Source organism: Xenopus laevis, chromosome 2L (genome assembly GCF_017654675.1).
Source record: "Xenopus laevis strain J_2021 chromosome 2L, Xenopus_laevis_v10.1, whole genome shotgun sequence".
Classification (NCBI taxonomy): domain Eukaryota; kingdom Metazoa; phylum Chordata; class Amphibia; order Anura; family Pipidae; genus Xenopus; species Xenopus laevis.
The window spans coordinates 164,998,596-165,070,684 of NC_054373.1; the positions used below are offsets into that span (position 1 = coordinate 164,998,596).

Consider the following 72,089-nt stretch of genomic DNA (forward strand, 5'->3'; position numbering starts at 1 on the left):
TGGGATTGTACAATTCACTGTGCACACAAACATACTAATAAAACAGACATGTTAGGTCACATGAGCCAATTAACAGACAGAGTTCTGTCTTTTGCTTCCACACTTCTTCCTGATACAGTTAGAGTTGTAGTATTTCTGGTCAGGTGATCTCTGAGGCAGCACACAGACCATCACAAAATGGTGGCTCAAGACAAGAGATGTAAAAGGGCAGTTTTTACTAGGGATGCACCAAATCCAGGATTCGGTTCGGGATTCTGTCTTTTTCGGCAGGATTCCGATTCGGCCGAATCCTTCTGCCCAGCCGAACCGAATCCTGGCATCCCTAGTAATAACTGCCCTTTTACATCTCTTGTCTTGAACCACCATTTTGTGATGGTCTGTGTGCTGCCTCAGAGATCACCTGACCAGAAATACTACAACTCTAACTGTATCAGGAAGAAGTGTGGAAGCAAAAGACAGAACTCTGTAAATCTTTTGTGAAGGATTCGGGGGTTCGGCCGAATCCAAAATAGTGGATTCGGTGCATCCCTAGTTTTTACTTTAAATATATATTCCAGTTTGATATATATCTGTTACTTTAGTATTCATTTTGGGGTATAGTTTTCCTTTAAGTAATAACAGCCTATATTGGAACTGGTTCTAGGGATGAGGTGAACATATGATTTTTTTTTGTTGTAATTGTCCGAAAAACACATTTTTAGAGGTTTTAGAGATATTCATATTTTTTGCGGATCGTTCAGCACTTTTTTTTTTTTTGTTTGTTTTTATATTTGGATCTTTTAATAACTTTCCTAGTATTCTAAGCTCTAATACCACAAAAATTGTACCTTTAATAAATGGGCCTCCCCGTGGTATTAACTAAAACTATCCAACACGAATCTCAATAATTGAATTCCTTTGTAATTTTATAAATCTGTTTTCTTTCCCAAGGGCCTCCTTGACTGCCGGGGCCACAGGTCAAATACCCTCTCTGCCCTGTCCTAAAACCAGATCTGTCTTATACAGTTTATATGGCTAACTCTAAGCAAATGTAAAAAAGCATGTTGGCATTGGGCGGGCTAACTTGAGCCAACTCACGCTTTGTGGTAATCGCCTGTACTTGACTTCGCCACCTTTTTCCTGTGCAAAAGAGCACTTGTTAAAACCCATAAAAAGTCATTACACCCTGGAAACAATGGAATCGCCCGAGTATCTCGCCAAGGAATCACATCTGGCTTCTGTCTCTTTCACTCCTGAATGTCTCTGCCAGTTAGCTTTTTATTGGGGGATATAAATATTCTAATCTGCCGTGACCCAAGAGCTAACAATACCTCTTGTGATACCAAACAGAAGATGCTTTGTTCGGAGAAGAGGTGCACTCGTGTAAGCAGAGATCGGTTTGACAGTCCCCCCCCCAACAAAGCCCGGCTAATCACATTAGCATGAGAGCAGTGTGCTAGTCACAAGCCGGGGGCTATAAAGAGATGGAACAAACCAAAACTAATCATGTTAAATACGAGAAAAAGCTCAACATAATCTGCACAAGCAGCTCTTTTCCCAGGCTTGCTATCACCTGTGTGGGTCCCAGGGGAGTTTGGGCGAGGGACGTAATAAATGTTCCACAGCATAATCATGGGCACAGACATTTAGTACAGGATCATAGATGCCAATTCTAAATAGAAATGACACGCTCACTTTACTGCACGTTCCTAGGTGTTCTCCAATCAGCAGGTGCATTTACAGAACAGAGGTGGCCACATGCACGTAAAGTAAACAGCATATTTATAAAGCTGTGTAATATGATTTTTGAAGGGAAATTTTGTTTAAAAAATGGGGTATTTATTAAGCTATGTATCTCCCCTTATCTGTGCCATGTACTACAGTCCCTGAAATCATCCATTTAAAAGCAATCGATGCTTTACTTATTTATTTTTATGTCGTTTAAACGCCATTGTTTACATTGTTATTTTAACCCACCTCAGTCCTGGCATTAACTATTTAAAGGGGTTGTCCACCTTTAAATGGGGGTTATTTATTAAAGACCGAATGTCAAAAACTGAAAATAGTTTTTTTACTATAAAATCCTAATTTTTAGTGGTAAAAAAAAAAAAAATAGAATTTTTTGGAATGCATTAAACCCAGAGGGTGTTAAAAGTCAGAATAAAAAATTACTCCAACTCAGACCTGCTGAGTTCATGTAGAAGTCAATGGGAGAAGTCCCGAAGATATCCTGATCTGAGCTGGAGTTTCCGGTGTTAAAACCGAAAAATTCATACGATTGGATTTTTTTGCGTTTTTTTCGGAATTTTTTCCCACACAGGAAATTTTCGAAAAGATGTATTGAAAAAAACCAGTGCGGATTTGGTCGGATTATTATTCAGAAAATAATTCAGAAATTTGGGGGAAATTCGCCAGCGTGACGTCATTTTGCCACTTTGCCGATTTACTAACAGTAGCTGTCTTAAAACGCTGGCGTAATTTCGCCAAGGAGATAGACTCTGGTGCAACTTCGCACTCTAACGCCAGGCTAATTTTCGGTCTGGCGATAGAGCGTTACTACGCAAATTCACTAAGTTTTTGATTTTACTGACTGGTACCTCTATCGCCAGACTTGCCTTCGCCACCTCAGACCAGGTGAAGTGCAATAGAGTAGATAGGAGTTCCTCAAAAAAAAGTTGAAAATTTGTCGAAGTCTGAAAAAATGCTGGCATTTTTTCCTATTTAAAGGGTGATAAACTGAAAAAGATCGTAAATTTTTTTTTGGGGTATCCTCATTCCCCCCCCCACATTTGCTAACATATGGCACCTAAACTAAACTGTGGGCACATGTGTAGGGCATTATAACAACTTTATATAATTTTATTAAGGTTCCCTAGCCTTGTGTAGTGTAATGTATTTGCTGCAGCATATACGGCCTTTGTACTTTAACTGCATCCCGTATGCTAATTAACCAACGCTAGCGTAACTTCGAACTGCTGAGCGTAATTTCAGTAGCGTAATTTCGCCAGCGTTTCGTACCCTGTGCGCAACTTCGGATGTCCAGGTGAATTTATGCTTGGCGAAGTGTTGCGATGTGCGCGAAGCCAGCGATGGCGAATTTTCGCCTGTTAGTGAATTTGCCCCTAACTCTCTTAGTATGATATACACAGTGATATTCTGAGACAATTTGCAATTGGTTTTCATTTTTATTATTTGTAGTTATTGAGTTATTTAGCTTTTTATTCATCAGTTCTCCGGTTTGCAATTTCGGCAATCTGGTTGGTAGGGTCCAAATTCCCCTAGCAACCATGCATTGATTTGAATAAGAGACTGGAATATAAATAGGAGAGGCCTGAATAGAAAGATGAGTAATAAAAAGTAGTGATAGCAATACATTCGAGCCTTACAGAGCATTTGTTTTTTAGATGGGGTCAGTGACCCTCATTTGAAAGCTAGAAAGAGTCAGAAGAAGGCAAATGATTAAAAAACTATAAAAAAAATTAAGGCCAATTGAAAGTTGCATAGAACTGTTCTATAATATACTAAAATTTGACTTAAAGGTGAACCACTCCTTTAATTCAATGGGAAAAAGCCAGGCCTTAGAAAGTGTGTAAAAAGCCTAATAAGCGGTGATATGCATTTTGTGGGGGAACTCAGGGTATGGGCATCCAGTAGGATTGTCTTGATACTCCATCCTCAATCTCATATGCCAAATTTATACATTTAACACAAAACCTTATTATCAGAGTGAATACTTTACAACCGATAAATAAATAAAGCTCTTTTATGAAATTATTTATAATTTCGTGGACCAAAAAAATCATATAAAAGAAGGAGGAAATAACAAAAAATGATTATCTTGTCAGCGAATTTTTCAGGCTTTTCTTCCTAACTTGCATCCCTCTCTAATCCTAATGGATTACCCATCAGGGCTATCATTGCCCTCACACTTTTATCGGCCATGTAAATCAACCCTAACAATATAGTATATTACTGGTAATGATGCAGCTACTGTAATAAACAGCCCCTGGTGGTCCAGTGGCTTCCTTCTGGGCATGCGGGGCGCCGCCATGTCTCCGGCGGGGACGCCCGCCGTATGCTTCCATTCCCTTCTGGTACCAGCTCCCCTATGGCGCACATGCCGGCGTGCTTCCGGGTTTATGCGCCGGCGTGATGACGTCACGCGCAACGTCGCAAAATTCTAATTATTTAAAGGGGCTTTTGAATGAAAATCACTGCCCGTTGTTAGGTTTGATTTAGCTTGTTCCTGGGTGCTATCCTATTTGAATCCTGATTGATCTTCTGTGTTTTGACCCTTGCTTTGCCTGACTATCCTGAACTCTCCAATCTGACCATTGCCTGCCTGTTTATTCTGACCTCTCCAAGCTGACCCTTGCCTGTCTGACTATTCTACAATCTCCAATCCTGATTCCGGCCTGTCTGACTATTCTACTCTGCTTGTGCTGGCCCGGCCTGCCTGTTCCACGCTTTGTTGTCTGGCCTGCCCTCCTGAGGTGTTCTTCCATTCCTGTATCCTTTGCTCGTCCAGAACCGTTAGCTTTGCTCCTCTCTCAAATAAAACCTGGCATCCAATTAGCCGAGAGCTCCTCCCGAGGTGAAAGGCTGCGGTTATAGGCGGAAGTGAGAGCTGAGACCAGGGAGCTTAGCTTGGGTTCTGGATTTAGGGTGCCGATACGTGACACTTACTTTTATTTACTTTAAAATTGCTGTATTGCCCAAACCTTTATAGTTCATTCATTACTATTGATCCTTACATTTTTTTACATTGAGTGCAGGGTCTGACTGGACTGGTGGGACACCAGGAAAAAACCCGGTGGGCCCCACACCAGATCCACACACACACCCGTGATATGAAGGCTTCCCTCCCTTCGGACGGTCACAGCAAAAAAATTTAGCATATGCGCACATGCTTGAGCAGCCAACATTTGTGATGTTCCAGGGCTGGGGCCTGTATTACAAGTTTACTGGCTATGTACTTGCTTGTAAAGCAGCTTCATAGCCCTACCCCTTCTCTGTTCCACCTCATGGGCCGGAAAGGGGCTAACATAAAGGTGGCCAGCCTACACACTACTAGTTATAGGATCTATTATGCGGATAATGAATTTCTGCATATTTGGATCACTATACCTAAAGTCATAAAATCAGTGTTGGACTGGGACACCAGGGGCCCACCCAAAAACCTTTGACTAGGGGCCCACCAATTAATCTTAGACCAGGGGTCCACTATTAGCAATATTATTCTTCCTTTCCTCACTCATCTATTCTCCTTTTCTATACATACTATAATCTATTATTCCATCAATTTGTTCTTATAGAAATAGGGAATGGCCATGTAATAGGCCAAATGTCTAGCAGGATGAGGGCCAACTGACACCTTGGCCGACCAGGACTTTTCCTGGTATCCCTGTGGGCCTGCATAAAATCATTCATTAAATAAACCCAGTGGGATTGTTTTGCCCCCAATATGGATTTATACAGCTTAGTAACCAACCAAGTACAAACTGTTTTATTATTACAAAGAAATAGGAAATCATATTTCAAAATTAAAATTATTTGTTTAAGATTAGGGATGCACCAAATCTACTATTTTGGATTTTCGTTTGCAAAAGATTTGGCCGAATACCTAACCAAATCCGAACCCTAATTTGAATATGCAAATGAGGATGGGGAGGGAAAAAAAGAGCCCTGCAGCAAATCGGGTTACCCGAAAAAAAGTGGGTACCCTGCAGAATGAGGCTAGGCTTTTCAGGTGCGGGTATAGATGCAGGGTCGCAGGTGTTCGTGTCAGGTCACGGGTCTCTTCCTGCTGCAGCTCTCTCCCTGCAGCTTTCCCTCCACTCATCTCCCCCTCCCATCTGACTTCAGGCACAGCTCTCACATCACACGGCGCGCTTCTCTCCCTCTCGGCTATTGCCCCCTTTTGATGATGTCACTTCCGGTTTGCAGCAAGATCACTTCCGGTTTGATGGTTGTCAGTGGGTTGCAGGTTGGGTTGCGGTTAAGGCAGTTCCGGGTCCGGGTCGGGTAGCAGATCAAAGTGGGTAAATATGCAGGTCGCGGTTCAAGTTGCGGGTTCGGGTCGGTCCTGGTCTCGGTCCGGAAACTGGTTCCGCATTTTAAAGATTCGGAATAAGTTCAGCCGAATCCAAATTCTGCTGAAAACTGCCGAATTCTGGCTGCATACCGAACAAATTCTGGATTCGGTACATGCCTACTTAAAATGGACTGGGCTTACTGTTCTGGGTAATAGGTTTCTGTTTAACGGATCCAATATCCGCATACAACCAACTACCTTGTGTTGTGATTGTTTTGTTATCATAGGTCCCAGAAATATAACCCTTTTTCAGGAGCCTTCTAAACATTGCATGACCTTGGGGCTGTGATTTGCTCCAAATTCCCCGCCATGCACACACATCCTTTCCCACAGGCCTACTTTGCTTTGCACCCCTTTTTTGTACCTTGTCTCTTGTTTAGTAAAAGAGGCAGCTGGTTTAACAATACCTACCTAAAATACCTAATAAATATAATTGTAAAATTGCAAGTTTCCATTTCTCCATAATTACATGTGTATAGTAATGGTCTGTGTCACTTAATTTATTATAATAAACTGCTCCAGTACAGAAGGCCACATCTAACCTACAGAGCATTTTCCTGGCAGGTAATAGCATTGATTTGCTATTTGCTGATGCCTTATAATTACTGAGGCTACATTATGATTGACTTCATATGGCTGGTAAGAGAACTAAAGCACCCAGGTAAACGAAATCAAGCCGTGTAAAGCTGCTTCATTGCATAATGTAAATGGAATAATGAGGTGATTATATCCTGTGGGATGGCATGATTATTGCTTCTAGTGCTGAATATTATCCATAACCGCATTAGAATTTTCTAATAGGCCACTTACAAGCCAAGCTCGGGAGCTTTGACTCTAGAATGATTATTCAGGCTCTTTATACATGGAGTGTTTTTCAGGAAATGAACGATCACCGATTAGTCCAAATTACTCTGTGTCTCGTCACATTAATGAACATAAAATATAAGCTTTTGGCATGATATACGAGCTGTTCTTTCCAGTGGGTATAAAGCTTGTCCGTTTAATGAACCAGTCATTTCATTAGTATATATTATTATATAGATCACTGCAGAATCAATTCATTATCCAATTAGCGGAGTAGTTAGTTAAGAAAAAAAACTACATTATCAATAAAAAAAAGAAAAGTGGGGGGAAATATCTTGAAAAATGGTTCCTAGCATTTGTACAGTGTTATGCTCATTACACTTTCCAGGCACAGGGGAAGCCTTTCAAAATTTGCCAAAAATAAAAAAAAGAAGAAATACAAGAAATTCAATTGGAAAAGTCAGCAGGTAATTTATCAAGAAAATGGATTTCCATTAACGTTAACTTTTTCATCTGAAAATGTATGTTTTTTTTTTTTTTGCCTTGGCTTGAGCCCAGTTTAACAGGAAGGCTGATTGATCATCAAAAATGTTGGAATCCATTACAGTATTTAAAATTCCATCATAAATGTCACTACCTGCACTGCTTTCAGATGGCTCTTGTTTAAACAGAACCTATTGGCTTGCAGGTGACATGGAAGTGTCACCTGCAGGAGGAGGATGAGTTGGGCCCATCTTTTTACATTCATGATCTTCACAGCACTTATTTATATCCATCATGCATCACTGGAGTAAACTGAGGTTTTTTATGTAACCCATGTTTTGCTGTGTGTAAACTGGTATATATAAGAACAACACTCAATAGTAAAAACCCATGTCCCACTGCAACCCCATTCAGTTACATTGAGTAGGAGAAACAACAGCCTGCCAGAAAGCAGCAGCACTGGCTCTTTCTAAAAGCACATGACCAGGCAAAATGACCTGAGATGGCTACTTACACACCGATATTACAACTAAAACAAATAACCCCCAAAAAATTGAACGATTCGGGAGTTAAATCCGAAAAATGTGTCTACGATTCGTGTTCTCCAAATAAATCATTAATGTTACCCATGTTCTGCTATGAGTAACCTGGGGCTATTCATGTAACCCATGTTTTGCTGTAACTTTCATTTGAAGCAACATAGGGGGTTCTTCACAGTCAGGACAGTGAGGTTGTGGAATGCACTGCCGGGTGATGTTAATGCCTTTAAGAATGGATTGGATGATTTTTTGGACAGGCATAATATCAAAGGCTATTGTGATACTAAGCTCTATAGTTTAGGTATAGGTATGGGTATATAGAATTTATGTGAAAGTAGGGAGGGGTGTGTATGGATGCTGGGGTTTCATTTGGAAGGGTTGAACTTGATGGACTTTGTCTTTTTTCAAACCAATTTAACTATGTAACCATGTAGCTATGTAAACTGGGGGGTTATTCATAAAACCTATGTTCTGCAGTGAGTAATCTGGGGTTATTAATGTATCCCATGTTCTGCTATGAGTAACCTGGGGGTATTCATGTAACCCATGTTTTGCTATGAGTAAACTGGGGGATATTAATGTAACCCATAATCTACTTTGAGTTAACTGTGATTAATCTGGGGTTATTCATGTAGCCTATGTTCTGTTTTGGGTAAACTGGGGGTATTCGTGTAACTCATGTTCTGCTGTGATTAAACTGGGGGAATTTGTGTAACTCGTGTTCTGCTGTGAGTAAGCTTGGGGTATTAATGTAACCCATGTTCTGTTGTAAGTACACTGAGGGTCAGTGGAGTTTGCCCTAAGATTAACTCTACCTACACCTGCACATGTCACACTGCCCTATCACTGCTTCATATGGAAGTTTCTATATAAGTTGCATCAGTTTTACTCGTTATTAACATTGTGTTCTGCAATTTACATAACTCTATGCTACCCTGATGGGCCCCCACTAAGGGCAAAATCTGACTGGGCCCTGGGATAATCCTTTTGTACTACTCCCAGCTTGTGTGCCCAATTTATATACCCCCTCTTGCAGGCCCTTAGTGATATAAATACAAATACAATGATCGCACAACTGTAAATTTTTATTATTTCTTTTATTAAAAAAATATTTTTCATATAAAAATATAAATTTTGAGGTTCTTTGTTTTTTGCCATCACTATCAGTTCTTCTCACTTTATGTTTTTTAGTTCCATCAAATAAAGTTCTCTCAAAGGAATGTCATGGGACCCGGGTCTTATCCACACTCTGAATAGCCCAAAAACAGGTTTGTGGTCCGATTGTCTCATAAGTGGGCAAGAGCCATATTTAAGAGCATGGATGTCATCCTGATGCCAGCTCTTGTACATCACTCGGTCTGTGTATGACGGCGTCCTCTGTTTCTTACTGGTGTCATAGACATCAGATCCGATGTTAAATCTATATGTGGGACGGAAATGGATCTCGCCTTCTTTAAATCCTTTGAATAGAGAACCTTTATTCACCTCTGCTGACACCTGGTCGTGCTGCAGGAGGGTCCTCATGTCATTGTCTGGAAGGTTCTCTAGGATGGAATCCACTTCACTCCGACTCTTGCTCAAGCGGAAATTGAAGTCCCCAAACCAGAAGACCTCATCAAATCGACTGGTCTGTATGGATCAGAGTAAATCGGGTTTGTGTCAGGAACGTTTCTAGGAAGCTGCAGGTCTTTGATGATCTTCTGGTAGTTCTGGATCCTTTTTTTCACTTTGGAATCTCTTGCCGCAAAGTGGGCATTGATGAAGAGGAAAGAGGTTCCAAAGAATGTAAATGAAGTAGCCAGAGCCCCTTTAGTCTTGATCATTGGGAAGAATCTGGTGGTGACGGTTGCACATTCAACCGCGGAGCAGAACCACACAAGATCACGTCTGATAAACAGCGACAGGTACAGGACACCGTGAGCTGCTGAGTGGAGCAGGACATAACGATGACCCAGTGTCAGCTGCAGACGGTTTTCCCATTCTTGCCTGTAGGGGCAGCCTTCTTGCACCCCAATAACATACAGGTCTTGTAAAGACTCGGCACCTGATGGAAATAGGAAATCATCCAGTCTGTCTGGAAGATCCTTTTTCCCATTCATATTCCAGGTGCCGGTAAATATTCTAAGACTTTTCTGTGGAAGACATCGTTCCAGTTCATCTCGTGTTCTGCTGTGAGTAAGCTTGGGATATTAATGTAACCCATGTTCTGCTGTAAGTAAACTGAGGGTCAGTGGAGTTTGCCCTAAGATTAACTCTACCTACACCTGCACCTGTCACACTGCCCTATCACTGCTTCATATGGAAGTGTCTGTATAAGTTGCATCAGTTTTACTCGTTATTTAAATGACAGAAGTTTTAACATTGTGTTCTGCAATTTACATAACTCTATGCTACCCTGATGGGCCCCCACTAAGGCCAAAATCTGACTGGGCCCTGGGATAATCCTTTTGTACTACTCCCAGCTTGTGTGCCCAATTCATATATCCCCTCTTGCAGGCCCTTAATGATATAAATACAAAAACAATGATCGCACAAGTGTAATTTTTTAATATTTATTTTATTAAAAAATATTTTTCATATAAAAATATACATTTTGAGGTTCTTTGTTTTTTGCCATCACTATCAGTTCTTCTCACTTTATGTTTTTTAGTTCCATCAAATAAAGTTCTCTCAAAGGAATGTCATGGGACCCGGGTCTTATCCACACTCTGAATAGCCCAAAAACAGGTTTGTGGTCCGATTGTCTCATAAGTGGGCAAGAGCCATATTTAAGAGCATGGATGTCGTCCTGATGCCGGCTCTTGTACATCACTCGATCTGTGTATGATGGCGTCCTCTGTTTCTTACTGGTGTCATAGACATCAGATCCGATGTTAAATCTATATGTGGGACGGAAATGGATCTCGCCTTCTTTAAATCCTTTGAATAGAGAACCTTTATTCACCTCTGCTGACAGCTGGTCGTGCTGCAGGAGGGTCCTCATGTCATTGTCTGGAAGGTTCTCTAGGATGGAATCCACTTCACTCCGACTCTTGCTCAAGCGGAAATTGAAGTCCCCAAACCAGAAGACCTCATCAAATCGACTGGTCACATCGTCCGGATCAGAGTAAATCGGGTTTGTGTCAGGAACGTTTCTAGGAAGCTGCAGGTCTTTGATGATCTTCTGGTAGTTCTGGATCCTTTTTTTCACTTTGGAATCTCCTGCCGCAAAGTGGGTATTGATGAAGAGGAAAGAGGTTCCAAAGAATGTAAATGAAGCAGCCAGAGCCCCTTTAGTCTTGATCATTGGGAAGAATCTGGTGGTGACGGTTGCACATTCAACCGCGGAGCAGAACCACACAAGATCACGTCTGATAAACAGCGACAGGTACAGGACACCGTGAGCTGCTGAGTGGAGCAGGACATAACGATGACCCAGTGTCCGCTGCAGACGGTTTTCCCATTCTTGCCTGTAGGGGCAGCCTTCTTGCACCCCAATAACATACAGGTCTTGTGCAGACTCGGCACCTGATGGAAATAGGAAATCATCCAGTCTGTCTGGAAGATCCTTTTTCCCATTCATATTCCAGGTGCCAGTAAATATCCTAAGACTTTTCTGTGGAAGACATCGTTCCAGTTCATCTTCTCCCAGTAAGCCTTCACCAATCAAGAGGTTCGCTTCTAGAAGCTTCCTATGGCTGGTCTGTCTGGGAGAAACCCCAGTGTGCTCCTTAGTGGTGTAACTGGAATACCAGTCAATGACTAATCCACAGATAAATACCAGGAGAACAAAGAGATAGAACATGAAGTTCTTCTCAGTCTCCTCATCTCCATCATCATCTATTTCTTCATAGTCTGGGCTTCCTTCATGAAACTCCAGTGACGCATGATGGATATAAATAAGTGCTGTGAAGATCATGAATGTAAAAAGATGGGCCCAACTCATCCTCCTCCTGTAGGGATGTTTCCAGTAATGGCCAACAGTCCTATCAATGGCAACTGCCAATAGAAACACCATCAGGATAACTGAACTCAATGGGTAGATCTCTTCAATGTTCTCTTCAACATCTCCAAATACAAATTCTTTTGGTACCAGGATTTCTGTTTGGGTCAGTGATGATCGATCGGAAGAATAAAGACATTGTTCTAATAGAATAAGAAAAGCTATGAATAGCCCAACACTTTCACTTTCACCCATTGATAAATGCTCTTATAAAAATCCCATAGAAATGAATGGAGAGTGACTGTGGTTATCCCTAACTTCACTCTTTGATAAATATACCCCATAGTAACCTGGGGGAGGCTGGGGGACATTGGGTCCCAGATTGCAGTGTCTACTTTATGGCATGGAAAGATAAAAGTGTAATCATTCAAGTGTTTCTATAGGAGGAAAGTAAAAGGATGACAAACCCCTTCCTGTGAAATCCCTCCTTCAAACATATGATAGGACACAGCAAATATCCAAAATAGGAACTGCACATACTTTACTTTACTTTAGGCGTTTTGCTGAAAGTGTCAAAAGTGACTCACAAACATTTGCAGTGAAGATGAGTAAACATTTATGGGGGAAGCATAATAGTTTAATTACTTCCATGTAGGGATGCACCGAATACACTATTTGGGATTCGGCCGAATCCTTGCACTCTCTCTTTCTCTTTTTGTAGGTGCACCTGTAATGTCCTGCCTGGGTTGGGGTTGGATGAAAGTAATAAATGACATCAATATGCACATCATTCAAGTCTATTTCATTGTGACTGTACTTGCAGTTGGGTTTGTAAATAGGGTGTCATTCCTTGCTGAGGACTTGACAGCAGGGGCATAAATAAAGAGGAGCAACTACTGGGGGCACACGAGAATCACTCCAAAATTTCCGCAGTAAGTGAAATTCCCCTTGATAAAGGCTTATTGCCAAAACATCCGTGTGATTCTCGCTGCACTAGTTATCTGTTTTCCCTGTATGCTTTTTCTACACTATTTCTGAGTAGCGGTGGGCAAATCTGGGCGAAAAAACGCATTGAAGTCAATGGGAGTCAAAATTATTTTTAAGCATGACAATTTTTGATGCGAGCAGCATCCAAATGTATAAAAGTCAATGAGCGTTTGAATCATTTTTACGAGCGACAATCTTTATGCGTGTGACAATTTTGATGCACAACGATTCTTTTTTTGTGGTGGATTTTTCATTGCGAGTTTTCACCGCAGTTTCACGAAGACATTCACGGGCACGAAACATAAAAACTTGCCGCAAATCCATGCCTGCCGAATTAATTCGCCCATCACTATTTCTGAGTGGCATGTACTGGAAATTTGCCCGGCATGATGTTTGATATGAACTATTCTATATACACTGTTTTATACTGACTAAATTACATAATCAGTATAAAAACTGATTCAAGCACAGATAACTGAGTTTCAGATGTTAAAAGATTATTTAGTTCAATACCTGTTACTGAGAGAAGCCTCCGATCTGACCCCAGCTCCTCCGCAGGGAGCCTTCGTAACCAATGAGCAGTAGGTGTTTTTTTCCCTCTCTTCATTTATCTCAAGCTGCACAACCATTCTATACAAGAAATAATGTGGATGCGGTTTGTAGTTATACAGCACCATCTGCTGGCCATCTCTTTCAGCACAGTAGTTCTGTTATTGGTATTTTCCCAGTTTTGTGTCATCTGCAAAGACTGATACATTACTTACAATACCCTCCCCCAAGTCAATAATGAACACGTTAAATACAAGTGGACCCAATACTGAGCCCAGAGGGACCCCACTAAGAACCTTAATCCAAGTAGAGAATGTTCCATTAACAACCACCCTCTGTACCCGATCCTGTAGCCAGTTTCCTAACCATGTGCAAACGACTTCATTAAGCCCAACAGACCTTAGTTTAGAAAGCAGTCGTGTGGTGCACGGTATCAAAACGCTTTGGCATTTAGCAGCCTTTTCTATTTGTATCAGGAGCTTAGCCTCCTCTTCTTCACTTACATTAGGGGGTCTATAGCATACTCCTATACTAAATTTGCTGGACAATTAATTTTTACAATCAGTGAAGAACTCCAACCATAGGACTTTTGCCTCCTCATTTTCTAACATCACCTCCTCCTTTATATAAGCTTATAAATCCTGCCTAACAAACGGACACCACCCCTCCTCCTTTTCTTTTGCCTCTGTCCCTCTGAAACAAAGTATAGCCACTGATATTTACTGCCCAGTCATGCGACTCATTCAGCCATGTTTTGGACACACCAATCACATTATATTTTCCCTCAAGCACTAGCACCTCCAGTTCTCCCATTTTACCAGTCAGACTCATTGCATTTGCAAACATACATTTATGGGACCATATTTAACATATGACAAGTGGTCCTCCCTGTCCTTAAGAGTACCCCCAACCAAAATGCCTCCCCCATTTTCTCTTCCTTTGCCCACTATCTCATCTAACCTGTCTTCCACTGAATCCTTTACTGAACCCTCCCCCCACACCTAGTTCAAAATCTCCTCTAACCCTCTAGCCATCTTTTCTCCCAAAGCAGATGCGTCATCATCATTGAGGTGCAGCCCATCCCTAGCAAAGAGCCTGTAGCCTACTGAGAAATCAGCCCAATTCTCCAAAAACCCAAAACTCTCCTCCCTACACCAATCTCTCAGTCTTCTTAACGTTGCTCGTGGCACATGTCAGGGCCGGAACTAGGGGTAGGCAGAAGAGGCAGCTGCCTAGGGTGCAATAATAGGGGGGTCGCTGGGCAGCTACCTCTAAATCTTTATTCTACCTACCCCTAGACTGCACCTCTCAGTCTTACGTTTTCCCTCTTAACACCCTCCCCTTTCTTGTCACTCTCCCTCCCCTCTGTTGCTGTCCCTTCCCTCCATCACTCACGATCCCTCCCCGTCTGTCACTTTGCTCTCCATCGCTCATGCCTGTCGGCCTGGCCCGGCCCTGAAACAGTTAATATCTCTGAGAAAATTACCTTGGAAGTCCTCGTCCTCAACTTTTCACCTAGTTTTTTTAAAATTGTTCTTGAGGACTCCCCCCCCCTAACTTTTTCATTGGTACCTATGAGTACCAAGACTGCCTGGTCTTCACCAGCCCCTCCCAATATTCTGTCAATTCATTCCACCACATGCCCAACCCTAGCACCAGGCAAGCAGCAGACTGTTCAGCATGAAGGGTCTTTATAGCCGATTATGCTATCCACCTTCCTAATAATCTAATTCCCTATAACTAAAACCTTCCTACCCTTCCTACTGTACTGTACTTAATATACTCCCTGTGCTTCAGGTAAGTCTGGGAACCCTCCATGCTACTGGTGGGGGAGACAGGGAAAGATGATACTTACAAGCACAGTGCCTCCCCCTTATGTGAACCAGAAGATACCCCTGAAGATACTAACACACCAATATAACCATAATAGTAAACATTATATAAAGGTTATAAAAAGGGGTTTTATTCATTGCTCTTGTGTATTTTATAACAATATAAAACATTCAGATGGGGACACATGGATCAAGTGGAATAACACAGGCTGCTGGCCATTAAGGATGATGGTCAGAGGGGCATTTTTCTCCACTGTCTGTAGTTTTTTATTCTGTGTAAATGAGAGGTGGCATGGGCAGTTTGGAAGAGAAAAAGCAGGCCTTTGGCACTGTTTGGCTAATCTTGGGGTGATTAACCTACTTTCCTCAAAATTTTGACCCTCTACTCTCAGTACCATGTTGTTAATCCACTTCATGTGGCATTGGCCCATTAAAGGAGACATTTTATGTAAATGTTTGTTATGTTTAATTTCAGTGCATTATATTCTTCCAAATATAGGAGGAATATGCTTTAAGAAGTTGTGTTTTGGGCTGATTTATTGGAGAGTTCTCCAAAAAGTATATCTGCTTACTGCTGCCTCCTTTCCCAGGCTGTGCAGGGAAGCCAGCACACTCAGCACACCTGAGAGGAAACTGAAGCCTGTCTTTGCTTGTGTGACTGCAGAGCTGTGATTGGCTGTCCACCTCCTACTGTGCTTCTGGCAGGGACACACCCACCCTTCATTTGAAACATTGATAGGGACCATAGCAGATCTTTAGGGTGCTCTAATAAAGGGGACATTTTTAAAGATAATAACTTTTAGCCCAAAGTGAAACCAGCACCATATATTATTGTGTATTACTTACAATATTAGGATGTGTTTTTAGCTATGCGATATGTCTCCTTTAAAGCAGATCTAAACCCTAAAATGAATATGGTTAAAAATGCCATATTTTATATACTGAACTTATTGACTGCCATAGATGCAAAGGTCCTTTATACGAAGAAAGGAAGATTCTTACGATTTTTTCCCGTGTGGGGAGTGTCCCGATATTTTTCTTGCCATGGTGATTAGTCGTTTAGCTGATCGGACAGGTTAAAAGATTTATATCGGCATAACTTTCATATGATTGCTGTTACAAGCAGAACATCAGAACATCGACTGATTAGTACTTTATTTAATGTGGATGGTTAGTGGCAGGTCGGAGGATTGGCACAGACAATAGTTCATCTGACTTTTAGGCTTTATCTGCAGTTTATGATCAGCTTTAGTATTGCCAACTGTACTTCCTCATTAGCATAACATAGTGATGTCAGTGTGAGACAAGCAGAGCTATGAAATAGCAGCCCAAGCCCCTCCCCCATATCGCTCTGCCCCAGCCTAATTTACACCTGCCTTGGATGAATGTAGTTGTTTCCTGCGATTTCTCCTTCACTTCCATTTTCTGTAAAACATCCAACACGGCGCATGTGTTTAGTCGCATTGCAACTTGTCGGGTCCACGCGCACCATGAAGACCTCCCCTAAGACACATTTTGGGATTGTCTCAGCCCAGAGCTGTTCATGCAACAGTAAAGCTGTTTGAGCTGTTGAGGCAACAGTAAAGCAGCACTGAAGGTGTCATGTGACCTTATCATGATGATGTCATAGGAAAGTGGAAAGGATATATATGAGTAGCAGTATATATAGGTCGGGCAGCACGGCGGCTCAATGGGTAGCACTGTGTCTTGCAGCTGGGAGTCCTGGGTTCAATTCCAACCTGGGCCCTTTCTGTAAGGAGTTTGTATGTTCTCCCCGTGTCTGTGTGGGTTTCCTCCGAGTACTTCGGTTTCCTCCCACATTCCAAAAACATATGGGAGGTGGGCAGAGGCGCTAGGTAGGGGGTCTGCCCAGTACTCACAGGTGATGTGATAGGTGCTGGGGAACTCCTGAGTGTGGCTGAGGGCAGCCAGGCTTAGGTGTGTGGAGAGGCCACTGGGAAGGATAGGGACATAGGGAATAGGGTCTCCCTGGTGCCCACAGGTGAATGTGATAGGTGCTGGGGCACTCCTGAGTGTGGCTATGAGCAGCCAGGCTTAGGTGTGTGTAGGCCATGGATCGGTTAGATTAGCTAGAGGGAAGTTAGTTCCTGGGGAGGGGGGTCCCCTTTTCCACCCTTGAGCCGCATTCAAATGTAAAATAACCTGCATTGAGGCCACTGGGAACACTGTTATTTTGCATGGACAGTCTTCTCCCACAGTTTTCCTTATTTGGTCTTATTTCTTGCGCCCATGGAGCGCTCCGGGTTCTAGGACCATGTAGCAATTGGAACCTCTATTAAAGTAGATGCAATACGGCCAACATGTAACTCTCCCCATGATGTTGAACTATGACTTCAACAGCCTTAATCGGCTGCAGACCTGGTGGACACAGCAATGTGCACCAGGACCCCATTCTACACACAATATTCCTCACAGCTCTGGCGGGCCACAAGGGGGTGGGGGCCTGGATGCAATTTTACCATCTGCAACCCCCAAGTGGTTACACCACTGGACATTCATTTAAATACAGCACTGTTTCCTTTTGTCAATAAAGTGCAATGAAGCCCATTTTCTGTGGGATTGTGACACCTGCGGTGGTGGACTAAATTCTTGGCACGGATGGTTAATTCTTATCCTTCTTTGTGATCACACTTTTATATAAATGACTCAGCAGGTGAATCGCACCATAATACGACTATTAGGTCAGTCTTCTTTTAGTGCTATGCCTGTGCCGTGTTTGACGTGACTTCTCCTACTCCAAAGGCTCTGCCACTATTTCACAATTTTTTACACCGAGACATTAAAATTTTAGCCTTGTGTAATTTGTTTGCAGAGCTTTAAGCTGAGCAAGGTGTGGGGACTTTGCTATGTCAGGTATTGGCAAGTGAGCTCATGGGCAGATTTATGGCTTATATCTCTGTGCCTCTATCTGCGTGCTTTCACTTTGGATGGAATTAATTCCTTTCATTCGGGAGGCACAATGTACCCGGCTGACACAATTGATAAAGTGAGTAACTAGGCTGGCGCCATGTTGAACCCAGAGCCGGCTAATGAAATTTCAAAGAGGAGTTGCCCGAGTCGCCAGTTCCACTATCAGTTGTGCAAAGTGCAGGTGAGTGACCTGCTTAGGGCTGTGTGTTTGCCAACAAATATCTAAGTAAACACAGACCTTTCCTCCAAGCTGACATACACAGACACTCCATATCTACCAACGCACGTAGGCTCTGCACAGGAAACTGACTGTAATTTGGGCAAATACTGGCGTCATTACTGTACATGAGAAGAGATAATGCTCATCAGATGTCTTGGACCCGGTGGACCCCACCAACCCAGACTCCCAGACTAGATCCCTGACTGCCCTCCAACATGATTCCCCCACTGCCTACCCTCTTTCCCCCGATCACACTGAAAGTAAGTTGTTGCAGGGAGGGGAAAAGGGGCTGGTGTTTGGGTGGCAGGGGCCCCAGAGGAGAGATGAGGCCCTAGTGGGCCTTCCACACCCCAGTCTGACCCTGTACCCAACAATAGTTGTGCAAACTATTTATTCCTTTCACAATCCATAACTGCTTATGGTATGCCCCATTACATTATTTGCACCAATCTGAACCCTGGTACAAGGAATCTCGATGCATTATATTCTGCAGGTCACATGTGACAATTACACTGTTTTATTTTACTGGAAGGCAGGAAGCTTGAGTGGTGTGTGTAAAAAGGAGATGTAGATTCAGGAGTGGCATTTCTACGTGGCACCAAATCTCTTTAATGGCCTACCTCATCTCATTTTATAACTGTCCTTTGATTGTGGAAAAAAGGAGACTCAATTTTTTATATTTAATTTAGAAATCTGACATGGGGCTAGACATATTGTTAGTTTCCCAGGTGCCCTCAGTCATGTGACTTGTGCTCTGATAAACTGCAGTCACTCTTTTCTGTTGTACTGCAAGTTGGAGTGATATCACCCCCTCCATTCTCTGGTATCTGGTAACCAGATAACAGCTCCCTGGTAGTTATAATAATAGCACTTAATAGTAAACATCCAGGTCCCACTTTGACTCCTTTAGTTACATTGAGTAGAAGAAACAACAGCCTATCAGAAAGCAGTTCCATAGTGCAGCACTGGCTCTTTCTGAAAGCACATTGTCAGGCAAAATGACCTGAGATGCACCTATACACCAATATTACAACTAAAAAGAATACACTAGTTAGTTCAGGAATTACATTTTACATGGTAGAGTGAATTGTTTCCAGTTTCATTGGTGTAATTTAGAAATAAAAACCACACCATAAATATCATGACAGAATCCCTTTAAGATCAATGCTGAAATGAACACCTCTTTTAGAGCTCTAGAAGGATTCGAACATTGCAGACATTTAACCTGAAAACAAAAACAAAAAAAATCTTTTAGGTTTACAATATTTTTACCTCGCAGAGAGGGGGAGGCGTGGATTACTGGTATCAATTATTTGAGAAAAAGAGAAAGAAGTAAACCCCCACACTCTCTAATGAAATCATTTAAAAATATTAATTAATTGTGTAAAGTTAATATATTATACCATGAACCAATCAATTAATCAAATTAATTTATTATTCTTATAACTATGTATTGAAAGAAAAGTTCATGTGCTAGAATAGAAATAACTTACTTGTAAATACTTATAATAAGTTAATTGGATGTTAAAAAGGTTTCAAATAAATTCACTCAAGAACAAAGGAATATAAAGCATCCACCATTGGGATAATCATAAGTTATAAGGATCCTTAATTAATTCGCCAATGGACACCAGATAATCCTGTATCACGTTAGCACTAGCAATTTTAACATACACTTAGGAGGTTTATGCAGTCTGAGACTGCAAGCAGGGTGAGATTAATACAATAATTTCTATCTTATTACTTGATTATCCCAATGGTGGATGCTTTATATTCCTTTGTTCTTGAGTGAATTTATTTGAAACCTTTTTAACATCCAATCAACTTATTATAAGTATTTACAAGTAAGTTATTTCTATTCTAGCACATGAACTTTTCTTTCAATACATAGTTATTAGAATGATAAATTCATTTAAATTCATTTAATTTGGTTGTCTGCTGGCACAGGTACAGGGGGGGCAGTATGATGAATGGCTGCTGGCTCCTGACATTTATTTAAACATTGTCATGGTAAGGTGGGAAATGATAATGCTCGATGGGGGGGGCGCTAATTGAAGCTCTTGCCTAGGGTGCCAAACTACCTTGGCCAGGATCTGCCAAACCCGTACCCGCAACCTGCAATCCGCAACCCAGACCCGCAACCCGCATTCTTATCGCTTGGACCCGCTACCCGACCCGCAAGTACCTTATCCGCAGAACGGACCTCATTGATTAGAGTCTAATTTTAATTTTGCTGATTGTTTTCATAAATGGCTCTTTATAAAACAGCGCCAGGCTGTTATTGTAGATAACCAGGTGTACTCCTGCCTCTAGAGCTGGAGGCACCATTATTATTTTTAGATACTCAGAAAATTTCAATCTTATGACAATACAAAAACTACAATTGCAATCACACAACCACCCATATTTAAAGCAGCAATAAAAACACTTTACTTTTGTCTCTGTCACTTGCTCGGATCATCAGTTTGCTTCTTATTTTACCTTTTGCCTATAGTGTTGCTTATGCTTCATTCTAAAAATAGCACTTTTTTTAAAGGGTGGTTCACCTATAAATGACCTTTTAGGGAGTTTTTTTACTAAAATCCAAATTTATTTCATTATTCTATTAAAAAAAACCACAAGCAAATTGCAAAATGCCTGATTTTACCTTATTTATTTAGAAAATAATTAAAATTAATCAGATTGGAAAAAAACTCGGTAAAATCAAGCGGATACCCAGCTCATCCATTTTTATCACTCAGTTTTTTCAGGGTTTTTATCCCAAAACCCCAAATTTTTCATATTATCTGGCTAAACCCAGCACATCCACAATATCTTCAAGTTGGGATAGGTGCCTTTCCTATAGACTTATACAGGACCTCGACAGGTCAGAGAAGGTGTATTTTCTGATTCAGGCTTTTTGCAGCATCGGGGTATAATAAATCTAAAAAGAATTGAGTTTTTGCGCCAAAGAGCCCAACCAGATAAATACAAGCTTTAGTAAATAACCCCTTAGTATGTTATAGAATGGCTAATTCTAAGCAACTTTTTCTTTTTTCTTTTGTATAGTATTTTAATTATTTGACTTCTTCTTACAGCTTACAAATGGAGGTGACTGACCCTGTCTAAAAAGCAAATGCTCTGTAAGGCTACAAATGTATGGTTATTGCAACTTTTTTTATTACCGTATATACTCGAGTATAAGCCGATCCGAGTATAAGCCGAGGTACCTAATTTTACCTACAAAACTGGGAAAACTTATTGACTCTAGTATAAGCCTAGACACAACTACAGCCCTGTCTCCCAGCAGCGCACCTTCCGCCAAAGAGACTCCCCCAGCGATCGACCGGACTTCTTTGCAAAGTTGATGGTGACAGAGAATTGTGCAGAGAGTGCTGTGTGTCATAAAACCATCACTGATCTTTCGTATAACCAACAGATGGCGCTGTGTGATATTGCCATCACTGTTAATCCTTTATTCAACAAACAGATGGCGCTGTGTGATATTGCAGTTACTGTTATTCTTTCATATAACCAACAGATGGCGCTGTGTGATATTGCAGTCACTGTTATTCTTTGATACAACCAACAGATGGCGCTGTGTGATATTGCAGTCACTGTTATTCTTTGATACAACCAACAGATGGCGCTGTGTGATATTGCAGTTACTGTTATTCTTTGATATAACCAACAGATGGCGCTGTGTGATATTGCAGTCACTGTTATTCTTTGATACAACCAACAGATGGCGCTGTGTGATATTGCAGTCACTGTTATTCTTTGATATAACCAACAGAGGGCGCACTGTTATTCTTTCATAAAACCAACAGAGGGCATTGTGGGATATTGCAGTCTCTCCCCAAGTGAACTGTTGGTATAGGAATGATTAAAAGTGACTGCAATATCGGCAACTGCCCGCTGACCCGAGTATAAGCCGAGGTAGACTTTTTCAGCACATTTTGGATGCTGAAAAACTAGGCTTATACTCGAGTATATACGGTACTCATCTTTCTATTCAGGCCTCTTCTATTCATATTCCAGTCTCTTATTCAAGTCAGTGCATGGTTGCTAGGGTAATGTGGATCATAGTAACCAAATTGCTGAATTTGCAAACTGGAGAGCTGCTGAATAAAAAGCTAAATAACTCAAAAACCACAGATAATGAAAAACTAAAACCAATTGCCAATTGTCTCAGAATATCATTCTCTACATCATACGAAATGTGAATTTAAGTGAATAACTCTCTTTTTACCAAAATTGTAAAATAATTAATTGGCTTGTACTATATACCTTTGGTATTATCCTGTACATGTAAACAATTGATTTCTTTCAAGTAAAATCACTTCTTTCTATTGCAGGGAGTCATTTATGTAGACAGGCAGATGTGCAATAGCACTAAAGGGGCACAAGAGTGTGTCACTTAACAATAATGTGCTTTCTGGCAATGGTGCAGAATTGGAGATTTAGGGGCAGATTTATCAATGGCATAAAAAATGTAATTAAAAAAATTAGAATTTCAAAATATTTCAAAGTCTATTAAAATTTGAATAAAAATGTGAAAAATTAAATAACGAAATTTATCATGTACTGTCTCTTTAAAAATTAGACTTCAACCATTTGCCATCTAAAACCTGCCCAATTGCTGTTTTAGCCTATGGGGGACCTCCTAGAACCTATTTGAAGTCCATTGGTGGACTTTTTTTTTTAAAGACCTTCGTATTGAATACGATGTTACTTTGATTTGTACATTTCAAATTCGAACAAAAACAGCCTATTCACACAGAAAAAAAAACTTTGATTTGTTTTTTTTAATCAATTTCAGTTGGTCTTTTTTTATTCGAATTTCTACGTTTTTTTATTTGAAATTCGACCCTTGATAAATCTGCCCCTTAGTAAAGCCTTTATGATAATATAGCTTTTAAGGCATTTTATTTTGTAGTCCTAATGGCTTTTTGACATGAAGTAAAATAGACACCATGAGGCAAATTCACTAACCTCTGACAATTCACTAGCGACGGGTTCACTCACATCGCAACACTTCAGCAAGCGTAGATCCACCAAGACAACGCTAATTCACTAAAATCCGAAGTTGCGTCCAGGGCACGGAACACTGGCGAAGTTGCTCTAGCGTTACTGCACCTAGCGAAGTGAAGTTGCGCTAGCATTGCCTAATTTGCATTCGGCGGGAAGTTAAAGTAAAATGGACGTATATGTTGCAGCAAATACATCACACTACACAAGCCTGAGAAACCTTAATAAATTAAAATAAAATTGTTATATTGCCCTACACATGAGCCCAATGTATAGTTTATGTGCCATATGTTAGGAAATGTAGGGGGGAAGCCGATTACCCTGAAAAAATATTATGCTCTTTTGCAGCCTGAAAAAAGGAAAATACGGCAGAATTTTTGGGACTTAGAAAATGTTTCAACTAAATTTTGAGGAACTCCTATCTACTCTATTGCACTTCGCCTGGTCTGAGGTGGCGATGGCAAGTCTGGAATGAGCAAAATTAAGTTTAGACTGTAATCAATGAGTTTTCCCCACAATTCCAGAATCACTGCAGCCACTGCACTGCTGTGATATTAAACTGACATTCACCCGTGATTCTTTTGTCACAGGTCTGCAGCACCTATTGATGCAACCGAATAAGGGAAACCCCGGAGTTAGGGCTATACAGCATCAGTTGGCACATTTGCTCCCAAATCAACAAAAGAGGGCGGGTGGAGAGAGTGGCACTTGCCATAACTATATAAAAGTGGTTGGATATGTACCTTTCAATGGCGCCACTGCACGGCTGCATTTGTAAATGACAACTTTAGTGACAAACAGTGGACATTGTGGTACAATTAAGTGCAGTGTATATATATATATATATATATATATATATATATATATATATATATATATATATATATATATATATATTCCAACAGGGTCGCACTCATGTTCGATAAAACGTAGCATTTATTTCAAACGCATTAAAAACATGTATAAGTTACAGCCAACTTATCTGTTCAGAATTCTGTTCAGAGTCGATACATAGCGACGTTTCGGGAGCATCACGTTCCCTTTCTCAAGCACGGCTCTGCCACAGAGTATAACATACAGAAGCATCCATTTCTTGGATCGTATTATCGCGTGAAGACGGAAGTGACGTAGTCGGTTGCCATGGACACGCGTATCTCAGGATATCGCGCGTACATGGAAGCGGATACATCCACTTCCCCTTGGTAACCATGAGCATTATTATGTAGCAACATCAAATCAGTTACAATAGTATAATTCTAATAGCAGATGTATCAAAATATGACATAACATTTGTGTCGGCAATTACAACTCACATAGGGAAACCTTCATAAAAATAAGTGCAAGTCAAAATCTCGATTTAATCCATTAGGGGTTAATGTTTTCAGCCTATCAATCCACTGGACCTCAGTTCTTTTTAAAATTAAACTACGATCACCCCCTCGTTTGGGTGGGGGAATATGTTGAATAACCCTAAACTTTAGATCATCTGATGTGTGTCCCATATCTATGCAATGTCTTGATACAGGTAAAGATCTATTTTTTACCTTAATGGTTGATCTATGTTGGGAAAACCTATCTCTAACTTTCTGAGTGGTTTCACCAACATAGATCAACCCACACGGGCAAACCAACATATAAACCACAAAGTTAGTATCGCAGGTGTGGAATCCACGTATCTTATAGTTTTTCTTATTTTCTGTGTCACTGAACTCAGAGCCCACCAGTACATATTTACATTGGGCGCAGCCTTTACATTTAAACATGCCCTGTCTCTTTGGTCCCAAAAAGGTCTCTTTCATAGGAGGTAAACGTATATCCGCACTAACCACTTTATTGCCTATCGTAGTCCCCCTACGAAATGACATCATTGGTATTTGTTGAAACTCCTTAATAGTGGGATAAGCTTCTCTCAACAAGTGCCAATGTTTATACAATATTGACTTACAGTCATTGCTATATGCATTGTATTGTGAGACAAAAGCCACTCTCTGTTTGTTTTTCTTTGTATGTATCTTTTGTCCTGATTCTCTACATTGTACCTTCTGTATATTTTTTTGTATAATATCATTTGGATACCCACGGTCAGATAGTTTTTTTACTCATAGTTCTCAAATCTTCATCTCTAACTTCTGGATCGTTTGTGATCCTGCATACCCTTGAGAATTGACTAATTGGTATAGACTTTTTCACACCTATAGGGTGATGACTATCATATAGGAGCAATTGATTACGGTCTGTAGGCTTTGTATATATACGTGTTTTGAAACCTGTTTGTGTACGTGAGACCAATACATCCAGAAATGCCACCTCTTGTAAACTCTCAGTCATTGTTAGTTTAATATCAGTATGGACCTCATTAACCGCATCACGGAAGGCGGGCAGAGACTCCCAATGATGTCATTTCGTAGGGGGACTACGATAGGCAATAAAGTGGTTAGTGCGGATATACGTTTACCTCCTATGAAAGAGACCTTTTTGGGACCAAAGAGACAGGGCATGTTTAAATGTAAAGGCTGTGCCCAATGTAAATATGTACTGGTGGGCTCTGAGTTCAGTGACATAGAAAATAAGAAAAACTATAAGATACGTGGATTCCACACCTGCGATACTAACTTTGTGGTTTATATGTTGGTTTGCCCGTGTGGGTTGATCTATGTTGGTGAAACCACTCAGAAAGTTAGAGATAGGTTTTCCCAACATAGATCAACCATTAAGGTAAAAAATAGATCTTTACCTGTATCAAGACATTGCAGAGATATGGGACACACATCAGATGATCTAAAGTTTAGGGTTATTCAACATATTCCCCCACCCAAACGAGGGGGTGATCGTAGTTTAATTTTAAAAAGAACTGAGGTCCAGTGGATTGATAGGCTGAAAACATTAACCCCTAATGGATTAAATCGAGATTTTGACTTGCACTTATTTTTATGAAGGTTTCCCTATGTGAGTTGTAATTGCCGACACAAATGTTATGTCATATTTTGATACATCTGCTATTAGAATTATACTATTGTCGTGCTTGAGAAAGGGAACGTGATGCTCCCGAAACGTCACTATGTATCGACTCTGAACAGAATTCTGAACAGATAAGTTGGCTGTAACTTATACATGTTTTTAATGCGTTTGAAATAAATGCTACGTTTTATCGAACATGAGTTTCGACCCTGTTGGAATATATATACACATAAGTTTGGCGGATTGACTCACCGCTTATTGGGGAGACGCACCACCGGAATATAATCTTATTAATACTGTGCATTACACGTGTTGGACTGTTTTATATATCCTTGATAAAGACCCCAAAGAGGGTCGAAACGTTGGAGACACTGAGTTTTTGAATAAACCGTTGAATTTTTTGGAACACGGAGTGCTGGTCCTTTCTGCCATTTTTTCATATATATATATATATATATATATATATATATATATATATATATATATCCCATCGGTGACAGCACTCCACAAAAAATCAGGATACACAGGTCATCTAGTCAATTTAGAGGTTTATTGGTGGACCAACGTTTCGATTCTGTACTGGAATCTTCGTCAGGGTGAGAACAGTGCCAGAACACAAACAGCCAGTTTAAATGCACAAAATGGCACCAAAACCCTTGTTGCTAGGGTGCCTAGCAACCACCGTGAAGAAAAAAGTGTACAGTGGAAGAAAAAGTGGAAGAAAAAGACACGCATAGCAACACACATAGGGAGACGGAGCCGGTAGCTGCGTCCCTACGAGGTATCACAGGCAGCTCCCACCGGTATCTGCCAAATCCGGGCTTGTCTCTTTTCTTTTTTTTGCACACAGAGACTGTTAGTGGTAGCCAGGTTTGATACGAGCCCAGTGCACCGGAGGCGCGCTGGTACATATCCTAGGCGACCCGCAAAGCCATCAGCCAAACAAGCTAGCATGGTGTGTGCGCTGTGCCACATAGTCCTGTTAACTCACTTGTAGTGCCCCGGGTGTAGGTCCCCCATAAATCGCCACAGCGGGTTTGTCCAGGTTGCGACAGCCTTATTGCTAAGGTCTTAAGGGGTACTCCTGCTACCCACTTAGGCATTCTCTGGGTACACCTGCTACCCAGAGACAGATATGGGGGCATCTATAGTAAGGCAAAATGCGTGAGAAGAAATTAAAAGCAAGGTCTGTGTTAAAAACAGAAAGGTAGCCAGGAAATTGAGAGTAAGTAACAGAAATGTATCCAGATACACTGTGGCCCCTCGTGGCCTTAATGAGACACTTTCCTTAGGATGTTTCTTCTACCAGATTTTGATTTAATCCCCTATCAACAACTTTGCTGCTAGTCCAGAAAACGTAACACTTTGTTCTGTTTATTTTTATTCCTGTATGCTCCAATGTACATGTTTCCTTTAGTGGTAGTTATGTCTAATGCACTAGACCATGATTATATATTATTTGCATATTGTTTTCAGTATCTGGATACATTTCTGTTTCTTTCCTGGCTACCTTTCTGTTTTTAACACAGACCTTGCTTTTAATTTCGGTGCACTGGGCTCGTATCAAACTTGGCTACCACTAACAGTCTCTGGGGCAAATTCACTAAGATGCGAAGTTCGCCGCACTTCGCCAGGCGTAGTTTCGCCAGCGCTTCGCAAATTCACTAAAATCCGAAGTTGCGCACAGGGGTAGCGTAAGGTTGCGGAGTTGCGCTAGCGTTTTTTCGTTATATAAAGCGAAGTTGCGCTAGCGAAGGCTAATTTGCATACGGCGCGAAATTCAAATTTCAATGGAGGAACACGTATCTGCACTACAAATGCCTAGAAAACCTTCAAATCTGCAAATAAAATTTTTATTTTTCCCTACACATGTGCCCACTGTCTAGGTAAGTTGCCATGAGTCAGGAAATGTAGGGGGGAGGAAGGGGAGCCCCAAAAATTTTTTGATCTTTTTCAGCCTATCAGCCATCATGTAGGCGTTTTTTGGGACTTAGAAAAAATTTTGACTTTTTTTGAAACAATCCCTATCTACTCTATTGCGCTTCGCCAGGTCTGAGGTGGCGAAGGAAGTCTAGCGTAAAAGGTAGCGTTCGCTACACTGCGCAAGTTAGTGAATTTGCGTAGTTTCGTCGCTAGCGAAGATTCGCCTGGCGTAAGGTTGCGAAGTAACACTAGCGAAACTACGCCAGCGTTCGTTAGTGAATTTGCGCAGTAGTGAAAATGCCAAACGCTAGCGAATTAACGCTAGCGTTCGGAGTTTCGCGCCTTAGTGAATTTGCCCCTCTGTGTGCGAAAAAAAGAGACAAGCCCGGAGTTGGCAGATACCGGTGGGAGCTGCCTGCGATACCTCGCAGGGACGCAGCTACCGGCTCCGTCTCCCTGCCTCACCATAGCGCTTCTCTATATGCAAGCCGCATTGGTTGCCTAGCAACGGTAAACAGCACTCGCTGTCACTGACCCTGCTAGCAACTTCCGGGTTGCTGACTCACCGCTGATAGCCTGGAGGACGTGGCAGATCCGAATCATTCCACAACCTACCAGGGTTTACTACTAAGACTAAGCGCAGTAACTGGCAGATCTTTCCATAAGGTAGGGGGGCCTGGTAAGGTTATGCGTGTCTTTTTCTTCCACTGTACACTTTTTTCTACTTCACGGTGGTTGCTAGGCACTAAAATAAATATACTAGTTGGTTCAGGAATTAAATTGTACATGGTAGAGTAAATTGTTTCCAATTTCATTGGTGTAATTTAGAAATAAAAACCACATCATAAATATCATGACAGAATCCCTTTAGGATCAATGCTGAAATGAACATCTCTTATAGAGCTCTAGAAGGATTCGTACATTGCAGACATTTAGCCTGGCCCACTGCACCAGTGCCTGTAGCATTAATAATGGTATTAGCCACTATTTGCTTGCTGCAAGAATAGATATTAATGGAAGACTACCAAGATAAAATTAAGAGTCATGGGAATTACCAGCAGGTAACAGGATGAATAAACAAGCACAGAAAGACTGTTTATGGGATTTTGTTGAAGTAGATGTGGACTATTCCCTCTTCCTTAACAAGTCGTTTAAAGGAACATGGACATGAGCCAACAGTGGGATTGGAGGTTATTAGGGATGTCTCCCTATTAAAAAAAAAAATACAATAGAGGTCAATGATATTTTAAGATGTTTATTGTTTTGTATAATGTAAAAGATCATATTGATGTCAATCAGCCGCTGTTGTCAATTAGCTGCCATCGGGACCAAGGGGCATGTTTAACTTTGGTTGTCATGGGCAACATCTCCAGAAATCTCTCCATCCATTTATCTTCAATGTTAGTAAACATGCCCCCAAATCTGCGGGGCCCAAAGATGACATAAGGGCCCTGCAGTTGTGCCCCCGTCCCTCCCCCGATGGCTGCTATGATGTTCTGGGACTTCAATGCTTCAGTCCTAAGGAGAGAATACTCAGTGTTAGCCATGGAGAAGAGTTGTGTGTATAATAATTATGAAATTTGTTCTTTTTTTATATGTATTTACTATTATTTATATCCCATTCCCTTTGCTGCTAATTTAAAGGTCAACTACTACAACTAATAATAACATTTCTCTATAGATTTATCCTAGTTCAGTGACCTCTGCCATAATACAATCTCAGCCTTATATAATGGGTTGCATTAGTTACAGAATTATAATATATGTTGTAAAGCCGGAGACTATAGTAAGAATAAGAGCATTAGGTGGATATGGTCTTTACATCAAGTGTATTGTAATGAGAATGAGCAGTTCCCTTACCTTGTTCTGCAGGTGCCATTTGATATTGCTCTTCACACCCCTTTCATTAAAGATTTTACAAATGAAGGTGTGTGATAAAAGCTTTCCTGCTGATGGTCTCCAAGCTGGATCCTTCTGGAGGCAATGACCGATGAATGAATGGAAGTTGTCGCTCCTGGAAAAAAGAAACAGAAGCCAAAATTAAAATTGTTTATGTTAAATAATAAATACTGTTGCAGAGCTCACACATTTAAAAGTCTGGAACTAGAGTCAGCACAACAATGTGCCCTGTATACCTTAATATGCCCCTCACCAAAGCTAATCCCTTGCTTGTATCCCCACATTTTCTGACTCTCTTTATCATTTCCCCACCCTCTTCCCTCATTAGCTTTTAATTTTCCCGCCCTCTCCCCTTAGTTTCCAACCCTCTTTTCTTGTTTTAGTTGAAATGACTCACCATTTGTCCCACAATAATACTGGTGCAGGTCCATGCATAATGCGTTTCATCAGTTTATGCTGGGGAAATCTGCTGAATGCTGAATGAAAGGGTTTAAGAAAATACAACATAAGAACATGATGACTGACGATCACAACAGTTGAAGGGCAATTTACTCAAATTCAAACCTTTTCTAATTTTGTAAAAACTCAAATTTACTAAATTTTGTTGTTTTTTTTTCTCGATTGCCACCACACTGAAAAAATAACAGATTCAGAAACTGGAAAATTCTAATTTTTGTAATTCAGCCCCTTAATTTTTAATATTTAATAATATTCAGTGTTACAACATGACACATACAGTAAATGCCCTCTAACTTTTCTACAAACAGTTCTTTATGTATTATAGTACACACCCACTGGGGTTTACTTACGGTAATAGCCTTCTGCCATTTGAAGTGCTGAGATTCCTAAGGACCATATGTCAGCCTAGGTATTAAAACATAAGAAAAAAGGCAACCATTAGAGAAGAAAATACACAGGGCATATAAAATATTCAAGTTGTAGATCATTCAAATACTTTTTCTATATATCTATTTGGAATGCACAGTAATAAAATACAGTAGAGCTCCCATTTTATATATTACAGTGGGCTAGAAAAAATGGTGTAAATTCCATGAAAATCAAAAATCAGGGGAATTCATTAAATATCATATATACACAAAAACACTCTGTAAAATGTGGGAAATAAAATCAGAGGTTATGAAATTCAGGTTTCACTGTACAATACAAAGCCTAACCTTTGTACTAATATAAAACATTTTAAGGAGTGATATAACTGTCATCACTAAAGAATGACCCCAAACACCCCAGGCTGAGCTGGAAAACCCCATAAAGAGTCAAGTGGAGTTGGTTTCTAATACTCCTGTGCCTTCAGTTCGCTTCAGATTCTTCCTCTCATGTCACAGAAACCACTTTCCAGCTTTGGATTCGCTGTTATGAGAGGGGCATGTGAAGTGAGTGAAAAAGTCCATGCAGTGCACCTCGTGTAAGCTACATACATTATATATAAAGTGAGAGAGAAGATATCACAATACCTTAGAGTTATACCATATGGTCTTGTAGCCAAATTTGGCCGGTACTTCTGGCGCCAGGTATGGAATCCGCCCAGACGTACTGTGACTCATTTCCCCGATGGTGGCAGAGCTGAAATCACCTGAAATTGTATGACAAAAGCAGGAATTGTAATATTCATTTATAAATATAACCAATAAAAAATATGGACAAATCGGTCAGATTCTAAGCATCACTTACTGATCTTTACATCTGCTGATGTTGTCAAAATATTCTGGGGCCGCAGGTTGTGATGGATTACCTTTTTGTTTTCCAGATGACACAGGCCCTGGGAAATGAATAAAGCTAATTTTTTATATTTTCCATGCTCTTAATTTAACTAGATTTAGCCAGAAAAGTGCCAAGGAGGATCCCATGACACATACCGTTAATACCTCCTTGCAGATGTACGCTATCCAGCTTTCAGGCAAGAAGTACTGCTCTCTGGTGTAGATTAGGTCTTCTATTGCTACACCATTCCAACGCTCCAAAGAAATCTAGAAAACAATCAAAGAATGTTAGACACTTAGATGTGTGTGGTCTACAATTATATTAGGAAGTCTGGGGAAAGGCTGTGTGGATGTAAGTAAGAAATAGACCTACACAAGCATTCTGGGTGTAACTGCAATATCAGGTGCAACTAAGTGATCCACATGCACTGTGACTCTTTCTTACCAAACTGAATAATATTTACATCCAAAATGTTTGCTTGTATTTGAGCTATTGATTGGCATGTTGGTGCATAAATGTGTAACCTGAATAAACACTTTCTTACCCACAGTCCTTCATAGTGGGGCTTCTTTATAAAGTTTTGTAATATCCCTAAATGAGAATAGCACCATATGTTTGCCTCTCTAGGTTCTTATTTCTTAAATCCCATACATTTTTCAAACAAGTTTTCCTTTTACTAAAAATCATAATGTAGGTATAAAAAAAGTTTATTCGTATCTGATAATTATTATTATCAAGACTCATTACCTCTATGTCCTTTACGATGGTCACGGTCACATCCATTTGATCTTTACGGTGCCAACCCTGCAACAAAAGTAGCAAAAGAATCTCTGATCATTACTGTGTCGGAATATTAGGGAAAGCCCAGTCCTCTCTTGTCCTCTCCCGTAGGCTCCAAGATTTGAAGATATGTCCTGGGATTCTAAAATACAACATTGTATTAAAAACATGATAAATACAAAACTGAATTAATATAGTGCAACCTTTGCAATATGAGAGAAGAACAGGAGGTGTAGGGGAGCTGGGAACTGGTGTATTAGGGGAGAAGGCTGAGGGCTGGAATATTTAAGTCAAACCATTTGCTGTGCTTTTGGGTTGTTTAGTGTTCCAAAATACAGTTTAAAAGCTGCTTACCGGGAACTTTTCTTCAAGATGATACTCCTGAGGAAGACAAAAAAGGTTTTCTCAGATCAGTTATTTTTGGGAAGTGCTAAAATTATAATTTGAAGAACAAGGTAAGGTTCATACATTGGGTGGTGCCAATATGTTAGTTAACATAGCTGGTGCAAATAGAAGTGCATATAATTGTGTAATATTTAGGGATTGGTGTTTTATTTGTAATTATTCTATAGTTACTTGGCAGATGACATTGTCAGATCTAACAGATTATCCTGGTTAAGAGCAATGGTAAAACAGGCTGTTAGATCTTCTCTGGGAATATGATGTTCCAATGAGGAACCGCTAAGCTAACAGCGCTAATGTTAAAAAACATGGCTAAAAATTGTGGAGGGTGCCCCCAGTAGAAAGAGCCAGGAACCTGACTAGGGGAGCCCAGACTAAATATCCAACCTAGAAACCCTTGCTTATCAAAAAAGACTTTGGTAATGATTATAATAATAGTAAGAGGCCTTTAAGGAACAATGTTATTAGGGCATTGCCAGCAAAAGACAACACAATCTGTTAATGTTCATTTCTAGTTTTTACAACAGATGGTGATTGGTTTGAATAGGCAACTTAGCACCTATGTTGGTAATACATTTTGGTAAATATTGTTATTATGATAGAGATTATTTATGAACCATGTAACGAAAAACTAAGTTGTTTTAAATACATTGGGGCCACTGAACAATTCTTTGATGGTTACCTCGTAGGTGTCACAGTGAGGCTTTTCACATCTTTCGACGGTTTCCTAATTAACAGATATTGAAAATTTTATTTTATAAGTTCAACCCGTGGACATTATTACAAAATAAATCTTTGTTACTCATTGGTTATACCCTTCTTACCTGGGAGTGGCAGGGGCTGCTATCAGCTCTCAGATCCTGCTCCTGCTCCACTTGTTGTTCTTCCTGTTTAAGAGAGGAAAAAAAGATTTTGAAAATAGTCATAAAACAATAAAGTGAAAAATGTTTTCCCCTTCCCACCCCTAATTTGCAAATGCAAATTAAGATGCAGATTCGGTATTTGCCCAAATATTTTGCAAAGGATTCAGGAGTTCAGCTGAATCTAAAATGTGGATTGGAGGGCATCCCAAAGCATTATGCTTTTAAAGGTTAAAAAACACATTTTTGATCAAACTTAAATTCATTTTTGGTCCTAATCCAGACCCCAAGGGGCAGATTAATCAAGGGTCAAAGTGAAAATTAGAATTTTCAAATTCTAATGTTGAATATGAATTTTTGAATTTTAAGTGAAATTCGACTTTTCGAATTTGATTTTGATTGAAATTTGATTAGAGTTTGCGGGTAGATCCCATTCACCCAAATTGCAAAAATGAGATATTTTTGAAAATTTTAAGCTGTTTTTAAAAACTCCCATGAACTTTAAATTCGACCCTTGATAAATCTGCCCCTTAAAGTCAGGACATATTAGCAATCTAAATATGAAAATAAGGATTCGGTTTTAGGGTCAGAAATCTGTATTTGATATGTAATGACATCATTAAGAATTTCGTATAAAATGCAGTGTATTCCCTATACTAGAGCGGAATCATATAACAGATATGAATGGAAACAGCATTAGTGACTAGCACAATACACAGATATATTGAGGCACAGTGAGTGTGAGCTGTGAGCAATCTGTCTCATCATGTTCTCTATCAGCAACTGTCAGTGGGTCACAAACAGAACAAAGTTCAGAGATCATCCAGTAACAGAGTCTGAGGACAAGTCTCTGCTTCCATGAAGTTATTCACTAAATGAAATATGTCATGTTACAGTAGATAAAATGACGTCCTTACCTTGCGGAAACAAAAGCATTTACAAATAGCCTTCCACATGTTGGTGGGAATCACTGAAAATTTTTTGGGTCTCTGAAAATTCTTTGGATCTCTGAAAATTCTTTGATTCGTAGAAAATTCTTTGAATCGCGGAAAACTCTTTGAATCGCGGAAAGTTCTTTGAATCGCAGAAAAATTCTTTGAATCGCAGATATCTTTGAATCACGGAAATTTCTTTGAATCGCAGAAAAATCTTTGAGTCGTGGAAAATTCTCTCTATAGAGATAAAAAGAAATACTTTAGTACTATTCCCTCTTCCTTAATAAGTCATTTAAAGGAACATGGACATGAGCCAACAGTGGGATTGAAGGTTATTAGGGATGTCTCCCTATTAAAAAAAAATACAATAGAGGTCAATGATATTGTAAGATGTTTATTGTATAGTATAATGTAAAAGACCATATTGATGTCAATCAGCCGCTGTTGTCAATTAGCCGCCATCGGGACCAAGGGATATGTTTAACTTTGGTTGTCATGGGCAACATCTCCAGAAATCTCTCCATCTATTTATCTTCAATGTTAGTAAACATGCCCCAAGTCTGCGGGGCCCAAAGATGACATAAGGGCCCTGCAGTTGTGCCCCCGTCCCTCCCCCGATGGCTGCTATGATGTTCTGGGACTTCAGTGCTTCAGTCCTAAGGAGAGAATACTCAGTGTTAGCCATGGAGAAGAGTTGTGTGTATAATAATTATGAAATTTGTTCTTTTTTTATATGTATTTACTATTATTTATATCCCATTCCCTTTGCTGCTAATTTAAAGGTCAACTACTACAACTAATAATAACATTTCTCTATAGATTTATCCTAGTTCAGTGACCTCTGCCATAATACAATCTCAGCCTTATATAATGGGTGGCATTAGTTACAGAATTATAATATATGTTGTAAAGCCAGAGACTATAGTAAGAATAAGAGCATTAGGTGGATATGGTGTGTACATCAAGTGAATTGTAATGAGAATGAGCAGTTCCCTTACCTTGTTCTGCAGGTGCCATTTGATATTGCTCTTCACACCCCTTTCATTAAAGATTTTACAAATGAAGGGGTGTGAAAAAAGCTTTCCTGCTGATGGCCTCCAAGCTGGATCCTTCTGGAGGCAATGACCGATGAATGAATGGAAGTTGTCGCTTCTGGAAAAAAGAAACAGAAGCCAAAATTAAATTTGTTTATGTTAAAAAATTAATAATGTTGCAGAGCTCACACATTTAAAAGTCTGGAACTAGAGTCAGCACAACAATGTGCCCTGTATACCTTAATATACCCCTCACCAAAGCTAATCCTTTGCTTGTATCCCCACATTTTCTGACTCTCTTTATCATTTCCCTCGTTAGTTTTTAATTTTCCCACCCTCTCCCCTTAGTTTCCAACCCTCTTTTCCTGTTTTAGTTGAAATGACTCACCATTTGTCCCACAATAATACTGGTGCAGATCCATGCATGATGCGTTTCATCAGTTTATGCTGGGGAAATCTGCTGAATGCTGAATGAAAGGGTTTAAGAAAATACAACATAAGAACATAATGACTGACAATCACAACAGTTGGAGGGCAATTTAGTCAAATTCAAACCTTTTCTAATTTTGTAAAAACTCAAATTTACTAAATTTTGTTTGATTTTTTTCTCGATTGTCACCACACTGAAAAAATAACGGATTCAGAAACTGGAAAATTCTAATTTTTGTAATTAAGCCCCTTAATTTTTAATATTTAATAATATTCAGTGTTACAGCATGACACATACAGTAAATGCCCTCTAACTTTTCTACAAACAGTTCTTTATGTATTATAGTACACACCCACTGGGGTTTACTTACGGTAATAGCCTTCTGCCATTTGAAGTGCTGAGATTCCTAAGGACCATATGTCAGCCTAGGTATTAAAACATAAGAAAAAAGGCAACCATTAGAGAAGAAAATACACAGGGCATATAAAATATTCCAGTTGTAGATCATTCAAATACTTTTGCTATATATCTATTTGGAATGCACAGTAATAAAATACAGTAGAACTCCCATTTTATGTACCGTATATACTCGTGTATAAGCCAACCCGCGTATAAGCCGAGGTACCTAATTTTACCTATGAAAACCAGAAAAACGTATTGACTCACGTATAAGCCTAGACACAACTCAGAAAAGTCTCAGAAATATCAAACAGTCGGTTTAATGTTAAAAATCAAGCCATGATGCTTAAAACATTAATTCATTGTACAATGATAAAAAAAAACCTCTGGTAGATGAAATAGATATATTAAGAAGACAGCTGCCTTACCGGTAAATTTGCTTCAATGGGAGGGGAGAGTTAGGAAGCTGCTCCCTGTAGTAGGCGCTGATCGCCTTCAAAGGCTGCCCAGAGTTGTTAGTGGGTGGGAGGGGAAGCTGCTCTCTGCTGCTGGGCCCCTTCAAAGTTTAAGCGATCGCTGGGGTAGGGGCAGCCCGGAGATGCTGGCAGGCAGAAGGGGAGAGCCGGGGATACTGCTTCCTGCAGCCGGCGCCGGAGTTGTCACGTCGCTGAGCTGATGATGTCAGCGTGCACACACACTCCTTGCGCTGTTGCTCTTTTTTCGCGGCTGGGAGGGGGATCATGTGGGATTCATCTCTACAAATCTACCGGTAAGGCAGCTGACCCGCGTATAAGCCGAGGTAGGATTTTCAAGCACATTTTGGGTGCTGAAAATCTCAGCTTATACGCGAGTATATACGGTATTACAGTGGGCTAGAAAAAAATGGTGTAAATTCCATGAAAATCAAAAATCAGGGGAATTAATTATATATCATATATAAGTGGGGCCACACACAAAAACACTCTGTAAAGTGTGGGAAATAAAATCAGAGGTTATGAAATTCAGGTTTCACTGTACAATACAAAGCCTAACCTTTGTACTAATATAAAACATTTTAAGGAGTCATATAACTGTCATCACTAAATAATGACCCCAAACACCCCAGGCTGAGCTGGAAAACCCCATAAAGAGTCAAGTGGAGTTGGTTTCTAATACTCCTGTGCCTTCAGTTCGCTTCAGATTCTTCCTCTCATGTCACAGAAACCACTTTCCAGCTTTGGATACGCTGTTATGAGAGCAAGCTACATACATTATATATAAAGTGAGAAAGAAGATTTCACAATACCTTAGAGTTATACCATATGGTCTTGTAGCCAAATTTGGCCGGTACTTCTGGCGCCAGGTATGGAATCCGCCCAGACGTACTGTGACTCATTTCCCCGATGGTGGCAGAGCTGAAATCACCTGAAATTGTATGACAAAAACAGGAATTGTAATATTCATTTATAAATATAACCAATAAAAAATATAGACAAATCGGTCAGATTCAAAGCATCACTTACTGATCTTTACATCTGCTGATGTTGTCAAGATAATATTCTGGGGCCGCAGGTTGTGATGGATTACCTTTTTGTTTTCCAGATGACACAGGCCCTGGGAAATGAATAAAGCTAAATTTTTATATTTTCCATGCTCTTAATTTAACTAGATTTAGCCAGAAAAGTGCCAAGGAGGATCCCATGATACATACCGTTAATACCTCCTTGCAGATGTACGCTATCCAGCTTTCAGGCAAGAAGTACTGCTCTCTGGTGTAGATTAGGTCTTCTATTGCTACACCATTCCAACGCTCCAAAGAAATCTAGAAAACAATCAAAGAATGTTAGACACTTAGATGTGTGTGGTCTACAATTATATTAGGAAGTCTGGGGAAAGGCTGTGTGGATGTAAGTAAGAAATAGACCTACACAAGCATTCTGGGTGTAACTACAATATCAGGTGCAACTAAGTGATCCACATGCACCGTGACTCTTTCTTACCAAACTGAATAATATTTACATCCAAAATGTTTGCTTGTATTTGAGCTATTGATTGGCATGTTGGTGCATAAATGTGTAACCTGAATAAACACTTCCTTACCCACAGTCCTTCATAGTGGGGCTTCTTTATAAAGTTTTGTAATATCCCTAAATGAGAATAGCACAATATGTTTGCCTCTCTAGGTTCTTATTTCTTAAATCCCATACATTTTTCAAACAAGTTCTCCTTTTACTAAAAATCATAATGTAGGTATAAAAAAAAGTTTATTTGTATCTGATAATTATTATTATCAAGACTCATTACCTCTATGTCCTTTACGATGGTCACGGTCACATCCATTTGATCTTTACGGTGCCAACCCTGCAACAAAAGTAGCAAAAGAATCTCTGATCATTACTGTGTCGGAATATTAGGGAAAGCCGAGTCCTCTCTTGTCCTCTCCCGTAGGCTCCAAGATTTGAAGATATGTCCTGGGATTCTAAAATACAACATTGTATTAAAAACATGATAAATACAAAACTGAATAAATATAATGCAACCTTTGCAATATGAGAGAAGAACAGGAGGTGTAGGGGAGCTGGGAACTGGTGTATTAGGGGAGAAGGCTGAGGGCTGGAATATTTAAGTCAAACCATTTGCTGTGCTTTTGGGTTGTTTAGTGTTCCAAAATACAGTTTAAAAGCTGCTTACCGGGAACTTTTCTTCAAGATGATACTCCTGAGGAAGACAAAAAAGGTTTTCTTAGATCAATTATTTTTGGGAAGTGCTAAAATGATAATTTAAAGAACAAGGAAAGGTTCATACACTGCTTGATGCCAATCTGTTAGTTAACATAGCTGGTGCAAATAGAAGTGCATATAATTGTGTAATATTTAGGGATTGGTGTTTTATTTGTAATTATTCTATAGTTACTTGGCAGATGACATTGCCAGATCCAACAGATTATCCTGGTTAAGAGCAATGGTAAAACAGGCTGTTAGATCAGCACTCTTCTCTGGGAATATGATGTTCCAATGGGGAACCGCTAAGCTAACAGCGCTAATGTTAAAAAACATGGCTAAAAATTGTGGAGGGTGCCACCACTAGAAAGAGCCAGGAACCTGACTAGGGGAACCCAGACTAAATATCCAACCTAGAAACCCTTGCTTATCAAAAAAGACTTTGCAATTTAACACCTATGTTGGTAATACATTTTGGTAAATATTGTTATTATGGACATAATTTCAAAATAAATCTTTGTTACCCATTGGTTATGCCCTTCTTACCTGGGAGTGGCAGGGGCTGTTATCAGCTCTCTGGTCCTTCTCCTGCTCCACTTGTTGTTCTTCCTGTATAAGAGAGGAAAAAAAAGATTTTGAAAATTGTATTTTATAAGTTCAACCCGCGGACATTATTACAAAATAAATATTTGTTACCCATTGGTTATGCCCTTCTTACCTGGGAGTGGCAGGGGCTGCTATCAGCTCTCTCATCCTGCTCCACTTGTTGTTCTTCCTGTTTAAGAGAGGAAAAAAAAGATTTTGAAAATTGTATTTTATAAGTTCAACCCACGGACATTATTACACAATAAATATTGGTTACCCATTGGTTATGAGATTCTTACCTGGGAGTGTCAGGGGCTGCTATCAGCTCTCTGGTCCTTCTCCTGCTCGACTTGTTGTTCATCCTCTTTAAGAGAGGAAAAAAAAGAATTTGGAAATTGTATTTTATAAGTTCAACCCGCGGACATTATTACAAAATAAATATTTGTTACCCATTGGTGATGCCCTTCTTACCTGGGAGTGACAGGGGCTGTTATCAGCTCTCTCATACTGCTCCTGTTCCACTTGTTGTTCCTGCTGGTTAAGACAAAAAATAAAAAAGATTTAGAAAAAAAGATTTCCCAGCTCAAAATAACACAGTTTGGGAAACAAAATAAAGGTTGTGTATTGCAAAGTAACACAATACATGGATTTGTTTCTGCCAATTTCTGCTTACCTGAGGGAGGTTTTGAGGGGAAAAACATTTCTTAATTATATCAGTTCAGGACAATGAAATGAAATATTCTGAAATAAACCTTTTGAGATAATGTTAATTTATTGTGTAATTAATTAACTATATTTTTTATATTGAATGCAGGTTTTGTTCCCTATAATTTCAGCTTGGTGTCAAAATATTGATTTAACCTTATTCATTAGGCACAAGTGTGGTGCAAAAATTCACAGTGGTCACTGGGGAATCATAGAGCTACAGTAACACCACCTTGAAGATGGAAGTAGCTCCAGGCTTCCCCTGCATAAGTTCAGGCACTTGAATGCACAGACTCACTAGTGCTGAAGTTGGTGGCACCTAACAAATTGCCATTCCAAGGTGAATCTAGGTTTAATATTTCCTCAAAATATTTTTAATACCTATCTATTAACCGGCTTGTGACAATTCATCTCTCAGTGCTGAAAACAGCAGCGCTCATACAGGCAGTTCTCAGTCCCGCAGCCAAACTCTACCCCACCCGTAGAGAAAAGGGGGGTGGTGGGCATCCCTCCAGCACCTCTCATTAACACAGACCGAAAGCACATTCCATGGACAGCACAAAATCTTAGAAGGATTTTTCAAGACGTTCCACAGCCCCGTACTAAAAATTTGGACAGGAACTCTTGTTTATCCATAGTGCCCATAACCCTAATTGGACTGATATGTTAGTTGTAATCAAACGTGTGTGGTCCAGCGGATTACCAACATCTGCTAGCTAAAATGAATTGGGACACTAAACCTGCTGACCCAGCCCAAGGAGGGGTCCTGTATCTACACAAGCTGCCTTTCTTATGAGTGCCCCCATCCCTGACAGTTTCATAGGTAGGGACATCCTTTGTAAACTAGGGTGCACCATATACTGCATTCCGGATTGAGTGTGTGTGTTTCTGTCCCACCTCAGTAAGTGTCTGAGATGACTAATACCCCACATACAGCTAATCTTTTGTCACTCAAAGAAATGTCTAAGGAGGAACCTTCCATACCTCCTGAATTACAATGTGTCCTAGGTGATGTATGGGCTTTATCACCGATGGATATCTAGTTGATGTCATCCATCCCACCTGTGTCCAAACAAGTAGACCCACGGGCCCCCCTGCCCAAAACCCCATAGCACCCACTGTCCAGGGCGCAAGTAGAGGGTATTCACCCAGTCATTCAAGGGTTATTTGACAGGGGAGAGTTAATTCACAAGATCAGCCCATCTTGCCAATTAAAAAGCCCGGCAAGTATGAGTGGCATTTTGTTCAGGATCTCACCGCAGTTAAAGTTGTTATTGCATCCCATCCGGTAGTGCCTAATCTGACTACCAAAGCAGGTTGCAAAACTCCAGAAGGTGATGTTTCTTTCTTGCGCTTAGGCGATTACCCTGTCACACCCCGTGCTCTGTTACCATATTTGGTTGCTGCCTCACATGGTCTCTCCCACATATCAAAAGGGGGGAGGTGTGATGCAGTATCAAGAGTGTGGTTTGCCCCGGGTTCTCATCTATCGCAGCCAGATATGTACACTCAATGTACCCATTTCAGATATTGCAGATAGATTACATACAGCTAACTAAATGTTGTACTTATGAATATAGACTTGGTTGTGTTGACCCATTCGCTAGGTGGCCAGAAGCCTGGTCCATTGCAAAAGCTTCGGCTGGAGCTACAGCTAAAAAGCTGAGTGCAGAGATTGTTTGCAGATATGCCTGAGGTATTATCCTCCGACCAAGGACAGGTAATGCAACAAATCTGTAAAGACATTGGGATACATCAAATGCTTCACACACCCTGACAAAGTGAGGTACATGGGTTTGATAATGTAAAAGATGAACCTTTGTTAAATCCTTATTGTGAATTGTTTTTTGATGGTTCTCGCTACTGTACTGAGGATGCTAAATATCATATGCTGTTGTAACATTTGTCTGATGTTTTAGTTCAGCAGAATCTACTTCCACACATGGCAGCTCAAGAACCTGAGCTATAAGCACTCATCATATTATGCACACTAGCGGAAGGTCAAAGGGCAAACATCTTTTCTGATAGCAGGTACTGGATTGGTATTTGTCTCAACTATCTTCTGATTTGGAGGGCCAGAAATTTTATGACATCATCAGGTAAACCAAATAAGAATACAAATACAAATTTAGTAAAATAACTATTGTTAGCATTACAGCTTCCAACTGAGGTAGCCATTCTTAAAGTACAAGCGCACAAAAGCTTCAAACTCCAGAAGCTACAAGGAAATGCAAAACTGATGAGAGAGCCAAGTCAGCTACCCTCTTGCCTATAATGACAGTAAGTTGAATCCAGAAAGACAACAAAGGGCCATAGACATGGATACCCAGGCTACAATACAGGACTAGGCCCCTGAGATGGAAAAAGGAAAGTGGTCGAAGCTGGGAGCCTTCAAGGATGACATGGATCTATGGAGAAATGGTCTATTATACTGCCAAAAACAGTGTATGCTATGATGGCACATCTAACTCATGGACTTGCACACTCAGGTAAGAATGCAATGGCTGCTTCAGTTCAGAAAAGCTGAATAGCACCTGGGTTTCCAGCATTTGTTGCAAAATATGTCTTTTCTTGTGTTACCTGTTTACGTCATAATCCTGGTCAGGTAGTCAAATCTCCGAGACAGCACTTTGCTAAACCAGAATAACCCTTCCAGCGATTACAAATAGACTACAGCCAACTGCATAAAGTAGGTACATATGAATATATACTAATATGTGTTGACATGTTCTCAGGATGGCCTGAGGCATGGCCAAGTTGCTAAGGCTACAACAAAAGCAACTGCTAAGAAACTTTAAAGGAGGTAATCTGTAGGTATTCTTTACCAACCTACATTGAAAGTAACAGGTACACATTTTACAGGGCAGAAAATGTCTTAAATAAAAAATAACCCTCAGAGTTTTGGGAAGGTTGAAAGCCTAAATGATTTAATACAATTTAATAGATTCTAAAAAAAAAACCATTAAAATCATGGGTAAACTGCCTTCCATTGCTTTGTTGTCAATATGCACCAATGCAAGAGGCCCTTACAAACTGTCACCCTATGACATTCTGTTTGGGTCAGCCCTAAGAATGGGATTATATCTGTAGCTATTGTACAGAAATGTCTAAATAAAATACACAAATATGTTTTTGATTCTATTCCACATACAAATGTCAATACTGGTTCACACTATCTTAAACCGGTTGACTGGGTAGTGATTAAAAAGCAACAGCTTGGACCCAAGGTTTGATGGTCCTTTCTAAGTGCAATCAGTAACACCTACTTCAGTAAAATTACATAACAAAGATATATAGATACATGTTTCAAATTGTAGTAGAGCAAGTGTACCCGACAAGCATGTATTTGTATTTTAAGTACTACTGATTTTTGGTTTTGTTCATATGTCCTCTTGCAAAAGTAATTTTTATGAACAATCAAATCATTACATAACTTTACAAAAAAAAAGAATAACTAAGGAAGCAAATAGAACTAATTGTTGGGTGTGTGGCATTAGGCCAACTGATTCAATGGGACTACCCATGGTAGTTTTCCCAATTTCTGCTCATAAATTAGTTTAACAATAACAATTATTTTTTATATACGGCTTGGAAAATAGCACTATTAAAGCATTAAACATTTTTAAATGACACATGGAAAATAATGATTGGTCTAAGTGTGTTTTTACAGGCAACCAAAGATGAAGCTAATGAATTTAGCATCGAGCAGAAGATGGTACCGTATATACTCGTGTATAAGCCGACCCGTGTATAAGCCGAGGTACCTAATTTACCTAAGAAAACTGGAAAAATGTATTGACTCGTGTATAAGCCTAGGGGCCCCATGTCAGATTTCAAAATGTGAATGTGACCCAGCCGCAACAATTGGGGGACACTGGGCAGGTACCTGTTACTGTCTGTGACTGACTGTGTCGCCGACCGGATTTCATGTTTGCTTCCCTCTGCCACCCCTATTTCATGTTTGCTTCCCTCTGCCACTTCCCCCCCCATCTGTCGCTCTCCCCACCCTGGCTGCTCTTCCCTCTGTCCTTCCCTCTGTCACCTCTGCTCTTCCCTCTGTCCTTCCCTCTGTCACCTCTGCTCTTCCCTCTGTCCTTCCCTCTGTCACCTCTGCCCCAGCCGGACTGCCTGTGACTGCCTGTGTCGCCGCCCGGAGCAGGTCCAGGAGCTCCGGGCGGCGCGTCCTTCCCTGCCGGCGTTCGCTTTCAAAATGGCGGCGCCCATGGCCGCCACGTGGGTAGCGGCCGGCGCCGCTACCCACGTGGCGGCCATGGGCGCCGCCATTTTGAAAGCGAACGCCGGCAGGGAAGGACGCGCCGCCCGGAGCTCCTGGACCTGCTCCGGGCGGCGACACAGGCAGTCACAGGCAGTCCGGCTGGGGCAGAGGTGACAGAGGGAAGGACAGAGGGAAGAGCAGAGGTATGACCCGCGTATAAGCCGAGTTTGAGTTTTTCAGCACATTTTGGGTGCTGAAAAACTCGGCTTATACGCGAGTATATACGGTATTTATAAAACAACTCTTAATTTGACAGATACTAACTTTAAGAAAAGTATAGAGTGTTGGAACCTATTCTATTCTAAAATAAAATGAGCTATTTATGGATTAATTACATAGAAATCTACCTACTACTTTGTATGTGGTACATGGGCTTATGTTTGGTTACCAGAGAATAGCTATGGTACCTGTATTATTGCTACTTCAGCTCCTGCCATAGCAATTATAGATTAGGATAATGTAACAGCAACTATTTTTTTAATATCACGCCACAATCTCTTTAAGAGAATTGTTTACCATAGTAAAGTTTAATATTTTTGGTGGAATTGTAAATAAGATTAAAGAGTTACAATATGAAGCAAGGGCAAGTAGTCATAAGGGGTGGAACCCTTTTAAAGGTTTCCAATTTAGTAATATATTTAGTTTTACTTAAGCAAGCCAGTGTTTTCTTGTTCATGGTTTTCATTATATTGCTATCATTTTATGCCCTTTATAAACTTACTGGGGGAAATTTATCAAAGAGTGAAGTTCCGCAGCTCTCAATTAATTTCTATGGGATTTTGAAAGGCATATTTATCAATGGGTGAAAGTTCACTCTTTGATAAATACGCCTATAAAAATCCCATAGAAATGAATGGAGAGTGGCGGAATTTCACTCTAGTGGCGGAACTTCACTATTAACATCACTCTTTGATAAATATACCCCACTGTGTTTATAATTTCTCAAAGTACAAAACCTAATGCTAAACATATCTACCGTGTCAGGATTCAAGATCCTGACTCTGAAATTCTTTATAAAAGTAGTTTCTAACAGTATAATTTGTTTACTTCTATAGAACAACTGAGCATGTGGAAGATTTTAGCAATCGTTTTTTCTTGCTTCATGTTTATGATGATTTCAAATGAACACTATTGGCAATCGTTTTTCTTGCTACATGTTTCAAATGAACACTATTGATAATTCGAAATCTGTGATAGATGGGAACCATTCCTATTTCACAGTTCCCTTTAATACGGACGTCTTTTCCATGTCTCTTTCCAAAGCACTTTAAAGAAAATGTTTGCTGACATCTGTCTCTACAAGAACACGACTATATCATGGAGATGCAAGTATAATAAGTTCATCACTTCTAAGAACTATAATTGGGACAATACCTTTGCAGATGCCTTTACTATAAATAAGTTCAAACCATCTTTTCTAAACGGCACTGGAACATGGATAAAGAGACTTATGTTTACTAAATGCAATATTTCAAAATATATGGCATGGAATCTTTTGGGTGTTGGTTGAATTAGATATGTAATACTTCATGTTAATTCTTTTTAAACTGAAGTAGTTTGTATAGTTAGGCAAATAACAAGATTGGGATGGATTAGGAATTCTCCAGCATGTAGTTGTGTTAATTCTGCTGGTCAAGAATGAGTTCTTGGTTTTGAAGACAGGCCTAGCCCCTCTTCAGAGCATAGTAGTCTCAATACGGTTATTTGCATTTAGGTGAGTTTATAGTTTAGGTTAATTTTACCTATTGTAATTATCAACTCCCTGTTTCTCTGTTTCATTCACTTATTCATCATCATACTGACACTGTTGTTGCATATCGCAAACACACTGATAAATTATGATACTGTTGTTAAAACTGTTGCTACCAAACACAGATTAATTTCTTTAGGTTCTCAGTTACAAGATGATTTACAACACCATTGGTATGATGTGTTTACTGGTTGGTCTCCTACTGGTTCTCAAATTATGCAAACTATATTTTATCCTATTCTTGTTGTTACTGTTATCTTAATCCTTCTTGTTTTGTTTAATTTGTATCTCATTTGTTCTTTTCGTTCTCGTGTTAATTCTCTTATTCAAACTGCTGAGCAATCTAAACTATCCCTTCTTCATGACCACCTCTACAACCCTGCTTAACTTTGTATTCTTTGTCTTATGATCATGTTATGATCAAAGGGGGGATTGAAGGGTTACTTTTCTTGTCTCTAGTTCTATCCTGTGTTATGGCCTGCAACTTTTCTTAGTTTTTGCTGACCCAGACATCTTGTCTTCCTGTTATGCTATATTCTTGCACAATATGAGTATGTGCAGTACTTAGCATAAACATGTTTTTCGCAGCTGCATATCCAAGGTTATATTACACGCATGTAACACATCAATATTTTGGAATATTCTTTGTCCTTGAGTTTCATATAAGTTGTTGTAATAATAACAATAAACTGAACTTGTTATGAGTCTCACTGCCTACTAGTGTCTCTCTGTACAAGCTCCCAGATCCGAGGACGTATGGACGCACTGTGAAGGTGACCCCGGGCGTCTGTAGCCGGTTACCCCAACAATGGGGCTAGACATATTGTAAGTTTCCCATTTGCCCCCGGTCATGTCTCTTATTACTGCTGCACTGCAAGTTGGAGTGATATCACCCTCCTCCCTTCCCCCCCAGCAGCCTAACATTAGAACAATGGGAGGGTAACCAGAAAACACCTCCCTGGTAGATAGGACATCACTCAATAGTAAACATCCAGGTTCCACTATGACTACTTTAGTTATATTGAGTAGGAGAAACAATAGCCTATCAGAAAGCAGTTCCATAGTGCAGTACTGGCTCTTTCTGAAAGCACATGTCCAGGCAACATTACCTGAGATGCACCTATACACCAATATTACAACTAAATAAATATACTAGTTGGTTCAGGAATTAAATTGTACATAGTACAATAAATTGTTTCCAGTTTCATTGGTGTAATTTAGAAACCACATCATAAATATCATGACAGAATCCCTTTAGGATCAATGCTGAAATGAACATCACTTAGAGCTCTAGAAGGATTCTAACATTGCAGACATTTAACCTGGCACACTGCACCAGTGCCTGTAGCATTAATAATGGTATTAGCCACTATTTGCTTGCTGCAAGAATAGATATTAATGGAAGACTACCAAGATAAAATTAAGGGGCACATTTACTTAGCTTGAGTGAAGGAATAGAATAAAAAAAACTTTGAATGTTTTTTTGGCTACTTCAACCATCGAATTAGCTACTTCGAGGTCCCCATAGGCTTTCTAAGCTTTTTTTGGTCGTAGAAAAATCATTCCATCGATGGATTAAAATCCTTCGAATCGTTCAAACGAATTGCAGTAAATCCTTCGACTTTGATATTAAAAGTCGAAGGATTTAACTGCGACAGTCGAATATCGAGGGTTAATTAACCCTTGATATTTGACCCTAAGTAAATCTGCCCCTAAGAGTCATGGGAATTACCAGCAGGAACAGGATGAATAAACAAGCACAGAAAGACTGTTTATGGGATTTTGTTGAAGTAGATGTGAAATATTCCCTCTTCCTTAACAAGTAATTTAAAGGAACATGGACATAAGCCAACAGTGGGATTGGAGGTTATTAGGCATGTTTCCCTATTAAAAAAATACAATAGAGGTCAATGATATTTTAAGATGTTTATTGTATAGTATAATGTAAAAGACCATATTGATGTCAATCAGCCGCTGTTGTCAATTAGCCGCCATTGGGACCAAGGGGCATGTTTAACTTTGGTTGTCACGGGCAACATCTCCAGAAATCTCTCCATCCATTTATCTTCAATGTTAGTAAACATGCCCCAAGTCTGCGGGGCCCAAAGATGACATAAGGGCCCTGCAGTTGTGCCCCCGATATTGATATTGCTCTTCACACCCCTTTCATTAAAGATTTTACAAATGAAGGGGTGTGATAAAAGCTTTCCTGCTGATGGTCTCCAAGCTGGATCCTTCTGGAGGCAATGACCGATGAATGAATGGAAGTTGTCGCTCCTGGAGAAAAGAAACAGAAACCAAAATTAAAATTGTTTATGTTAAATAATTAATAATGTTGCAGAGCTCACACATTTAAAAGTCTAGAAATAGAGTCAGCACAACAATGTGCCCTGTATACCTTAATATACCCCTATCCAAAGCTAATCCCTTGCTTGTATCCCACATTTTCTGACTCTCTTTATCATTTCCCCACCCTCTTCCCTCGTTAGCTTTTAGTTTTCCCACCCTCTCCCCTTAGTTTCCAACCCTCTTTTCTTGTTTCACTTGAAATGACTCACCATTTGTCCCACAATAATACTGGTGCAGGTCCATGCATAATGCGTTTCATCAGTTTATGCTGGGGAAATCTGCTGAATGCTAGGATATAAGAGAATACAACATAAGTACACGATGACTGACAATCACAACAGTTGGAGGGCAATTTACTAAAATGTAAACCTTTTCTAATTTTGTAAAAACTCAAATTTACTAAATTTTTTTTTTTTTCTCGATTGTCACCACACTGAAAAAATAAAGGATTCAGAAACTGGAAAATTCAAATTTTTGTAATTCGGCCTCTTAGTTTTTAATATTTAATAATATTCAGTGTTACAGCATGACACACACAGTAAATGCCCTCTAACTTTTCTACAAACAGTTCTTTATGTATTATAGTACACACCCACTGGGGTTTACTTACAGTAATAGCCTTTTGCCATTTGAAGTGCTGAGATTCCTAAGGACCATATGTCAGCCTAGGTAATAAAACATAAGAAAAAAATCAACTATTAGAGAAGAAAATACACAGGGCATATCAAATATTCCATTTGTGGATCATTCAAATACTTTTGCTATCTATCTATTTGGAATGCACAGTAATAAAATACAGTAGAACTCCCATTTTATGTATTAAGTCAAACCATTTGCTGTGCTTTTGGGTTGTTTAGTGTTTCAAAGTACAGTTTAAAAGCTGCTTACCGGGAACTTTTCTTCAAGATGATACTCCTGAGGAAGACAAAAAAGGTTTTCTCAGATCAATTATTTTTGGGAAGTGCTAAAATGATAATTTGAAGAACAAGGAAAGGTTCATACACTGGGTGGAGCCAATATGTTAGTTAACATAGCTGGTGCAAATAGAGGTGCAAATAATTGTGTTATATTTAGGGATTGGTGTTTTATTTGTAATTATTCTATAGTTACTTGGCAGATGACATTGCCAGATCCAACAGATTATCCTGGTTAAGAGCAATGGTAAAACAGGCTGTTAGATCAGCACTCTTCTCTGGGAATATGATGTTCCAATGGGGAACCGCTAAGCTAACAGCGCTAATGTTAAAAAACATGGCTGAAAATTGTGGAGGGTGCCCCCACTTGAAAGAGCCAGGAACCTGACTAGGGGAGCCCAGACTAAATATCCAGCCTAGAAACCCTTGCTTATCAAAAAAGACTTTGGTAATGATTATAATAATAGTAAGAGGCCTATAAGGAACAATGTTATTAGGGCATTGCCAGCAAAAGACAACACAATCTGTTAATGTTCATTTCTAGTTTTTACAACAGATGGTGATTGGTTTGAATAGGCAACTTAGCACCTATGTTGGTAATACATTTTGGTAAATATTGTTATTATGATAGAGATTATTTATGAACCATGCAACGAAAAACTAAGTTGTTTTAAATACATTGGGGCCACTGAACAATTCTTTGATGGTTACCTCGTAGGTGTCACAGTGAGGCTTTTCACATCTTTCGACAGTTTCCTAATTAACAGAGAAAATGTTATTTTATAAGTTTAACCCAAGTCAGCGGACATTATTACAAAATAAATCTTTGTTACTCATTGGTTATGTCCTTCTTACCTGGGAGTGGCAGGGGCTGCTATCAGCTCTCTCATCCTGCTCCACTTGTTGTTCTTCCTGTTTAAGAGAAAAAATTTTTTTGAAAATGTTATTTTATAAATTCAACCCGTGGACATTATTATACCATAAATATTTGTTACCCATTGGTTATGTCCTTCTTACCTGGGAGTGGCAGGGGCTGCTATCAGCTCTCTCATCCTGCTCCTTGCGGAAACAAAAGCATTTACAAATAGCCTTCCACATGTTGGTGGGAACCACTGAAAATATTTTGGGTCTCTGAAAATTCTTTGGATCTCTGAAAATTCTTTGAATCATAGAAAATTCTTAGAATCGCGGAAAATTCTTTGAATCGCAGATATCTTTGAATCGCGGAAAGTTCTTTGAATCGCAGAAAAATCTTTGAGTCGCGGAAAATTCTCTCTATCGAGATAAAAAGAAACACTTTAGTAATCCCAATACTGCGTTCTATGTGCTGTATAATCCCTATACGTGTATATATAAATACAACATAACATAGTACAGGTAGGGGACCTGTTACTCAGAAATGCTCAGCACCTGGGGGTTTCCAGATAATGAATCTTTCTGTAATTTGGATCTTCATACCTTAAGTCTACTAGAAAATCATGTAAACATTAAATAAACCCAATAGGCTGGTTTTGCTTCCAATAAGGATTAATTATATCTTAGTTGGGATCAAGTACAAGGTACTGTTTTATTATTACTGAGAAAAAGGAAATTATTTTCAAATATTTTCATTATTTTGGATAAAATAGAGTCTATGGGAGACAGTCTTTCTCTTTCTCCCTCCACCTCAATGATTTGCACATGCAAATTATTGTTTGGTATTTGCCCGAATCTTTCACGAAGGATTCGGGGGTTTGGCTGAATCCAAAATAGTGTATTCTGTGCATCCCTAATATATATATACAGGTAGAGGATTCGTTATCCAAAACACTTTTACATAATAAATCTCCAAATTATGGGATGGCCACCTCCCATAGACTCTATTTAAATCAAAAAATTCAATTTCTTAATAATGATTCTTTTTTCTTTATAATGAGAAAACAATATATTTTATTTGATCCCAACTAAGATATCATACATCCTTATTTGAGGAAAAACAATTCTATTGGGTTTAATTAATGTTTGATTTACTTTTTAGTAGATTTAAGGCCTGGAAATCCAAATTACAGAAAGATCCCTTAGTTATATGAGCAAGTTAGATAACCGTTGCTGGGTTCAGTTAATTTCAAATAAATTGAAGAGTAAAATGCAATGGGTTTTGTTATTCTTAATATGGGGAATATCATTACAGTATGTATAATTATTCATACAAGGAATGCAACAAGTAATATTTGCCCCGTTATTGTATGACGTATATTAGTGTAGGGAACGCATTACAGGTGTGGTATCCTTTATCTGGTAACCCATTATCCAGAAATCTCTGAATTACAGAAAGGCCGTCTACCATAGATTTCTCTGTAATAATAAGTACAGTAACAGTAGCTTGTACTTGATCCCAACTAAGATATAATTAATCCTTATTGGAAGCAAAACCAGCCTATTGGCTTTATTTAATGTTTACATGATTTTCTAATAGACTTAAGGTATGAAGATCCAAATTACGGAAATATCCATTATCTGGAATACCCCAAGTCTAAAGCATTCTGGATAACAGCTCCCATAGCTGAATTGGCTTGTAGCGGACATTCACTAAGTTAGCAGCAATCTTTGCTCATTGCAGAACAGTCCTGTCATTTTTTAATGTTTAAATGTATTTTAGAATCCAAAAGTATCCATCTACAATTAGTATAGGGACTGTGCTGTCATTCTATGTATATAATTTAGTACAGGAATTGTTATTATCATATACATAGGGATGCACCGAATTCACTATTTTGGATTTGGCCGAATTCCCGAATCCTTCTTGGAAGATTCGGCTGAATACTGAACCGAATCCTAATTTGCATTTGCAAATTAGGGACGGGAAAGGAAAAAGTGGAAACAAATTGGTTTACTTCCTTATTTTGTGACAAAAAGTCACGTGAAATCACGCCCTGCCCACAATTTGCATATGCAAATTAGGACCCGGATTCGGGTCGGCCAGGCACAAGGATTCGGCCGAACTGAATCCTGCTGAAAAAGGCCAAATCCTGGCTGAATCCCGAACTGAATCCTGGATTCTGTGCATCCCTAAATATACATTTTAAATCAGCATAGACAATGCCCCATTATTACATATATAAAATATCAGCATAGAATAGAATATCACTCTCTACATCATACTAAAAGTTAACTCAAAGGTGAGCAACCTGCTTAAGACAGCTCCATCTATTTTCTATTTACTGTCTTACTCATGGTACAAAAAACATTTTGTGGGCTACTGGACCAACTTACAATGGGCAGGAATAACTTACAAATACAGAACACAGTTTAAACAGGGCTGATTAGTAGTGATGGGTGAATTAGTCCTGTTTCGCTTCAGTACAAAATTCATGAATTTCCAGAGAAATTCGCAAAATGGGCAAAAAATTGGCGAAATGGGAGGAGGAAATCTTTGAGAATGGTTTGTTCTGTAAAAGCGGTTTATTAAAAGGTTAGTACACCCCCTTGGTTAACATGAGTGTAATTAATATGGCTTGTATTGAAATACTATTGTGCTTATTCTTAAATCACAAAATATCTGTTATATTTGCTATTTGTTGAGCTATAAAGGGCAAATGGGAGAACTAAAGCTACCCCATGTTTGATGCTTGCGAGGTAGATAATTCAATTATTATACAATTCCATCCGTGCACCCTTTGTCATGACTTTACATTTATCAACATTGAATCTCATTCATGTTGCTGTATAGCCCTAACTCCAGGGTTTCTCTTATTCGGTTGCATCAATAGGTGCTGCAGACCTGTGACAAAAGAATCACGGGTGAATGTCAGTTTAATATCAAGCAGCAGAAGCACTCAGAGTATGGCTGCGGTGATTCTGGAATTGTGGGGAAAACTCATTGATTAGAGTCTAAACTTAATTTTGCTCATTCATAAATGGCTCTTTATTATACAGCATCAGGCTGTTATTGTAGATAACCAGGTGTACTTCTGCTTCTAGAGCTGGAGGCACCATTATTATTTTAAGAAACTCAGAAAATGTCAATCTTATGACAATACAAAAACTACAATTGCAATCACACAAACACCCATAAGGACATAACCAATGGGTAAAAAATATTTATTGTGTAATAATGTCCGCGGGTTGAACTTAAAAAATAACATTTTCAAAATCTTTTTTTTTTCCTCTTAAACAGGAAGAACAACAAGTGGAGCAGGATGAGAGAGCTGATAACAGCCCCTGCCACTCCCAGGTAAGAAGGGCATAACCAATGGGTAACAAAGATTTATTTTGAAATAATGTCCGCTAACTTGGGTTAAACTTGGGAAAATAAAATTTTCTCTGTTAATTAGGAAACCGTCGAAAGATGTGAAAAGCCCCAATGTGACACCTATGAGGTAACCATCAAAGAATTGTTCAGTGGCCCCAATATATTTAAAAGAACTTAGTTTTTTGTTACATGGTTCATAAATAATCTCTATCATAATAACAATATTTACCAAAATGTATTACCAACATAGGTGCTAAATTGCCTATTCCAACCAATCAACATCTTTTGTAAAAACTAGAAATGAACATTAACAGATTGTGTTGTCTTTTGCTGGCAATGCCCTAATAACATTGTTCCTTATAGGCCTCTTACTATTATTATAATCATTACCAAAGTCTTTTTTGATAAGCAAGGGTTTCTAGGTTGGATATTTAGTCTGGGCTCCCCTAGTGTCACGGTCGGCACCCAACACCAGAACAAAACACCAGGCACCCTGGTCTTGGCTCGTGCTTCACCAGTAGTGTGACCGCCTTTGGGCCTCGGGAGGAGCCCTCGGCTTACTTGGATGCCACCTGGACTTAAACGAGAGGTGCAAGATGAGGGTTCTGGATAAGCAGAGGGGCACGACAGTAAAGCAAAGTCTTTGGACAGAAGATCGTAGTACAAGGAGTTTAGGCAAAAGAGTAGTCAGATCAGGCCGGATCGAGGCAGGCAGAGAATAAACATTATCCGGCAGGCAAAGGTCAAACCAGGAAGTCAATCAGAGGAGTTAGTCGGTAATCAGGCAAGGGTCAGAATCCAGAAGTCAGAATAGTCAAATAGCCAGGCAGGGGTCAAAAACAGGAATCAAACAGGTTCAGAATATAGCACAAAGCTCAGAAGCACCAGGAAACAAAATCCTATCACGGGCAAGGTCCCACAGCCCTAATGAGCTTTAAATAGTATTTGAATCACTATGTCAGCGCGCCTGCCCCTTTAAATAACACCAGAGTGCACCGCGCGCACCCTAAGACGCCGGTGCCTGCGGCCTACAGGAAGCCGCTCGACGAGGCGGGCGTCCCCGCCAAGGGGGCGGCAGGCGTCCCTGCCATCCCCCCCTAGACCATCAGGTACGTTTGTTACACCTAGTCAGGTTCCTGGCTCTTTCTAGTGGGGGCACCCTCCACAATTTTCAGCCATGTTTTTTAACATTAGCGCTGTTAGCTTAGCGGTTCCCATTGGAACATCATATTACCAGAGAAGAGTGCTGATCTAACAGCCTGTTTTACCATTGCTCTTAACCAGGATAATCTGTTGGATCTGGCAATGTCATCTGCCAAGTAACTACAGAATAATTACAAATAAAACACCAATCCCTAAATATTACACAATTATATGCAATTGGCACCACCCAGTGTATGAACCTTTCCTTGTTCTTCAAATTATCATTTTAGCACTTCCCAAAAATAACTGATCTGAGAAAACCTTTTTTGTCTTCCTCAGGAGTATCATCTTGAAGAAAAGTTCCCGGTAAGCAGCTTTTAAACTGTATTTTGGAACACTAAACAACCCAAAAGCACAGCAAATGGTTTGACTTAAATATTCCAGCCCTCAGCCTTCTCCCCTAATACACCAGTTCCCAGCTCCCCTACACCTCCTGTTCTTCTCTCATATTGCAAAGGTTGCATTTTATTTATTCAGTTTTGTATTTATCATGTTTTTAATACAATGTTGTATTTTAGAATCCCAGGACATATCTTCAAATCTTGGAGCCTACGGGAGAGGACAACTACGGGATGAATTATACCGTAAGATATGATAAAATGGCTTAACTTGTGTCATGGTTTTGGGTGATTCTGTTGATTGCTGTTTGGTTGTATCCTTTAGAGTGTTGACCCTTCTGTGTCTTTCTTGTGCTTCTGAAGCTTCCAATAAACCTTCCCGTATCCACCCAGTATGTGTGCTTTCCCTAATGTTCCGACACAGTAATGATCAAAGATTCATTGGCTACTTTTGTTGCAGGGTTGGCACCGTAAAGATCAAATGGATGTGTCTGTGACCATCGTAAAGGAGATAGAGGTAATGAGTCTTGATAATAATAATTATCAGATACGAATAAACTCTTTTTATACCTACATTATGATTTTTAGTAAAAGGAGAACTTGTTTGAAAAATTCTATATGTAAGAAATAAGAACCTAGAGAGGCAAACATATGGTGCAATTCTCATGTAGGGATATTACAAAACTTTAATTTTTCAGGACTACAAGTTAGGCTGAGGTATTTAAAATTGTAATTTTATCCATTGTATTGACTTTACTTTTTTTGTTTGAAACTAGAAGAAAAAAGAAATCCTTCAAGAAGTTGAAGTCCTTGAACTGATCAGAGGCCATGAAAACATCATTGGCTACTATGGGGCTTATTACCATCGTACCTCTGTAAAGAAGCCCCACTATGAAGGACTGTGGGTAAGAAAGTGTTTATTCAGGTTACAATTTATGCACCAACATGCCAATGAACAGCTCAAATACAAGCAAACATTTTGGATGTAAATATTATTCAGTTTGGTAAGAAAGAGTCACGGTGCATGTGGATCACTTAGTTGCACCTGATATTGCAGTTACACCCAGAATGCTTGTGTAGGTCTATTTCTTACTTATATCCACACAGCCTTTCCCCAGAATTCTAATTGTAGACTACACACATCTAAGTGTCTAACATTCTTTGATCCTCCTTGGCACTTTTCTGGCTAAATCTAGTTAAATTAAGACCATGGAAAATATTAAAATTTAGCTTTATTCATTTCCCAGGGCCTGTGTCATCTGGAAAACAAAAAGGTCATCCATCACAACCTGCGGCCCCAGAATATTATCTTGACAACATCAGCAGATGTAAAGATCAGTAAGTGATGCTTAGAATCTGAAGAAACGGATTTGTCCATATTTTTTATTGGTTATATTTATAAATGAACATTACAATTCCTGTTTTTGTCATACAATTTCAGGTGATTTCAGCTCTGCCACCATCGGGGAAATGAGTCACAGTACGTCTGGGAGGATTCCATTCCTGGCGCCAGAAGTACTGGCCAATTGTGGCTACAAGACCATATGGTATAACTCTAAGGCAGTGATCCCCAACCAGTAGCTCGTGAGCAACATGTTGCTCTCCAACCCCTTGGATGTTGCTCTCAGTGTCCTCAAAGCAGGAGCTTATTTTTGAATTCCAGGTTTGGAGGCAAGTTTTGATTGCATAAAAAACTTGTACTGCCAAAGGAGCCTCAATGTATGTTGATAATCCAAATAGGGGCTACTAAATGGCCAATCACAGCCCTTATTTGGCAGTCCAGGAACATTTTTCATGCTAGTGTTGCTCCCCAACTCCTATTACTTCTGAATGTTGCTCATGGGTTCGAAAGGTTGGGGATCCCTGCTCTAAGGTATTGTGATATCTTCTCTCTCACTTTATATATAATGTATGTAACTTACACGGGGTGCACTGCATGGACTTTTTCACTCACTTCACATGCCCCTCTCATAACAGCGAATCCAAAGCTATAAAGTGGTTTCTGTGACATGAGAGGAAGAATCTGAAGCGAAGTGAAGGCACAGGAGTATTAGAAACCAACTCTACTTGACTCTTTATGGGGTTTTCTAGCTCAGCCTGGGGTGTTTGCGGTCATTATTTAGTGATGACAGTTACATCACTCCTTAAAATGTTTTATATTAGTACAAAGGTTAGTCTTTGTATTGTACAGTGAAACCTGAATTTCATACCCTCTGATTTTATTTCCCACATTTTACAGAGTGTTTTTTGTGTGTGCCCCACTTATATATGATATATAATGAATTCCACTGATTATCGATTTTCCTGGAATTTACACAATTTTTTCTAGCCCCCTGTAATACATAAAATGGGAGTTCTACTGTATTTTATTACTGTACATTCCAAATAGATAGATAGCAAAAGTATTTGAATGATCTACAACTGGAATATTTTATATGCCCTGTGTATTTTCTTCTCTAATAGTTGATTTTTTTCTTATGTTTTAATACCTAGGCTGACATATGGTCCTTAGGAATCTCAGCACTTCAAATGGCAGAAGGCTATAACCGTAAGTAAACCCCAGTGGGTGTGTACTATAATACATAAAGAACTGTTTGTAGAAAAGTTAGAGGGCATTTACTGTGTGTGTCATGCTGTAACACTGAATATTATTAAATATTAGAAACTAAGGGGCTGAATTACAAATATTTGAATTTTCCAGTTTCTGAATCCGTTATTTTTTCAGTGTGGTGACGAGAAAAAAACCCAAAATGTAGTAAATTTGAGTTTTTACAAAATTAGAAAAGGTTTGAATTTGAGTAAATTGCCCTCCAACTGTTGTGATTGTCAGTCATTATGTTCTTATGTTGTATTTTCTTACACCCTTTCATTCAGCATTCAGCAGATTTCCCCAGCATAAACTGATGAAACGCATCATGCATGGACCTGCACCAGTATTATTGTGGGACAAATGGTGAGTCATTTCAACTAAAACAAGAAAAGAGGGTTGGAAACTAAGGGGAGAGGGTGGGAAAATTAAAAGCTAACGAGGGAAGAGGGTGGGGAAATGATAAAGAGAGTCAGAAAATGTGGGGATACAAGCAAGGGATTAGCTTTGGTGAGGGGTTTATTAAGGTATACAGAGCACATTGTTGACTCTATTTCTAGACTTTTAAATGTGTGAGCTCTGCAACATTATTTATCATTTAGCATAAACAATTTTAATTTTGGCTTCTGTTTCTTTTTTCCAGGAGCGACAACTTCCATTCATTCATCGGTCATTGCCTCCAGAAGGATCCAGCTTGGAGACCATCAGCAGGAAAGCTTTTATCACACCCCTTCATTTGTAAAATCTTTAATGAAAGGGGTGTGAAGAGCAATATCAAATGGCACCTGCAGAACAAGGTAAGGCAACTGCTCATTCTCATTACAATACACTTGGGGGCCGATTCACAAAAGGTCGAATATCGAGGGTTAATTAACCCTCGATATTCGACTGGGAATTAAAATCCTTCGACTTCGAATATCGAAGTTGAAGGATTTTAGCGCAAATAGTGCAATCGAACGATCAAAGGAATATTCCTTCGATCGAACGATAAAATCCGAAGGATTTAAATACAATATCCTTCGATCAAAAAAACTTAGGAAAGCCTATGGGGACCTTCCCCATAGGCTAACATTGAGTTTGGTAGCTTTTAGATGGCGAACTAGGGGGTCGAAGTTTTTTCTTAAAGAGACAGTACTTCGACTATCGAATAGTCGAATAGTCAAATGATTTTTAGTTTGAATCCTTCGATTCGAAGTCGAAGGTCGTAGTAGCCCATTCCATGGTTGAAGTAGCCCAAAAAACACTTCGAAATTCGAAGTTTTTTTACTTCGAATCTTTCACTCGAAGTTAGTGAATCGGACCCTTGATGTATAGACCATATGCACCTTCTGATATTATTCTTACTATAGTCTCCAGCTTTACAACATATATTATAATTCTGTAACTAATGCTGCCCATTATATAAGGCTGAGATTGTATTAGGGCAGAGGTGTTATAGAGAAATGTTATTATTAGTTGTAGTAGTTGACCTTTAAACTAGCAGCAAAGGGAATGGGATATAAATAATAGTAAATACATAGAAAAAAGAACAAATTTCATAATTATTATACACACAACTCTTCTCCATGGCTAACACTGAGTATTCTCTCCTTAGGACTGAAGCATTGAAGTCCCAGAACATCATAGCAGCCATCGGGGGAGGGACGGGGGCACAACTGCAGGGCCCTTATGTCATCTTTGGGCCCCGCAGATTTGGGGGCATGTTTACTAACATTGAAGATAAATAGATGGAGAGATTTCTGGAGATGTTGCCCATGACAACCAAAGTTAAACATGCCCCTTGGTCCCGATGGCGGCTAATTGACAACAGCGGCTGATTGACATCAGTATGATCTTTTACATTATACTATACAAAAAACATCTTAAAATATCATTGACCTCTATTGTATTTTTTGCTTTATAGCAATATGGGCAGAGCAGGTCTCCGAATAGCAATAGACACTCCCTTGTATGGATGGAGTCACTTGCGAGACAAGAACCATTAAAATAGGTTTTCTATAAAAAGATATTAGGCTTCCTCTAGATACGGTGTGGGCAAGGTTCTGTTTTATTATTACAGAGAAATAGGTATTTTTATAATGATTTGCTTATAGAAGAACTAAAGCTTAAATACATATGGTATTTCTGCACATTATGTTTTTTGCTGATTAGTAATTAATTGAGATTGATATTACATGGCAGCTCCAAAACCAGCGCAATTAGCATCAGAATTCAATAATCAGCCCCAATGACCTTGTGTTCTCATTGATGATTTGATTTGCTTCCAGTATCCTTACTGTTTCAGAGATGCTGAACTTTTATAGTATACACTATACAGCATTTGTAGGCATATTAATTTTTAAAGTTTATTTCCCCGTTAGAACGGACTCTATGGAAGACGACCTTCCTGTAATTTAGCGCTTTCTGGATAATGGATTTCTGGATAAGGGATTCTGTACCTTTAGTACAGTCTTCAGACCTGGGTTGGCTGCTAGGAGCTATAGTTAGATGGTTGCAGGATGCCTGTCCTGGCATTAAAGGGGTTGTTCACTTTTAAATTAGCGTTAAGTATAATGTAGAGAGTGATATTCTGAGACAATTTTCAATGGGTTTTCATTATTCTTTTTTTTTATTTGTGAGTTTTGCGTTATTTCGCTTTTCGTTCTGCAGCTCTCCAGCTTGAATTTCAGCAATCTGGTCACTAGGATCCAAATTATCCTAGCAACCAAGCACTGATTTGAATAATAGACTGGAATATGAATAGGAAAGGTCCTAAATGGAAACATGAGTAATAAAAAAGGAATTCTAGATCTTTATTATTTTTTTAATTTCTCTTTGTCCAAGGAAAATAGTAACAGCTCAATATATATATGTACTTATATTCACTGTCACCTATAGTCATGGGCATGGCTCTCCTGTACACTATCACTGTGAGAAGCATCACCATGCCATCAGGGAAGCTACCAGGAATACAACGAATGCACCCATATGTAATAAAAGGCACTAAGTTTGCCCAGGAGCAGTAACCCATAGCGACCAATAAGATGTTTGCTTTTAAACAGGTGACCAGTAAATTTTACCTGCAATATTCCAGTAAATGTTACTCTCAATATTATCTGAAAAAAACTTCGACCAAATCCGTACAGGTTTTTTCTCCGTATTTATTAATACACTTCCCAAAAAATTTTGTTTGTGGGAAATATCCGAATTTCACGAATTTTTCGGAATTTCCACAGAAAACTAAGATTTTTTTGGATTTTTGCCTGAAAACCCCAAAAACTTCAGATTATTGCATGAAACCCAGTGTAGATCAAATAATCTTTGGGACTTTTCCCATTGATTTATATGCAACCTCAGCAGGTCTGAGATGCCAGATTTTTGGATTCAGACGTCTTCCATCCTCGGGGTATAATAAATTCAGAAAAATTTGTCTTTTATTTAAAATTCAGATTTTATACTAAAAAACATAAATTTTTCAGATTTTCTGCATTCCGAGTTTAGTAAATAATCCCCTTACTTAGTGTCTTTTATTACATAACCCCCTTAGGGGCAAATACACTAATTTGCAGAAATTCACCAGCGCCGGCTTCGCTCACATCCATGGGCATCCGCAGAAAATTTTCCAGGGGGGGGCAAGTAATTTAGTTTAGGGTAGCATCCCCCAACAGACAAATATATATATATATATATATATATATATATATATATATATATATATATATATATGGAATGACCACTATAATAAAGGGTGGAATGAATTTATGGAATGTAATTGCTTAGGTGCCCCAGTGTGGAAGTGGTTGGGATAGTTTATTGGCAGATTTGGAAGTAGATGGAGTGTACTACTAATGTGAGGCAGGGTCTTGACATGAAGGGGCCAGGGATGGGGGACCTCGTGAATCAGGAAGGAGCAGGCTGAGATCAGGTTGGGGAGAGAAAAGGGCAGGTCCTCACCTATTTCTTTTTCATCGCTCAGCTCCCGCGCATTTGACTCGTCCTCACAAAGCACCCAGGCGAGTGGCGACGTGACGTCGCGTTGCATCGGCAACGTTGCGTCGGCGACGTCACGTTGCGTCGGCGACGTCACGTTGCGTCGGCAACGTCGCGGCGGCGTCCGTGACATCAATCAGAGTCAGCCCGGAGACTGGGGGAGGCAGTTGGGAAGCGCTGGCTGTGGGTAAAATTAAGCGTGCAGAGAGATTTGTGTGGACAGTCCCAGGGGGGGCACTGCCCCCTCTTGCCCCCCTCTGTGGACGCCCATGCTCACATCGCAACACTTTGCCAGCCGTAGATTCGCCTGGACAACGCTAATTCACTAAAATCTGAAGTTGTGTCCAGGGAGCCGAACTCTGCCGAAGTTGCACTAGCGTTGCCTGATTTGCATATAGCGGGAAGTTAAAGTTGAATGGACATATATGTTGCAGCAAATACATTACACTAAACAAGCCCAAGAAACCTTAATAAAATAAAGTAAAGTCGTTATATTGCCTTACACATGAGCCCAGTGTATAGTTTATGTGCCATATGGTAGGAAATATAGGGGGGAGCCTGGGTACCCAAAAAAAAATTTACGGACTTTTGCAGCCTATCACCCTGAAAAAATAAAAGACGCCAGTGTTTTTTGGGACTTAGAAAATTTTTCAACTAAAAATTGAAGAAGTCCTATACATTCCGTTGCACTTCGCCTGGTCTGAGCTGGCGAAGGCAAGTCTGGCGGAACAGGTAGTAAAAGGCATATCTTAGTGAATTTGCGAAGTAACGCTCTTTCGCCAGAGGGAAACTTCGTTTTCGCTTACGTTAGTCACTTCGCCCTTTAGTGAATTTCCCCCATAGTCTGCATTGGGTGCACCCTGCTGCTGTTAGGTGCCATTGTGAGTGAGGAGGCCATACTCTACCTAGGCTGCCAATTATTTTCTTGTATACTTTTTGAACTGGACACCTGTTGGAGAAGCCAAGAGCAGCATCCAGTAGGGGTACAGAACATCCTTCCCATGAAAAGTAGGCCCGGCTCATTGCACATTGACACCCAACTAGATGATATTGTATCTATGTGACTGCAGGGTAGGAGCAATTACAAATAATGGGGCCTGGAGCTGCATGATGAGCCTGGTATTCCAGGGGTCAGTCCAACATGTAGTGCAATTGAAAGCATGGATTAAGCACTAATGCATTTGATCTATGGAGCAAGCCACAAATCTCTGCTCTCCCAAAAGGTGGCCTGCAGCAAGTTACCCGACACATTCCTCCCAACATGAGGGAAAGAGGGACAAAAACATCTGCCATGCCCCAACATGGCCGCTTGTACCGGGAGCTCCATCTGTGTGCCGGTGGCTTAGCGCTGGTGGGGCAATTAAAAAAAACGACTGTTACCCCCAACCGGATTGTAGGCTCTATTAGCCCACTCCTTTGGTTGGGGATAATATTTTTGCCCAACAGGTACCCTTTTAAGCTGAAAGTCTCAGTTCTCCCAAGAGACCTGTTTATCTTAAATAGTTACAATTGTATCTTTGCTTATCTTTAATTGTTACAGTTGTTATATATAAGTGCAGCTGCCTAGTATTCTCTGCCAAAAGCCTCTTTTTTAATTACGTTTCAGAAACTTTGCATTTTTTTCTGGCTGTTCAGTGCAGGAGATCAAAGAGAAACTGCGGACTGAGCTGTCAAAATTGGGACTGCCCCACGAAAAACAGAACAGTTGGGAGGTATCAATGCAGGACATAGCCTACACAGTGCAAAAAAAAAAAATTCCAGCCTTTTTTGCGCTTTCCATGCTGTGTCCTGCATTGAAAATGAGGGGCAGAAATGGAGTGTAGGCACCCCTTACATGCGCAACATGTACACAAACCCTGTAGATCAAGCAATGACTGGTTAGTTAGATGTAAGAGGAGGTGACATGTCTTTATGCACCCTTAACTAGTGCGTCATTGACTCATGCAAGTTAGCGAGCGTCAGGAGGAGGAGGTCTGTCTTACTGGGGGCTGTAAGTGAGCAGTAAGGTAAGTGCTCTTGCACCTCTTAGCACTCCTGTACATGGGCCAATGGGAGAACTAAGTGACCTCTAGGGGGTTATTTATCAAAGTCCGAACTTATCTCAATATTTTTTCGGCTACAAACTCCAATCAAATCCGCTATGGTTTTTTACGCATATTTATTATTAAAAATTTTTTATTTTCACAATTTTTTTCAAATTTTTCATCCGGTTTTGTCGAATTTTCTACCGAAAACTCAGATTTCTTATGCTTTTTGCCCGAAAACTTCAGGTATTGCACAAAACCCAGCGAACGTAAAAAAATCAGTGGAACTTCTCCCATATTATATGCAACCTTGACAGGTCTGAGATGCTGAATTTTAAGATTCTGACTTTTCCATCCTCTGGGATTAATAAATTCCGAAAAATTCTTGATTTTTTTAAAAATCCGATTTTATTAAAAAAAAAATCACAAATGTTTCGTGATTTTTGCACTCGGAGTTTAGTAAATACCCCCCTTATTGATTCCAGTAGCAATTACAATGCATAGGTACAAATAACTTTAAAACCACTGACAATTAGCAGTGAATGTATATTGGCAAGTAATTTAGATTTTTGGCAGCTATTTAAATAAACAGTGTCTTACTTTTTCTTAGTAAAGTGAAGGGGAATCATATTAAGCATAAATCCTATTCATTTTGAAATTCTACAAATTTGTTTCCTAGTCAGTTTGAACAGTGGGGGCCATTACCCTAATCCATAAAGATTTGCAATCAATATGTTTACACGGAGAGGGTGGCTGCAAGTAAAATTATCTATAGAAACACAATGTCAATATTATTAGTCAGCAAAGTTCCCATTAATAATTAAGCTGGTCTCTGCTAACAGCCTTTTAATCGATCTTTAAATCAACACGCTTTCTTGGAAATATCATTGAGAGGGAGACTTGATTTGCTGTAGATAGGGGAGCCGGCGCCGCGTCTCGGGGAAATGTTTAAAGATGGCATTAAAAATGTGTTTAGAACAATAATTGTGACTGGTTAGAGATGCTGATTTAAACATGACTCCCCTGAATAATTATGGTATAGTCTCCCCTGTGCTTGAGCTAATGCTATTGGAATCTCTCGTAAAAATCTTACAGGGGAATTTCATCCTGATAACCTGTTTTTTGTACAAGTCTCAGCAACTTTCCGATAGACATTCATTAAAAGTTATTTAATGTTATTTATCAATGTAGTTGTAAATGAAAGTAGTATTGGCCTCTGCTCTACTGGTCTGACTCCTGAAACAATGTAGTGCAAGCCTGTTTATTAAAGGGGTGGGTCACCATTAAGTAAACTTTTAGTATGTTATAGAATGGCCAGTTCTAAGCCACTTTTCAATTGGTCTTCGTTGTTTATTTTATTTATAGTTTATCGATTACAGTCGTTGCCTTCTTCTTCTGACTCTTCCCAGCTTTCAATAAGGGTCACTGACACCATGTAAAAAAACAAATGCTCTGTAAATCTACGAATTTATTGTCATTGCTACTTTTTATTAATCATCTTTCTATTCGTGTCTCTCCTGTTCATATTCCAGTCTCTCATTCAAATCAGTGCATGGTTGCTAACGTAATTTGGACCCTAGAACCAGCTGAAATTGCAAACTGTAGAGCTGCTGAATAAAAAGCTAAATAACTCAAAAACCACAACTAATAAAAAATGAAAACCAATTTCAAATTGTCTCAGAATATCACTCTCTACATCGTATTAAAAGTTAATAAAGGTGGACAACCCCTTTAACAGATCCGGAGGAAAACTGACTTCTACTACAATTGAGAAGAAAGGGAGTAATTGCATTGTAATTCCATTAACAAATAACTGCAAAGCTCTAGAGCAGAAATCAGCTACACACTATCTTAACAACTGAATTCCTCTTCACTCTTATGGTAACAAGAAATAAGGTCTAAGTGATACCCTGAGTGGATTGTTATCACTATAATTTGGTGTTTGATTACTCTGCTGTGTGTGACCATGCATTGAAATACAACAATATTCCCCCTCTAAGGTTGGTGACACAAGTAGGCAGGGCCGCGTCGCACAGGCGCCCAAGGCAAGCCGGCGGACGCGGCGCCGGCTTAGCCCAAGTGCGCATGCGCAAGGTGGCGCTCGCGTGCGCTAGAAAAGCAGTGGTTTTTACTTCATTTGCGCTTCTGCACATATTGGTGCGAACGTGCGCATGCGGAAATTGCGAGAAATGCATTCGCGCGCATGCGCAGGAGCGCAAGAAGACGCAAAAACCACAAAGAGTCGGGCACCAGACTGGGGGTAGGCGACAGAGGAGGTGCGTGCCAGGCGCCCCCCAGCTTTGTGCCCTAGGCACGTGCCTACTCTGCCTACCCCTAGTTCCGGCCCTGCACGTAGCACCCAGCGACAAATCTTCTCTTCATCCATGACTAATCTCCCCAATATGCCTTTCCGCCAGCTAGAATGTGAATCGCACTCGGATCGCTTCATTTTCCGCAGTCGCACGAAGTTGTCTTATGAGGCGATCCTATTGGTGATTTACATTCTAGCCGGCGGGAAGGCATTTTGGGGAGATTAGTTGCCTGAAGAAGAGGCGACTAATCTCCCTCAAACACGACTGTGCCACCACCCTAAGGAGAATTAACCCTCTCAATAAGAAAAGCCCCTACCTACTACCCTAGATAGTCCCCCCACCCTGCTTTCCCCGAATAGTTGATTACCCCTAAAAGTGCCCCTAAGACAGTACTCGTGTATTGGTGCAGAGTAAGCACAGCAGAGCTCATGTGCGCCATCTTCAGGATCTTCAGTATTTTTCCTTAAGTGAACTCCATATTGGCGCAGTTTGAGCAGTCTTCCTCTTCGTAGCAACTGCACATGTGCCAAAAGTGCCGAAAATTGCAGAAGGGGAGGAAGAGGACCCAAAGAAGACTGAAGATGGCGCCCATGAGCTCTGCTGTGCTTACTCTGCACCGATAGGTGAGTAAAATCTTAGGGGCACTTTTAGGGGTATTCAACTATGAGGTGGGGGAGAAGCAGGGGGGTAGACTATCTAGGGTAGTAGGTAGGGGCTTTTTTTATTGGGGGTTTTAGTTACCCTTTGAATAGAGGGAGCAGACCCCATTGCTTTGGGTGGCCTTTGGGAGACCCACAATCTCACACGTAAACTGTGACACAAAATCCTGGGTGATCTGCAATTTTGTGCACTTCATAGGTCATCCACATTCCCGAAAAAAAAACAATCTGTGGAGGCCAGAACTCAGAAGTTATACAGATGAGCGATAGTCACAGAACAGAACATATTGCTGGCCACCTACAGCATCCTTATCAGAGTCAAGCTCAGGGCCGGAACTAGGGGTCAGATTAAGAGGCATGTGCAATGGATGGGGAGCTATGCATGTACCTCTTTTACTTGCCTACCCTGGAATTCTGCCCTTCTATAGCCAATTACCAATTCTGGTGCTCATTCTTTAGCGTGGGTGCCAGTGTAAGGGCAGCAGAGGAAATTGGTGGAAATTAATGGGCAAGGGGTATGGGGAAGGAGCAAGAGGGAGGTAGGTTTGACAACTTTTCTGGAAAAAATACCGGCCTTCCTATATATTTATCTTTTTTCCCTATAAATAACATTGGGATCAACCATCATTATTACCAGCCAGGCCGGTAAAATACCGGCCAGGTGGCAACCCTAGAGGGAGGGGTGACAAGCGGAGGGTACTGCCAGCCTGTTATGCTTTTGTGGCTGCTTTCTCTTGTTATGGGCATCAGAATCCTGCAGTGATGCAAGCAGTAGGTTTCAGACAGAATCTCAGAGCACCGTCACCAAGATGCATAGCTGTACAGATAGCTAGAATCTCAGCCGTAAAGCGTGGCAGAAGTGTTGATCTGTGAGGAAAAAGGAACAGAGGTGTAACTACTGGGGGAGCAGTGGGGGCAACTGTACATGGCTCCCCACCAAGTGTCAACCACAAACCCACCAGCCAGAGTCACTACAGTAGCGCAGGAAGACCCAAAGGCACACGCAAACAATCTCCCTGCTGTGGGGTTGGGGGGCAGGTTCAGTTCTTGCACCGGGGCTCATGGTCCCCTAGTTACACCACTGAAAAGGAAGGAGGCTCCAGATATTATTAAGGAGGAGAAGAGATCTAAACAGAGTATGTTGCAATGCATATTTCTGCTTCTAATTAACAGATTTACAGTGTGTCCAGATTAAATATCAGTGGGTGCTACAATGTGTATATCAGTGCAGGTGCATTTCTCTTGTCTTGTTATTTAGTGACATCTTGTGGTCAGTGTGTGCTCTTACTCTGCTTTATTTTCATGGGAATGAGAAAATATAAGGAATCAAAGGGCTAGTAACACCAAAAAAATGAAAGGGCTGTGTTTGCTTTAAGATAAACTACCCTGCACTTCTAAAAATGTTCTATTTCTGAAACACAAATACGTTTTATAGGTCTGATTAGTATTATTATAGATCTTGGCAAAAGATTGAGGGGCTGCTGTTACAAACTGTTTAACGTGTTTGTCGCTCTTGATAATGGACACTAGGGGTCTCTCTTTGCACATTGTGAAGCTACAGGTAGAGGTAGATGTTTTACCCACAATGCACTTCTTTCCCATTATTCCAGTGCCCAGTGTGATCATCAACCAGTATTATCAGGACCTGCAATGTGAGTCAGTGGGGTTATTATCCCTTTAAATCTAACAACCCTATCTAATCCATAAACAATAATACCATAATGAGTCGTCACTTTGTACCATATCACACACTGGTTCACAAGTGCCATGTTACAAAGCTCAAAAGCTGCCTAAATTGGCTCTGCTAAAAAATGTAAATGCAAGCACACAGAATTCTGGGAGCCATTTCTGTAATGAATTCAAAATTAGAAGTAAAATTAGGGATAAACGAGCGGGGGGGAATCAACTACATCTGCCCCAGCCCATTAATGGGCAAATTGGATAAAGACCTCACCAAACAAACAGATCCTACAGAACATACCCAGCTTTAGGAAAGATAATTTTAATATACAGACATCGGATGTGTCGGACTGGCCCAACGGGATACCAGGAAAACTCCCGGTGGGCCCAGGTGTCAGTGGGCCTCTTGCTTTTAAACACTTGGTCTATTTCACGGTCATTCCCTATTTCTTTATGGAGGTAAAATACTTAATAATTGAAGAATAAAGTAAGGAGACTAGGAGAATAAACAGGTTGATTGAGGAGAGGAGGAATAATAGTTTGGAAAGTGGGCCCATTGGCTAAGGTTTTCTGATGGCCACTGACATCCCAGTCCAAAACTGGACATGGGTGTAACAAGAGGGGGAGCAGGCTTTGCAACTATAGGGGAGCCCTGAAAATAAACCTATGAAAATAGTTACATGGGGAGGGTGAAGGACAACAGAGATGGGAAAGAAATTTGGTCCCCTTAGCACTGGCGACATAATGCAGATATATTTAGAGTCAGCACTGAAGCCAGACTAATATTTCCTAGTGAAACTCGCTGTTCCCACACATTAATACACTGCTTTCAATTCAGCCCATGTGAATTCCTCCCATTTATTTCCAGACATGTCAGTCACTCGCAGGGATTTTTGCTTGAGAAGCAGCTTTCTGCATTATGTATATTCCTGGCAGCAAATGGACCATCCGCAGCGTGCCAAGCTAAACTGTCATCTGTGCAGTGCCAGGGAATATGAGGGTAAATATTATTAAAGGGCAGCTAAATCCCTAGAACCAACGTTGCCTGATTAGTTTGTATGAATGCATGTGACTGCTTTATTGAATTCCATGTACAGCAGCCCTATTCACGTTGGCTCTGGTACATTCATTCTCGTTTTATTATCCACGTCATGCATGGTACTTAAAGGAGAACTAACGTTTAACTAAAGAAGTAGCTAGAAATGTTGTACATTATGCTGTGGGCTTTTGTACCAGCCCCAGGCACGGACTGGCAATCTGTGGGTTCTGGCAAAGGCCAGAGGGGCTGCTGTGTGAAGCCATAGACTGTCACTACTGGTGGGGGGCTGTTTGGGCTTCTTTTAAATTGAAATGCAAGGGCTATTTTGATTTCCAGCCCAGATCTGACCTCCCACAGGGCCCCAGACCCCCCAGTATCACTAGTTGCATCACAGGATGAAATAGTGGTATCTCCCACTCCTGCAGCTATAATTTAATGCTTGTGGATATGAATGTGTGTTCAGCACTTGGTCTCACATATTCACACCTGCAGGATCGTGCAGCCAGTCTAGATGGAGCCATACACATATGCAATCATTTGAAAAAAGGAGGACAACTGACATTGCATTTTGGTGCCATTAGTATTTATTTGTATGTTACTGTAAGACACAAATAAATACTCATTGCAGCACAGCCCTGCAGTGTCAGGTGTCCTGCATTTTTCAAGTTATTCCAAATGCAGCGTAGCGCTACAACAGAAGCACAGATCGACAGCCCGGGTAATATAAGGTAAATTCATATTTTTATACTGGTTTTCTAGAGAGTATAGAGCCACACACCTTATTTTATGACTTCAGCTTTTAAAAAAATGAATCCAACTGCTAAAAGAGTTGAGCTAGAGTAAAAGACTGTCGTGGAAGAAGAGGGTCAGCAGTCTGTTTAATGGCTTAATTGCACTCATAAATAGATTTGGGGGATTGGGCGTAAATACATATTTGTTGCCCTAGAACAGTGCTGTCCACTTATTACACAGTATAATAGTAGTATTATACGGCCAATTATATGTCATATGTTGGGTACCAGATTTAATTAAAGTGTTTTTTCATCTTGAGTATGATATAGAGAGTGATATTCTGAGACAATTGGCAACTGATTTCCATTTTTTATTATTTAGCTTTTTATTCAGCAGCTCTCCGGTTTGCAATTTCAGCAATCTGGTTGCTAAGATCCAAATTCCCCTAGCAACCATGCATTGATTTGAATAAGAGACTGGAATATGAATAGGAGAGGCCTGAATAGAAAGAGGAGTAATAAAAAGTAGCAATAACAATAAATATGTAGCAGCGCTGATTCTGTCATAGGAGCCGCAATAGTACAGCCGAATTTCCGGCTTAAAAAATGGAAATTCGGCTCTTAAAGGCGCAGGAGGGGCTTTTTGCCGCCCCTGGAAACCTTTCTGGTGCTGCTGACTGAGGCGAGCGACCCTGATGTGTAGCCTTACAGAGCATTTGTCTTTTAGATGGGGGTCATTGAACCCCGTTTGAAAGGGTCAGAAGAAAAAGGTAAACAATTCAAAAGTGATTAAAAATAAATAAAGGCCAGTTGAAATGTTGCTTAGAATTAGAAGAGTGTAGGTGGAAACCCCACACATATACCAGGAGAACATACAGACACCCTGCCGGTACTGGTCAGGTTAAAGTCAAGGCTGGGCTGTCTCTGCAAATAACTATGGGGTAAAGGGACCCGAAACAAATGTCAAGGGGGGATTGAACCCCAAATTCTGCACAATAGTGCAAATATATCTGATAATTATAACGTGTTGACATTTCTGGTCAGGCTTCTTCTTACTGGTGAGGATTTGTGTTACTGGTGTAATACCTATTAGCAGTGTCGGACTGGGGGTCCTGGGCCCACTGGGACTGCTACCTCTGGGGCCCCCACATAGTGCTGGACTGGGACACCAGGGGCCCACCCAAAAACCTTAGACCAGGGGCCCAATCTCAGTACTATAATTCTTCCTCTCCTCACTCAACCTCTATTATCAGGAGGGCCCACTGACACCTGGGCCCACTGGGAGTTTAACGGTTATCCCGGGGGGCCAATCCGACACTGTCTATTAGTCAGGTCTTCTCCTCAGTATA

General features: G+C 40.0%; 3 protein-coding genes across 3 annotated transcripts; 1 reads left to right on the plus strand and 2 right to left on the minus strand.

Annotated features, from left to right (window-relative positions):
• Window positions 1-8,960: 8,960 nt before the first annotated feature.
• LOC121399738 (phosphatidylinositol polyphosphate 5-phosphatase type IV-like) lies at window positions 8,961-10,516 on the minus strand. The gene is given in 3 exon segments (XM_041581294.1): window positions 8,961-9,533; window positions 9,536-10,079; window positions 10,490-10,516. Coding segments are annotated over 3 exon segments (1,032 nt in total). The 3' UTR covers window positions 8,961-9,072.
• Window positions 9,996-12,076, minus strand: LOC108707567 (phosphatidylinositol polyphosphate 5-phosphatase type IV-like). The gene has a single exon (XM_041581295.1). The coding sequence runs from the start codon at window positions 12,074-12,076 to the stop codon at window positions 10,532-10,534; it is 1,545 nt and encodes a 514-aa protein (XP_041437229.1). The 3' UTR covers window positions 9,996-10,531.
• Window positions 12,077-55,777: 43,701 nt separating this feature from the next.
• On the plus strand, window positions 55,778-57,198 carry LOC121399664 (probable serine/threonine-protein kinase mkcA). Its single transcript, XM_041581201.1, has 3 exons — window positions 55,778-56,256; window positions 56,519-56,644; window positions 56,987-57,198. Exons 1-3 carry the CDS (start codon window positions 56,221-56,223, stop codon window positions 57,083-57,085), a joined length of 261 nt encoding a protein of 86 aa, XP_041437135.1. The 5' UTR covers window positions 55,778-56,220; the 3' UTR covers window positions 57,086-57,198.
• Window positions 57,199-72,089: the final 14,891 nt, after the last annotated feature.

Excerpts from the sequence above, each read along its gene's own strand:
- LOC108707567 (XM_041581295.1), bottom strand. The coding sequence starts at position 12,076 with ATGGGTGAAAGTGAAAGTGTTGGGCTATTCATAGCTTTTCTTATTCTA.
- LOC121399664 (XM_041581201.1), top strand. The coding sequence starts at position 56,221 with ATGGATGTGTCTGTGACCATCGTAAAGGAGATAGAG. Across the intron at positions 56,257-56,518 it reads CCATCGTAAAGGAGATAGAG|AAAAAAGAAATCCTTCAAGA; the intron begins GTAATGAGTCTT and ends TGAAACTAGAAG. Across the intron at positions 56,645-56,986 it reads CCCACTATGAAGGACTGTGG|GGCCTGTGTCATCTGGAAAA; the intron begins GTAAGAAAGTGT and ends TTCATTTCCCAG.